Source organism: Procambarus clarkii, chromosome 13 (genome assembly GCF_040958095.1).
Source record: "Procambarus clarkii isolate CNS0578487 chromosome 13, FALCON_Pclarkii_2.0, whole genome shotgun sequence".
In the NCBI taxonomy this organism is placed as follows: Eukaryota; Metazoa; Arthropoda; class Malacostraca; order Decapoda; family Cambaridae; genus Procambarus; species Procambarus clarkii.
The window spans coordinates 2,750,694-2,822,782 of NC_091162.1; the positions used below are offsets into that span (position 1 = coordinate 2,750,694).

At 41.1% G+C, this 72,089-nt stretch overlaps 2 protein-coding genes across 2 annotated transcripts; both read right to left on the reverse strand.

Annotated features, from left to right (window-relative positions):
• Positions 1-28,583: 28,583 nt before the first annotated feature.
• LOC138364530 (uncharacterized) lies at positions 28,584-30,100 on the reverse strand. The gene is made up of 5 exons (XM_069324185.1): positions 29,967-30,100; positions 29,726-29,870; positions 29,339-29,583; positions 28,974-29,182; positions 28,584-28,822 (listed from the first exon to the last, which is right to left on the reverse strand). The coding sequence occupies exons 1-5, from the start codon at positions 30,098-30,100 to the stop codon at positions 28,584-28,586; spliced, it is 972 nt and encodes a 323-aa protein (XP_069180286.1).
• Positions 30,101-30,855: 755 nt separating this feature from the next.
• Positions 30,856-31,251, reverse strand: LOC138364531 (uncharacterized). Its single transcript, XM_069324186.1, has one exon. It carries the CDS (start codon positions 31,249-31,251, stop codon positions 30,856-30,858), a length of 396 nt encoding a protein of 131 aa, XP_069180287.1.
• Positions 31,252-72,089: the final 40,838 nt, after the last annotated feature.

The window sequence follows — 72,089 nt, forward strand, 5'->3', positions numbered from 1 at the left end:
TAGTGTATCTATGTGTATTGATCAGAGTGGTAGAGCTAGGACTTATCTCCCCCCCCCAAAAAAGAACTAGAAAACAAAAGGCTGGCAAACCGAAAGGGGAATTATGAGGGGATGAGAAGTTTCCCAAGGGATATACCTTGGGACACAGATCTCAGAGCTAAGTCTGTACAAGACTTGATGGACTGTGTCACCCAAAAGTGTCAGGAGGCAGTAAACAGGTTTATCCCGGCCCAAAGGGAAAAATCCGAGAAGCAAAAGAAGAATTCGTGGTATAATAGGGTATGTATGGAAGCAAAGAAACTGAACAAAAGGGCGTGGAAGAACTTACGAAATAACAGAACAGCAGAAAGCAGAGAGAAATACCAGAGAACCAGAAATGAGTATGTTAGTGTGAGAAGGGAAGCAGTGAAGAATTATTAAAAGGATATAGCAAGCAAAGCAAAGACCGATCCAAAGCTACTCCAAAGTCACATCAGAAAGAAAACAATAGTGAAAGAACAGGTAATAAAACTTAGAACAGGCGAGGACAGGTATACAGAGAATGACAAAGAGGTGTGTGAAGAACTCGAAATGAGATTCTAAGAGGTCTTCACAATAGAACATAGAGAAGTCACTGCGCTAGGAAAGGGGCCAGTAAACCAGGCGGCCTTTGAAGGGTTCGAATTTACGAGAGATGAGGCCAAGAGACTTCTGTTAGATCTGGTTGTGGGAAAGGCTGTTGGTCCAGACGGGATTTCACCATGGGTATTGAAAGAATGTGCAGAGGCACTCTGCTTGCCACTCTCCATAGTGCATAGTAGGTCATTGGAGACGGGAGACCTTCCAGAAATATGGAAGGCGGCTAATGTGGTCCCAATATACAAAACGGGTGGAAGACAGGAGGCACTGAACTACAGGCCAGTATCCTTAACTTGTATACCAAGCAAAGTGATGGAGAAGATCGTGAGAAAAAATCTAGTAACACATCTGGAGAGAAGGGACTTCGTAACAAATCGCCAACACCAAAATTCAAATGTTTAGGTAAAGAAAAAAAATTCAGGTAAAGTACATGCATACAATACACATATTGTATGTATGTACTTCGATACAGGTGTGATACAAACATTGATGGATTTATAGATAGAGCTAGTTCATACAATGCCTAAAGCCACTATGACGCAAAGCGTTTCGGGCACACATGGGTTCAGGGAGGGAAAATCTTGCCTTACTGGCTTAATAGAATTCTACGATCAGGTGACAAAGATTAAGCAAGAACGAGAAGGCTGGGCGGACTGCATTTTTTGGACTGTCGGAAAACCTTTGACACAGTCTCCCATAAGAGGCTGGTATATAGGCTGGAGAGACAGGCAGGAGTAACTGGTAAAGTGCTCCAGTGGATAAGGTAATACCTAAGCAATAGGAAGCAAATAGTTACAGTGAGAGGTGAGACCTCAGATTGGCGTGAAGTCACCAGTGGAGTCCCACAGGGCTCTGTACTTGGTCCTATCCTGTTTCTGATATACGTAATCGATCTCCCGGAGGGTATCTCTCTCATTCCTCTCAATGTTTGCTTACGATGCCAAAATTATGAGAAGGATTAGGACCGAGGAGAACTGCTTGAGGCCTCAAAAAGACCTAGACAAACTAAAGGAATGGTCGAACAAATGGTTGTTAGAGTTTAACCCAAGCAAATGTAATGTAATGAAGATAGGTGTAGGTAGCAGGTGGCCAGTTACAATTATTCAGGAGACCAGGCATCATTAGGGAGATGAAATTCTTCAAGAGTCAGAGAGAGAGAGAGAGAGAGAGAGAGAGAGAGAGAGAGAGAGAGAGAGAGAGAGAGAGAGAGAGAGAAAGACCTGGGGGTTCATATCACACCAGACCTGTCCCCTGAAGCCTATATCAAGAAGATAACATCAGCAGCATATGCCAGGTTCGCTAACATAAGAACGGTATTTAGACACTTGTGCAAGGAATCATTCAGAACTTTGTATACCACCTATGTCAGACCAATCCTGGAGTATGCAGCCCCAACATGGAGTCCAGGTCTAGTCAAGCCTAAGACTAAACTGGAAAAAGTTCAAAGGTTTGCCACCTGACTAGTACCCGGGCTGAGAGGTATGAGCTACGAGGAGAGACTACGGGAATTAAACCTCACGTCGCTAGAAGACAGAAGAGTTAGGGGGGACATGATCACCACGGACAAGATTCTCAGAGGAATTGATAGAGAAGATAATGACAGGCTATTTAACACAAGGGGCACACGCACTAGGGGACACAGATGGAAATTGTGTGCCCAAATGAGCGACAGAGATATTAGAAAGAGTTTTTTAGTGTCAGAGTGGTTGACAAATGGAATGCACTAGGCAGTGATGTGGTGGAGGCTGACTCCATACACAGTTTCAGGTGTAGATATGATAGAGCCCAGTAGGCTCGGAAACCTGTACACCATTTGATTGATACATGAGAGGCGGGACCAGAGAGCTAGAGCTCAACCCCCGCTAGCACAAATAGGTGAGTACACACACACACACACATATGTGTGTGTGGGTGTGACACACATGTGTCACAAAGAGAATATGCAGCTCCAGCCTGGAGTCCATATCTAATTAAACACAAGACAAAGTTAGAAAAGATTCAGCGGTGTGCCACCAGACTTGTCCCGGAACTGAGAGGTATGAGCTACGAGGAAAGGCTAAAGTAGATGAACCTCACGTCCCTGGAAAACCGAAGAGTAAAGGGAGACATGATAACCACCTACAAAATTCTCAGGGGAATTGACAGGGTGGACTAAGACAAACTCTTCAGCACGGGCGGGATACGAACAAGGGGACACAGGTGGAAACTGAGAACCCAAATGAGCCACAGAGATATTGGAAAGAATTTTTTCAGTGTCAGAGTAGTTAGTAACTGGAATGCACTATTAAGTGATGTGGTGGAGACAGACTCCATACACAGTTTCAAATGTAGATATGATAGAGCCCAGTAGGCTCAGGAATCTGTACACCAGTTCATTGACAGTTAAGTGGCGGGACCAAAGTGACAAAGCTCAACCCCCGCAAGCACAAATAGGTGAGTACACACACACAACACGACAATGAGGTGTGCGAATAACTCAACCCAAGACTCCAAATAGGTGTTCACAATAGAACAAGGAGAAGTCCCTAACTAAGAGAGGGAACCATAAATCGCGAAGCTTTGAGAGGGTTCGAAGTTACAATAGATGAGGTCAGGAGGTAGCTGTTGGACCAGATGAAATCTCTCCACCAATATTAAAAGAGTGTACAGAAGCGCTTTGCTTGCCATTCTCTATGATGCATAGTGAATCACTGGAAAAAAGGAGACCTACAAAAATATGGAAAACAGCTAATGTGGTATGAAATACAGGCCAGTGTCTGTAACATGTATCACGAACTATGATGGCAACTTTAGGCTCTCGGGTTCAGTTTAATTCTACGACCAGGTGAGAAAACTTCTGTAAAAAAGATAAGCGTAGGCAGCCTGCATTTTCTTGTTCTATCGGAACGTTTTTGACACAGTACCCCATAAGAGGCTGATGCATAAGTTGGAAAAACAGGCAGGAGTAACTGGTAAAGTGCTCAAGTGGATAAAGGAGTAATAAAGTAACAGGAAGCAGAGAGTTACTGTGAGAGCATTAGTACGTGAAGGCACCAGTGGAGTCCCACATGAATATGATGCCCCCTCTAGGCCAGCCATGTGGTGAGCCTCACATAAAGGAGGCTCTTGGTTATCCATGTGTCGAGCTTAGCCCAAATTACAGGACTCGCAAAATAAGTACTGAAAACTGTAAACAATAAGCTGGACAAAAAACAGTCGACGTAGAACAAAACAGAATATAAATTTCTGGTGTGGCTCAGGACTCTTTATGTAGCGTCTAGTCTTGATCACCAACTTTCTCACAACTAGGTCAAGTAGGTAAACAAGACGAGATCCACCATTACGGAGCTCCGGAGGTCCAACTTGACTATTATCCCACCGGGATCTTCCACTCCCAACGGAGTTTCTGCAATTCTCAAAATCTAGAGATTTTGTTTTGGTACCAGTGTGAGGAGCAACACGTGCCGTGGGCTGGTGCATGAGCGTCAGAGCAACCCGTCCTCCTAATAGAGCGTCGCATTTTGACGTATACTCTACCTAAGGCCAAAAATTGTCGTACTGAAAAATGGTAGCGACTCGCGAAATTGACATTGTGTCCCGTTTTACTCTGGTTGTATTCCAACAACCTCAGTCTCCAGCAACCGCAGTCTCCAACAACCACAGTCTCCAACAACCACAGTCTCCAACAACCACAGTCTCCAACAACCACAGTCTCCAACAACCACAGTATCCAACAACAACAGTCTCCAACAACCACAGTCTCCAACAACCACACTCTCCAACAACCACAGTCTCCAACAACCACACTCTCCAACAACCACAGTCTCCAACAACCACAGTCTCCAACAACCAGTCTCCAACAACCACAGTCTCCAACAACCAGTCTCCAACAACCACAGTCTCCAACAACCACACTCACCAACAACCTCACTCTCCAACAACCACAGTCTCCAACAACCACACTCACCAACAACCTCAGTCTCCAACAACCACACTCACCAACAACCTCACTCTCCAACAACCACAGTCTCCAACAACCACACTCACCAACAACCTCAGTCTCCAACAACCACACTCTCCAACAACCACAGTCTCCAACAACCACATTCACCAACAACCACAGTATCTAACAACCACAGTCTCCAACAACCACACTCTCCAACAACCACAGTCTCCAACAACCACAGTCTCCAACAACAACAGTCTCCAACAACCACAGTCTCCAACAACCACAGTCTCCAACAACCACAGTCTCCAACAACCACAGTATCCAACAACCACAGTCTCCAACAACCACAGTCTCCAACAACCACACTCTCCAACAACCACAGTCTCCAACAACCACAGTCTCCAACAACCACAGTCTCCAACAACCACAGTATCTAACAACCACAGTCTCCAACAACCACAGTATCTAACAACCACAGTCTCCAACAACCACACTCTCCAACAACCACAGTCTCCAACAACCACAGTCTCCAACAACCACAGTATCCAACAACCACAGTCTCCAACAACCACAGTCTCCAACAACCACACTCTCCAACAACCACAGTATCTAACAACCACAGTCTCCAACAACCACAGTCTCCAACAACCACAGTCTCCAACAACCACAGTCTCCAACAACCACAGTCTCCAACAACCACACTCTCCAACAACCAGAGTATCTAACAACCACAGTCTCCAACAACCACAGTCTCCAACAACCACACTCTCCAACAACCACAGTATCTAACAACCACAGTCTCCAACAACCGCAGTCTCCAACAACCACACTCTCCAACAACCTCAGTCTCCAACAACCACAGTCTCCAACAACCACACTCTCCAACAACCACAGTATCTAACAACCACAGTCTCCAACAACCACAGTCTCCAACAACCACAGTCCCCAACAACCACAGTCTCCAACAACCACAGTCTCCAACAACCACAGTCTCCAACAACCACAGTCTCCAACAACCACAATCCCCAAGAAATATACTCTCCAACAAACACCGCCTAAATCCCCTTTCCTTACACAACATGAAACACCTTCTTGTACACAATTTAAATCACCTTCCTCTACACAAATCACCTACTTTTACTTCTCTTAAATCACTTCGAGTTTCCCATCTGGATATAGCCCACTTATGAGCTTTTTTCATCATACGACAAGATCGCCTATGAAAGTTTCTGCTAGGTGCCGCGGGATGCTTTTAAAATCCCCTCCAGAAATGGCCTCAGCTGCCATCCGGCAGTGATATCCACACCCAGGCTGACCAGTGGGTCTGGTCACTGACACTGCCGGTGGGGTATATGCTGGAGGGTCATATACGACTGGTGACAGTGTTTGTCCGGCTGTTGACGTCCCCTTGGAGAAAGGCATTCCAATCAGCTGCTTCTAGCAACTCTTTTTCTCTCTCTTTACCTATCTTTCTCTCTCACATTATCTCTGTCTACTTGTATCTCTCTTTATCTCTCTATCTCTCTCTTTATCTCTCTAACTCTCTTTCCCTCTTTCTATATCTCTCTTTCCCTCTTTCTATAACTCTTTCTTTCCCTCTTTCTATAACTCTCTTTCTCACTCTCTCATTCTCTGTGTGTCTTTCTCTGTGTGTCTTTCTCTGTCAGTCTCTCTCTCTCTCTCTCTCTCTCTCTCTCTCTCTCTCTCTCTCTCTCTCTCTCTCTCTCTCTCTCTCTCTCTCTCTCTCTCTCTCTGTCTCTCTCTCTCTCTCTCTCTCTCTCTGTCTCTCTCTCTCTGTCTCTCTCTGTCTCTGTCTCTGTCTCTCTCTCTCTCTCTCTCTCTCTCTCTCTCTCTCTCTCTCTCTCTCTCTCTCTCTCTCTCTCTCTCTCTCTCTCTCTCTCTCTCTCTCTCTCTCTCTCTCTCTCTCTATCTCTGTCTCTCTCTCTTTTTCTCTCTTTTCTTCTTTATATCTATCTTTTCAATAATAATAACAAAAACCTGAATATACCGGATACCATCTATTTATATTTCAGGAAAAAATACTAGTTCCACATTGTATAACATTCAGGCGAATATTTAGATTTTCCAGACTACGTCACTGAGCCTCCGAGGTGTGTCATGTGTTGCTATAGTGAATGGTGTCGTGCACACTTGGTGCAGGGTGGGAAGTGTCAGTGGCAGGTATCAGGCGCGGAATGTACATGTGTACATGTACTGAAGTACATGTACACGTTCTTGTTCATACTTCAGGCACACATTTTACAGTATCACACATATTTGAGTTTTATGGCATGATGGCAACAATCAAGCGAGAAAGAGATAGAGAGATAGAGAGAAAGCTGGCCAGATTACTTTTTCCCAGATGGGCCAAAGGCTTTGGTACTGGTCCTCGAAAGCGACATCTACTCAGTCTAGGGAAAACAGTCTTGTGTATCGGGAATGGAATTAAAGTGGGGTGAAGGAGCACAGTTCAGGAAGAAGACAAAGAGCCATAGTAAGAAGAGAGTTATCAGAACTGAGAAAGGTAGTATGAAGAGTAAGCTAAAGAAAGGAATAGGAATATAGGAGGACTGCAATACATGTCACGGTAAACTAAAAAATCTGGACAGATGGTCTGAGAATATATTAACATACAAAAATATGTCATCATTCTCACAGAAAGATATCAGTACTTTTCTTAGTTTCCCCCTTCATTAATTAGTAAGAGAAGCAGTGCTTGGGGGACATACTCACATACCCAGTCTCCTCACGAGCCAGATTCTGCACCCGGAGGTATAGTGTGGCCTGGCATATCATTATATCACCATAACCCTCTTGTTTTTGCACATTTCATCAAGGAAAAATAATATAATGTGGTCCTTCAGACACACACATCCTGCATAAAAAGAACATGATGTGCTGGTAACCATCGAATCCCTCATGAAACAGGATGTGATGTGATGTGTCAGCGCCTCAACCCATCATCCTTTGAGGAGACACATCTCACCCTGTTATGGCTCTCCTTTCTCAAGAGAGAGAATGGAGTTGACCACTCAATCTTTAATTACTTCCTTCGTAAAATAGACCGTGAATTCTGGGAGAAAATCCATATCGCAATCATTCTCCACAAGGATGCCAGGATGTGCTTAGAGACGTCACGCCCACACCCATTCTCCACAAGGATGCCAGGATGTGCTTAGAGACGTCACGCCCACACCCATTCTCCACAAGGATGCCAGGATGTGCTTAGAGACGTCACGCCCACACCCATTCTCCACAAGGATGCCAGGAGTTACAAAGAGGATTTCATCTTCATGTAATTTCCTCCATCTAGGAGAAAAATATTTACAAAAAATATATTGTAATCAAGAAAGATCTTTCGTGTGTTGTGAGCGGTGGAGCTGTGGGGTGGGTTACAACACTCCCGCACTCTCTCATCCTTCAGTATACTCCTCTTTTACCTCAGGTTTTACCTCCCAAGTGTAAGGAACATTATCGTCCTCCTTCAGTCTCTGGTTCTCCTGTGTATCCTCATCCCTTTTCTCATTCCATCTTTTTTCCGTTTCTTCCTCTCATTTTAACTTATCCATGCTCCTCCATTCCTTCTGGCTTCTGTACCTTCTCCTCTCTCATGTACTTTCTACTCATTTTCTCCCCCTCCCATTCCTCAGTTTCTCCATTTCTCTCTCAATTTTTCCTCTCATCTTCTAGAGGAACTTTTCTCTCTCTTCTTACTCCTCTTCCTCCTCGCCCTCTTGGCTTTCCCCCACCTCGTCCCGGCCCTGTTACTCCCGGCCCTGTTACTCGTCTTCGTTTCCAGAATTCCACAACACGAGTTTAATTACTCGTGTGGTGACGTTAGTGCCAGCGTTTTATTCACAGAACTTGCAGAAAATGTTTCAGGCTCTATGTTTTGTGCAAACTGAACATTACTGTTTGAAATGTACTAACACTTTTCAAATATATATTAGTAATCGATCAGACTTGCTATATTTCGTGCAAGAAAACCAAACTAATAACTGTCAAGAAAGTAATATTTATGATGACTTTAATTATATTATTGAAAATGCTAATTTTAAATGAATCTAATGTTTACTATTTACTATGTTTTAAATATATTCTAAATGTCTGGCTGTGTTGTCAATGACCTCGTTCTCATTGATTGATCATTCCTTAGAACCAGAGCATTTATTCCTCCTCTCTGGATCAAATGAATGGTCTTTATATCTCAGCTGAATCACTCAAGTTTATTGTCATTAATACATGGTGTTGAATGTTTCTAGCCTTCTGTGCTTATCTCAGCTGTTGTTAGAGACATACAACAGCCCAGTCATTCATTTAATGTTTAGGTACCCATTTAACTGTTTAGTTTCTAAGTAATAATGTATTATAATGTCTTAGAAATTATTTTTTTTATTGTCAGTATCATATGTATATTCATTGATCAAAACACTGTGTTTGCTCTGGCATTCTGGGAGGTGGTCCCTTCATGGTACGTGTCTTAACATTCAATGATAGGGAAGGTGACGCCTAATATTTGGTGTTAAATATAAGAGATAACAGTACTCGCCTTAATGGTGCTGACTGTCTTGTTGCATGCTGTCCTTGGTGGAAATGAGCCGCAAGTAAGATCACTCTGTGCTTAGCAGTCGTTGGTACTTTCTAGTTACGTCTGAAATATGTCCGGCATCCTAATATTGTAATTGGACACGTTCCAAAGATTCTGAAATTAGGAAATTGGTCATAATAACATTGGTAAAGAGGAGAGGTCGATGGTGAGGCCTACCAGTACCTAACTCAACAGCCTAATACGGGGATGTGAGTCTCGAAGTCTCCCAGCCTTAAGGAAGCCTCCGTGCACAGCTTCTCATCACTGAGAATTGAGCACACTGTATAATGACGAGACTGAAGTAGAATCTATTTGGGAATACATTCGTACCGCCGTCGCGAGAAAGAGGAAGAAGTCCTGCCATAGCGTCTGAATGTTAGAAGGACATCATTAAAATATGAAACTCGATGATTAAGTAACCTAACGACTTCAGTTAGATTTTCTGGAAAATTTTGAATTTCCTAGTTCCTTGTTGTTTCTTCTCTCCCATGTCATCCAGAGGTATCTGAGCGTCGGTGAATTACTTAATAATGAACTTGTAACTTTTCACATAAGTGTTCTGCTCATGATGGTCCCAGTGTGCCAGGGACAGGTGCGGCATAATCAACACCTGTCCAAGTCCCAGGAGCCAGGTGTAACTCTCGTTACAAGGCCTTAATGGAGGCTTAAACACCATAAACACACCTGGATTTCAATGCATGACTCCACTTAATCCCCAAAATCAAATAATATCAAAATGTTCATTTATATACTGTTGTATAATGGTAACTGACCACAATTTCTGTATAGATATTACATAGGAGAGTGACAGCAAGAGAACAGCGCGCTGATGTTAACATTATGAGAGGTGTAGTTAACACTGTACTAGTGATTGACAGGCAAGCGTAATACTGTGACATGAACTCTGTTGATAGAAGGAAGAAGACATTTATTTGCTCTTCTGAATAATGAACGGTTATTGTGTTTGTTGTTATTAGAAAATTATTGATGTGCTCACCGAGTTGTGCTTGCGGGGGTTGAGCTCTGGCTCTTTGGTCCGACCTCTCAGCTGTCAATGAGCTGATGTACAGTTGATGCGTATACAAGCCTGAGCTTCTATGATAACGACAATACATGACAATTCCAGAGAAAAGTATGTTATACTGCAATCTTTTAGGGTCAGTGAGTGACACCCGTGAATAATCTAAATGTATAATGTGTGTTGGTATTATCCAACGGAAGGTCATTTGAAGTTGTAATATTTTTTTGTATTATTATTATTATGAATTAATTAATTCATGTTGGAAACGTGTCAGTTTATGATTCTATGTTCTTACCTTAACAAGTACCTCAGCAGCACAGTTCGTGAATGTTAAACAATTTGTTAGATAATTAGTGAGCTGCGAAGACATTAATAATTATTTGGTCTGGTGCAACACTTACTTGGATACGAGTGTTAGGTGAGTAGGTGAGTACACACACACACACACACACACACACACACACACACACACACACACACACACACACACACACACACACACACACACACACATACACACACACACACACACACACACACACACACACACACACACACACACACACACACACACACACACACACACACACACACAATTTGTGTGTGTGTGTGTCTGATCCCGTCTGTTGGTCCAGACGGGATCTCACCATGGGTACTGAAAGAGTGTGCAGAGGCACTTTGATTGCCACTCTCCATAGTGTATAGTAAGTCACTGGAGACGGGAGACCTACCAGAAATATGGAAGATGGTGAATGTGGTCCCAATATACAAAAAGGGCGACAGGCAAGAGGCACTTAACTACAGGCCAGCGTCCTTGACTTGTATACCATGCAAGGTGATGGAGAAGATCGTGAGAAAAAACCAGGTAGCACATCTGGAGAGAAGGGACTTCGTGACAAATCGCCAACATGGGTCCAGGGAGGGTAAATCTTGCCTGACTGGCTTAATAGAATTCTACGACCAGGTGACAAAGATTAAGCAAGAAAGAGAGGGCTGGGCAGACTGCATTTTCATGGATTGTCGGAAAGCCTTTGACACAGTACCGCATAAGAGGCTGGTACATAAGCTGGAGAGACAGGCAGGTGTAGCTGGTAAGGTGCTCCAGTGGATAAGGGAGTACCTAAGCAATAGGCAGCAGAGAGTTACGGTGAGGGGTGAGACCTCCGATTGGCGTGAAGTCACCAGTGGAGTCCCACAGGGCTCTGTACTCGGTCCTATCTTGATTCTGATATAAGTAAATGATCTCCCGGAGGGTATCGATTCATTTCTCTCAAAGTTTGCGGACAATGCCAAAATTATGAGAGGGATTAAAACAGAAGAGGACTATTTGAGGCTTCAAGAAGACCTAGACAAGCTGAAGAAATGGTTGAACAAATGGTTGTTAGAGTTTAACCCAACCAAATGTAATGTAATGTAGATAGATGTAGGGAGCAGGAGGCCAGATACAAGGTATCATCTGGGAGAGGAAATTCTTCAGGAGTCAGAGAAGGAAAAAGACTTGGGGGTTGATATCACGCCAGACCTGTCTCCTGCAGCACATATCAAGAGGATAACATCAGCGGCATATGCCAGGCTGGCCAACATACGAACGTCATTTAGAAACTTTTGTAAAGAATCATTCAGAACTTTGTATACCACATATGTCAGGCCAATCCTGGAGAATGCAGCCCCAGCATGGCGTCCATATCTAGTCAAGGATAAGACTAAACTGGAAAAGATTCAAAGGTTTGCCACCAGACTAGTACCCGAGCTGAGAGGTATGAGCTACGAGGAGAGACTACGGGAATTAAACCTCACTTCGCTGGAAGACAGAAGAGTTAGGGAGGACATGATCACCACATTCAAGATTCTGAAGGGAATTGATGGGATAGATAAAGACAGTCTATTTAAATCAAGGGGCACACGCACAAAGGGACACAGGTGGAAACTGAGCGCTCAAATGAGCCACAGAGATATTAGAAAGAACTTTTTTAGTGTCAGAGTGGTTGACAAATGGAATGCATTAGGAAGTGATGTGGTGGAGGCTGACTCCATACACAGTTTCAAGTGTACATATGATAGAGCCCAATAGGCTCAGGAATCTGTACACCTGTTGATTGACGGTTGAGAGGCGGGACCAAAGAGCCAGAGCTCAACCCCCGCAAACACAACGATGTGAGTGCAACTTGGTGAGTACACACACGCACACACACACACACACACACACACACACACACACACACACACACACACACACACACACACACACACACACACACACACACACACACACAGAGGGAAACGAGGAACCCTCCTCAAACAGTGCATTAGCCACAGGGAGTGCGGCACCACCCCCTCATTCCACCCAACAGACACCCTACCTGCCCCAACCCCTGTCAGCCCCCCACTAAGTACCCACCTAAGGCACCCCTCTCCTCCCACTCACCCCCCTCTTCCCACTCCCCCTCCCCCCAGGACCTCCCTTCTCCCCCATCCCCCAAGCCCTCCTTCTCCCACATGCCCTTTCGTCCCTCCCACCAATAAGCCCTCCATTCTCCCCCACCCCCCTAAGCTCCCCACTCTCCCCCACCCCACCTAAGCCTTCCCCTCTCCACCACTCCCCAAAACCCTACCCTCTTCCTCAACCACCTCAGCCTTCCCTTTCCCCCCACGCCCCCCAAGCCCTCCCCACTTTATTGCCCCCCCAAACCCCCCTTTCTCCCCCATCCCCCCACCCCCCTCAATCCACCCCCTCTCACCCACCCCCCCAACCCTCCCCTTAACCCACTCCCCCTACCCTCCCCCTCCCCCCCTCACCCACTCCCCCTACCCTCCCCCTCCCCCCCCCTCACCCACTCCCCCTACCCTCCCCCTCCCCCCTACCCCCCCAAGCCCTTCCTCCTCCACCAGTCTCCCCATACCGGATCCTCCCAGCTCCCGCTCACCCCAGACCCCACAGGTCCTCCCCAGAGGAGAAGCAGAAGAGAGTTAGTTTCAGGGCAATGTACTCAAACATAGATGGGATCACAAGCAAGGCAAGTGAACTAAGGGAAAGAGCACAAGAAGTGAACCCAGATGTAATTGGACTCACTGAAACAAAACTCTCTGGAATCATAACGAATGCCGTGTTTCCCCAGGAGTACACAATAATAAGGAAAGAGAGGGAAGGTAGGGGAGGAGGAGGAGTGGCCCTACTCATGAGAAAGGAATGGAGCTTTAAGGAGATGGCTATCCCGGGCTGTGAGGGTTTCAGAGACTACATAGCAGGCACCATGACAATGGGAGGACCAAGGATAGTAGTAGCAGTAATATATAATCCTCCACCAAATGACAAAAGACCCAGTCAAGAGTACGAAAGCAACAACATGGCAGTTAACACTATAATTGAGAGGGCAGCCTCTTCTGCCTGTAGAAATAGATCCCACCTGCTCATCATGGGGGACTTCAATCACGGCAGGATTGATTGGGAGAACGAGGAACCGCATGGAGGCGAGGATACGTGGAGAGCCAAACTACTGGAGGTGGCGACTAGAAACTTCTTAACCCAGCATGTCAGTGAACCCACAAGGATGAGAGGAAACGACGAACCAGCGAGACTCGACCTGGTTTTCACCCTGAACGACTCTGACATAAGAGAAATCAGTTTTGAGGACCCAGTAGGAATGAGCGACCACAGTGTATTGGTGTTTGAGTACCTGATTGAAGAAGGGTTATTGAACTCGAGAAGGGATACCGAAACCAAAAGGTTAGCATACCGAAAGGGAAACTATGAGGAGATAAGAAAATGCCTAGCAGATATAGCATGGGAAACAGAGCTCAGGGAAAAGACGGCCCAAGATATGATGGAATACATCACGCAAAAATGCAAGGATGCAGCAAACAAGTTTGTCCCAGTCCAAAAGGAAAACAGTGAAATGAAGATGAGAAACCCATGGTTTAATCAGAGATGTAGGCTAGCTAAGCAGCAAAGTAAAAGGGCATGGAGAAACTATAGGAATAACAGGACACTGGAGAGCAGAGAAAGATACCAGAATGCCAGGAATGAATATGTTAGGATGAGAAGAGAGGCAGAAAGACAATACGAAAATGACATCGCAAGCAAGGCAAAGACTCAGCCTAAATTGCTGCATAGCCACATCAGGAGAAAAACAACAGTAAAGGAACAGGTTATGAAATTAAGGTTAGGGGCAGAAGGATTCACTACAAACGACAAGGAAGTGTGTGAGGAACTGAATAAGAAATTCCAGGAGGTCTTCACCTTGGAGCAAGGAGAAATCCCAGAGATAAGAGAGGGAATAGCTAACCAGGAACCACTGGAAGAGTTTGAGATTACCAGCGGGGAAGTAAGGAAGTGTTTACTAGAATTGGATGTGACAAAGGCTACAGGTCCAGATGGAATCTCCCCTTGGATACTAAAGGAAGGAGCAGAAGAACTGTGCCTCCCGCTCTCCATGGTGTATAACAAATCACTGGCAACAGGGGAACTGCCAGAAATTTGGAAAGCAGCTAACGTAGTCCCGATATACAAGAAAGGGGATAGGCAGGAGGCACTGAATTACAGACCAGTGTCCCTAACCTGCATACCATGCAAGTTGATGGAGAAGATTGTGCGAAGAAAGCTAGTGGAACATCTGGAGCGAAAGAACTTTGTAACACAGCATCAACATGTATTCAGGGATGGCAGGTCCTGCCTCACAGGGTTACTTGAATTCTACGACCAGGCAACAAAAATAAGGCAAGAAAGAGAAGGGTGGGCAGACTGCATATTTTTGGATTGTCAGAAAGCCTTTGACACAGTGCCACACAAGAGGCTAGTGAAAAAACTGGAGATGCAGGCTGGAGTGAAAGGGAAGGTACTCCGTTGGATACAGGAATACCTAAGTAACAGCAGACAACGAGTCAGTGTGAGGGGTGAGGTCTCAGATTGGCGAGACGTTGCGAGTGGAGTACCGCAGGGGTCAGTCCTTGGACCTATACTGTTTCTGATATATGTAAATGATCTTCCAGAGGGTATAGAATCGTTTCTCTCAATGTTTGCCGATGATGCAAAAATTATGAGGAGGATTGAAACTGAGGACGATAGTAGGAGGATACAAGATGACCTAGACAGACTGAGTGAATGGTCCAACAAATGGCTGTTGAAGTTCAACCCGAGTAAATGCAAAGTAATGAAACTAGGTGGTGGAAATAGGAGGCCAAACTCAGGATACAGAATAGGAGATGAAGTACTTAATGAAACGAACAGAGAGAAAGATCTAGGAGTTGATATCACACCAAACCTGTCTCATGAAGCCCACATAAAAAGAATAACGTCTGCGGCATATGCGAGGCTGGCTAACATCAGAACAGCGTTCAGGAACCTGTGTAAGGAATCATTCAGAATCTTGTACACCACATATGTAAGACCAATCCTGGAGTATGCGGCCCCAGCATGGAGCCCGTACCTTGTCAAGCACAAGACGAAGCTGGAAAAAGTCCAAAGGTATGCCACTAGACTAGTCCCAGAACTAAGAGGCATGAGTTACGAGGAAAGGCTGCGGGAAATGCACCTTACGACACTGGAAGACAGAAGAGTAAGGGGAGACATGATCACAACCTACAAAATCCTCAGAGGAATCGACCGGGTAAACAAGGATAAACTATTCAACACTGGTGGGACGCAAACAAGGGGACACAGGTGGAAACTGAGTACTCACATGAGCCACAGAGACGTTAGAAGGAACTTTTTCAGTGTCAGAGTAGTTAACGGATGGAATGCATTAGGCAGTGAGGTGGTGGAGGCTGACTCCATACACAGTTTTAAATGTAGATATGATAGAGCCCAGTAGGCTCAGGAATCTGTACACCAGTTGATTGACAGTTGAGAGGCGGGACCAAAGAGCCAAAGCTCAACCCCCGCAAGCACAAATAGGTGAGTACAAATAGGTGAGTACTCACACACAGGATGGGAGGACTGCATTTTTTTGGACTGTCGGAAAGCCTTTGACACAGTACCCAATAAAAGGCTGATGCATAAGCTGGAGAAACAGGCAGGAGTAACTGGTAGGGCGCTCCAGTGGATAAGGGAGTACCTAAGCAATAGGAAGCAGAGAGTTACAGTGAGGGGTGAGACCTCAGATTGGCGTAAAGTCACCAGTGGAGTCCCACAGGGCTCTGTACTCGGACCTATCCTGTTTCTGATATACGTAAATGATCTCCCAGAGGGTATAGACTCATTCCTCTCAATGTTTGCTGACGACGTCAAAATTATGAGAAGGATTAAGACAGATGAAGACAGTTTGAGGCTTCAAGAAGACCTGGACAAGCTGCAGGAATGGTCGAACAAATGGTTGTTAGAATTTAACCCAAGCAAATGTAATGTAATGTAGATGGGGGGTAGGAAGCAGGAGATCAGATACAAGGTATCATTTGGGAGATGAAATACTTCAGGAGTCAGAGAGAAAGAAAGACCTGGGGTTGATATCACGCCAGACCTGTCCCCTGAAGCTCATATCAAGAGGATAATTTTAAGGGGCGAGAAGTCGGACTGGCAAACAGTAAAGAGTGGAGTACCTCAAGGATCGGTGCTTGGCCCAATCGTCTTTCTAATTTACGTAAATGATATGTTTACAGGATTGGAATCATACATGTCAATGTTTGCAGATGACGCAAAATTAATGAGAAGAGTTGTGACAGACGAGGATTGTAGGATCCTCCAAGAGGACTTAAACAGGTTGCAGAGATGGTCAGGGAAATGGCTACTGGAGTTCAATACCAGTAAATGTAAAGTTATGGAAATGGGATCAGGTGATAAACGACCAAAAGGACAGTACACAATGAAGGGGAACTGCCTGCCTGTAACGGTTCGAGAAAGAGACCTGGGAGTTGACGTGACACCTAATCTAACTCCAGAGGCACATATAAATTGGATAACGACAGCAGCGTACTCTACACTGGCGAAAATTAGAATTTCATTCAGAAACCTAAGTGAGGAGGCTTTTAGGGCGCTTTACACTGCCTACGTGAGACCAGTCTTAGAGTATGCGGCGCCATCATGGAGCCCCCACCTGAAGAAACACATAAGGAAACTAGACAAGGTTCAGAGGATTGCAACGAGGCTTGTCTCAGAGTTACGAGGGATGGGATATGAAGAACTTCTGAGGGAACTGAATCTTACGACACTCGAGAAAAGAAGGGAGAGAGGAGATATGATAAGAACATAAAATACTCAGGGGGAATTGACAAAGTAGAAATAGATGAAATGTTCACACGTAATAATAACAGAACGAGGGGACATGGGTGGAAACTGAAAACTCAGATGAGTCACAGAGATGTTAGGAAGTTTTCTTTTAGCGTGAGAGTAGTGGGAAAATGGAATGCTCTTAGGGAACAGGTTGTGGAAGCAAACTTTATTCATAATTTTATAATTAGGCATGATAGGGAAATGGGACAGGAGTCATTGCTGTAAACAACCGATGACTGAAAAGGCAAGATTCAAGAGCCAATGTTCGATCCTGCAAGCACAAATAGGTGAGTACACACACACACACACACACACACACACACACACACACACACACACACACACACACACACACACACACACACACACACAAACCAGGCGGTTTGTAAACCAGGCGGCCTTGGAGGAGTTCGAAATTACGAGAGAGGAGGTCAAGAGACACCTGCTGGATCTGGATATTAGAAAGGCTGTTGGTCCAGATGGGATCTCACCATGGGTACTGAAAGAGTGTGCAGAGGCACTTTGCCTGCCACTCTCCATAGTGTATAGTAAGTCACTAGAGACGGGAGACCTACCAGAAATATGGAAGACGGCGAATGTGGTCCCAATATACAAAAAGGGCGACAGACAAGAGGCACTGAACTACAGGCCAGTGTCCTTGACTTGTATACCATGCAAGGTGATGGAGAAGATCGTGAGAAAAAACCTGGTAACACATCTGGAGAGAAGGGACTTCGTGACAAATCGCCAACATGGATTCAGGGAGGGTAAATCTTGCCTTGCTCCAGTGGATAAGGGAGTATCTAAGCAATAGGAAGCAGAGAGTTACGGTGAGGGGTGAGACCTCCGATTGGCGTGAAGTCACCAGTGGAGTCCCACAGGGCTCTGTACTCGGTCCTATCTTGTTTCTGATATATGTAAATGATCTCCCGGAGGGTATCGATTCATTTCTCTCAATGTTTGCGGACGATGCTAAAATTATGAGAAGGATTAAAACAGAAGAGGACTGTTTGAGGCTTCAAGAAGACCTAGACAAGCTGAAGGAATGGTCGAACAAATGGTTGTTAGAGTTTAACCCAACCAAATGTAATGTAATGAAGATAGGTGTAGGGAGCAGGAGGCCAGATACAAGGTATCATCTGGGAGAGGAAATTCTTCAGGAGTCAGAGAAGGAAAAAGACTTGGGGGTTGATATCACGCCAGACCTGTCTCCTGCAGCACATATCAAGCGGATAACATCAGCGGCATATGCCAGGCTGGCCAACATACGAACGGCATTCAGAAACTTGTGTAAAGAATCATTCAGAACTTTGTATACCACATATGTCAGGCCAATCCTGGAGTATGCAGCCCCAGCATGGAGTCCATATCTAGTCAAGGATAAGACTAAACTGGAAAAGGTTCAAAGGTTTGCCACCAGACTAGTACCCGAGCTGAGAGGTATGAGCTACGAGGAGAGACTACGGGAATTAAACCTCACTTCGCTGGAAGACAGAAGAGTTAGGGGGGACATGATCACCACATTCAAGATTCTGAAGGGGATTGATAGGGTAGATAAAGACAGTCTATTTAACACAAGGGGAACACGCACAAGGGGACACAGGTGGAAACTGAGTGCCCAAATGAGCCACAGAGATATTAGAAAGAACTTTTTTAGTGTCAGAGTGGTTGACAAATGGAATGCATTAGGAAGTGATGTGGTGGAGGCTGACTCCATACACAGTTTCAAGTGTAGATATGACAGAGCCCGATAGGCTCATGAATCTGTACACCTGTTGATTGACGGTTGAGAGGCGGGACCAAAGAGCCAGAGTTCAACCCCCGCAAACACAACTAGGTGAGTACACACACACACATATATATATATATATATATATATATATATATATATATATATATATATATATATATATATATATATATATATATATATATATATATGTCGTACCTAGTAGCCAGAACGCACTTCTATGCCTACTATTCAAGGCCCGATTTGCCTAATAAGCCAAGTTTTCATGAATTAATTGTTTTTCGACTACCTAACCTACCTAACCTAACCTAACCTAACGTTTTCGGCTACCTAACCTAACCTAACCGATAAAGATAGGTTAGGTTAGGTTAGGTAGGGTTGGTTAGGTTCGGTCATATATCTACATTAATTTTAACTCAAATAAAAAAAAATTGACGTCATACGTAATGAAATGGGTAGCTTTATAATTTCATAAGAAAAAAATTAGAGAAAATATACTAATTCATGAAAACTTGGCTTATTAGGCAAGTTGGGCCTTGAATAGTAGGCATAGAAGTGCGTTCTGGCTACTAGGTACGACATATATATATATATATATATATATATATATATATATATATATATATACATATAATAATATATTTTGGTAGCAGTCTTTCTTGTAAACATATGTTGTTAAATATGACCGAAAAAGTAAGATTAATAATTCTAACACGAATTTTCTCAATATTCCTTGTTTCTTTTTACTTTCGAAGGTAATTGAAAAATCAATTCTCCAAAATTAAATTTTATTTCTAGTCTGACGCGACGCTTGAACGCGTTTTGTAATAACTTATTACATTTTCAAAGACTTCAGTTTACACACACACAACTGTAACCTGAAAACACTAAACAGAGTTTTACTTATGCTAACACTTAAACAGTTTGTCTTATATACTCGCATTTGGGTGAGGTGATATGTTGCAACAGTTTCGGATGAGGTGAACAAACTTTTGACCATCAGAAGACAGAAGACGGAACATTGGGTATTAATTGGATAAGTGAGAGGGAAGAATGGAAGTAGCTGCAAAGGGTCTATTGGCCCATACTTCCTCTTGATGCTTCTATATTGGTACGGAGTCTTGAAGTGGGTAGAGTATAGTTGTGCATTAATTGGTTGTTGATTGCTGGTGTTGACTTTTTGATGTGTAGTGCCTCGCAGATGTCAAGCCGCCTGCTATCCCTGTATCTATCGATGATTTCTGCTTTGTTCGTTAAGACTTCTCTGGTGATGGTCTGGTTGTGGGAAGAGATTATATGTTCCTTAATGGAGCCCTGTTGCTTATGCATCGTTAAACGCCTGGAAAGAGATGTTGTCGTGCCTATATACTGAGTTCTTTGGGGCTTACAGTCCCCAAGTGGGCATTTGAAGGCATAGACGACGTTGGTCTCCTTTAAGGCGTTCTGCTTTGTGTCTGGAGAGTTTTTCATGAGTAGGTTGGCCGTTTTTTTGGTTTTATAGTAAATCGTCAATTGTATATTCTGATTTTTGTCTGTAGGGATAACGTTCAACAATATCTTTCAGGACCCTTTCCTCCGTTTTATGAGCTGTGGAAAAGACGTTCCTGTAAAATAGTCTAATAGGGGGTATAGGTGTTGTGTTAGTTGTCTCTTCAGAGGTTGCATGGCGTTTCACCTTCCTTTTTATGATGTCTTTTATGATGTAGTGATATATAAATATATTTTATATATATATATATATATATATATATATATATATATATATATATATATATATATATATATATATATATATATATATATATATATATATATATATATATATATATATAGGCCTAGAAGAAGTACCACCTCTGGTGCAAGTGTAGGGACCCATAGCCTCGGAGAAGAAAATAAAGTGTACTCAGAGAAGACCTTGTGGATCCTCACAGAACATTTTGATATATTCTTCTCCTACCACCCCTATTCTTTTGGTATGTGTGTATGTCAGATAACATTATATATATATATATATATATATGTATATATATATATATATATATATATATATATATATATATATATATATATATATATATATATATATATATATCACCCAAATATTAAATTCTTTTCTAGTAACCAGCTGTCACGGGCTGCTGGAGAGAGAATATGCACATTCCAAATATTTCTGATTAATAATTCTAGCATAACTAATATCTACATTCGTTGAATAAATTACTTGTGAGGAATATTGACAATATTATTCTTTAAATTTCATCTTCACTTATAATGAGGCTGACGCATTTCGCCAAGTTACATTCAGCATATTCAGAAGCAGAGGGAAGGTGTACAGATATGTACAAACATAACAATACCTACTCTAAGTGGTAGTGATGGAACGTGAGGGGGGGAGGATACCTTGTATGGAGTGGACTGGATTGTCTGTCAATACGTTGAGTATGTCTTTCTGTTTTTCTGTTTATTCATATTTGAAGCCCAGAGACTAGTGTCACCTAGCTTTGCAGGGTGATTGGTCTGGCGTTACTGCACGGACAAAGGCTGGTCGGGGTCAGTTCTACTGGTCCTATTAAATACAGGGTAGGGCCTAATAAAGACCCACCATACATATTGAAATGTGGCTGGCATAGTCCCTAGATTGCTTTATTTGAACTAAACGTAGGAACATCAAGCAGTCAAAAACTTCTCCTGGGAGATCGACCGCAAGAAACTTATACTACCAATTATAAATGAGCTAATCGGTGCACAGAATAAAGGGTTTTGAATCTCCTTTGTATGGATACCATCACACATAAATATAACCCATTATAATGAGACAGACTCTGCAGCCAAATTTGCGTGTAATAAAGATAAAGTTGAATTAGGTCTAGGAATCTCCATCTCTACTGTCAAAACTATATTGTTCCAAACACTCAGGTCTGATAGGAAAGAAATTACTGACCCCCCAACGATCTGAAAGCACCAGTATAAAAAGCTATAAATTGTTCAGATCTGAAACTTATATCTATGGGCAGCACAAAACTTCCACCAGACTGTGCGACAGAGTGGTTGCCAGGATCAGGGTTACCGTTACCTGTGGCAGGTGGCTACAGGTGACAGATCACCCAATCCTGAGCACTTCCGGTGCAAACTCTGTGAGAAGGAACTGCGACATGATCTCCCACAATACATCACCGAATGCCCAGTTATTAGACCACTCAGACCTAAGAACATAAGAACATAAGAACAAAGGCAACTGCAGAAGGCCTATTGGCACATACGAGGCAGCTCTTATTTATAACCACCCAATCCCACTCATATACATGTCCAACCCGCGCTTCAAACAATCGAGGGACCCCACCTCCACCACGTTACGCGGTAATTGGTTTCACAAATCAACAACCGTGTTACCGAACCAGTATTTACCCAAGTCCTTCCTAAATCTAAATTTATCCAATATATACCCATTGTTTCGTGTTCTGTCTTGTGTTGATACTTTTAATACCCTATTAATATCCCCTTTGTTGTGTCCATTCATCCACTTGTAAACCTCTATCATGTCACCTCTAACTCTTCGCCTTTCCAGTGAAAGCAATTTAAGCTTTGTTAATCTTTCTTCATATGAAAGATTTCAAATTTGGGGAATTAACTTAGTCATCCTACGCTGGACACGTTCAAGTGAATTTATATCCATTCTATAGTACGGCGACCAAAACTGAACTGCATAATCTAAATGGGGCCTAACCATAGCAAGATATAGCTGAAGAACCACACCAGGTGTCTTGTTACTAACGCTTCGATTAATAAATCCCAGTGTCCTATCTGCCTTATTACGAACATTCATGCATTAATCCTCTTGCTTTAAATTCTTACTAATCATAACTCCCAGATCCCTTTCACAATCCGAGTTCGGAATCTCAACACCATCTAGCTCGTATCTTGTAACTCTATCATCATTACCTAGCCTCAGAACTTTACATTTATCAGCATTAAACTGCACCTGCCAATCTTTTGACCATTTCAAAACCCTATTTAGAAAACCTAACTCCCAGATCCCTTTCACAATCCGAGTTCGCAATCTCTACACCATCTAGCTCGTATCTTGTAACTCTATCATCATTACCTAGCCTCAGAACTTTACATTTATCAGCATTAAACTGCATCTGCCAATCTTTTGACCATTTCAAAACCCTATTTAGATCAACTTGAAGTGATAGTGAGTCTTCTTCCGTGTTAATTTCCCTACCGATTTTTATATCATCTGCAAATTTGCAGATGTTACTACTCAAACCTGAATCTAAATCATTTATATATATTATAAACAACAGAGGTCCCAGGACAGAGCCTCGAGGTACTCCACTAACAAAATTATCCCACTCTGACTTAACCCCATTTATACTAACTCTCTGTTTCCTTTGGAATAGCCATGCCCTAAACCAACTTAATATAGCACCCCCAATACCATGAACCTCTATTTTTTTTAATTAGTCTTTCATGTGGCACTGTATCAAAAGCTTTGCTAAAGTCAAGGTACACAACATCACAATCCTTACCACTATCAACTGCCTCAACTATGCTGGAATAAAAAGATAGCAAATTTGTTAAACATGAATGGCCATTTGTAAAACCATGTTGCGACTCATTTATTAATTTATGTTTTTCAAGATGAAGACGAATTGTATTTGCAATTATCGATTCAAGTAACTTTCCCATAATAGACGTTAAGTTAATTGGCTGATAGTTTGACGCAAGTGATCTATCTCTTTTCTTAAAAATTGGTACCACATTAGCTACCTTCCATGACTCTGGCACTCTACCTAACTCTATTGATTTATTAAATATGGTAGACAGTGGCTCGGAAAGCTCCTCTTTGCACTCTTTAAGCACCCCTGGCAAACACTTCATCCAGCCCTGGGGATTTGTTTGGTTTTAGTTTTACTATTTGTTTAATTACATCCTTCCTGGTAACTGCTAAACTAGTCAACCTGTCCTCGTCCCCACCCACATAGACTTGTTCGGCTGAAGGCATATTGTTAAGTTCCTCTTTAGTAAATACAGATATAAAATATTTATTAAAAATGCTACTCATCTCCTCGTCATTATCCGTTATTTGACCTGTCTCAGTTTTTAATGGACCTATCCTTTCCATAGTCTTAGTTCGATATAACTGAAAAAAACTTCAGGATTTGTCTTCGCTTGCCCTGCTATGCGAACTTCGTAGTTCCTTTTTGCTTTCCTTATCTCTTTTTTAAAATTTCTAACCAGTTATACGAATTCCTGTTCTAAACTAACTTCCCCATTCTTAATCCTTTTGTACCACGCTCTCTTTTTACCTATAAGGTTCTTCAAGTCCTTTGTTATCCACTTTGGATCATTAGTATTCGATCTATTGAATTTACATAGTATACTACGTTCCTAGCCTTTAATTAGAATATTTTTAAATAGGTTATATTTTGAATCCACATCGAAATCCCCCTTTTCCGTCACCTGTCGCTGGGTTCACGTCTAGCCCACACCCCATCCCCAAGACATTCCAATTTATTTGACCCCAAAAATTTCTTAGACTATTGAAATCAGCTTTTCGAAAATTAGGCACTTTAACAGAATTTTCTCCTACAGATCTATTCCATTCTATGCTAAATCTGATTTCTTTATGATCACCGTTCCCTACCTCACTCTAAGCTAGGGACCTGTTGCCATGAGGTACCTGGAGCTTTGCAATTACTTTATTCACTCTCGTGTTCTTGAAGATATCATCATATTGAACCCAACATTTGCCAGTGTAGGCTACTGAACACATCACCCTGAATGACTAGCTATCCTGCGAGATGGGGCTTTTAGTATTACTGCTGCCTTATTCACTCTTATGTTGATGATATCCTCGAACTGCACCCAGAGTCTGCCAGTGCAGACTACTTATCACGTACCTCTGTATGATTAACCGTCCTGTGTGATGGGGATTTGTAGCATCACGTAGCTAGTATTGTGACACACTGTACTTCCCTTCATATAGTCTAGGGCAGTTGCACAAATGCAGATGTACCTAAATGTGTTAATAAAAAATATATATGAACAATTTTTCTTTTCTAAGACAGAGATAGAGAGGGGAGGGGGGTCAAAGAGAACGAGAAGAGAGGCGATGGGAGATAGAAGGAGAGAGGGGAATATGGAGGAGAAAGGAAATCGGACAAGAGAGAGCGGGGGGGGGGGGGGATATGATTAGGAGGGAGGTGGGAGTGGACAAGAGAAGGGAGGAAGGTGATAGATCCAGTTGCGGCCGAGACTTGAAAAATATAAACTTAAATTCAGTATTACGTCTTCTGAGAGAGAGAGAGAGAGAGAGAGAGAGAGAGAGAGAGAGAGAGAGAGAGAGAGAGAGAGAGAGAGAGAGAGAGAGAGAGAGAGAGAGAGACAGAGAGAGACAGAGAGAGAGAGAGAGAGAGAGAGAGAGAGAGAGAGAGAGAGAGAGAGAGAGAGAGAGAGAGAGAGAGAGAGAGAGAGAGAGAGAGAGAGAGAGAGAGAGAGAGAGAAAGAGAGGGGGGGATAAAGGGAAGAAGATGAAGGGTTTGTTGGGTGAGTGGGAAAGAAGGAAAAGGCAAGAAGAGCGGAAGAGAGAAAGTAGAAGGCACTTCTCCCATGATCAACCAGGCTGTGACTCATACGTCAGGCTGCGAGCAGCCGCGTCTAACAGCCTGGTTGATCAGTCCAGCAACCAGGAGGCCTGGTCGACGACCGGGCCGCGGGGACACTAAGCCCCGGAAGCACCTCAAGGTAGCCTCTCCAATCTCCCTTTTTCACTCACCCTGACTGAGAAAGGGAGATAAGAGAGGGGAGAAGAGAGGTGAGATGGGAATAGTGGTGGGAGAGGGTAATTTAAAAAGGAGGTGGGAGATAGACCCGGGTGCTGCCGGGAACCCTACAAGGTACATCATGATGAAAACGGAGTCAGTTCATTCAACTAAGACTGAATGACCGAAGAGTAAGGGGACACATGATTACCACCTTCAAAATTCTCAGAGGAATTAACAGGGTTGATAAAGATAGACTATTTAACACTGGTGGTACACGAATAACGAAACATATGTGTAAACGTACTACCCAAATGATCCTTAGAGACAACAGAAAGATTTTTTTCAGCATGGGAGTAGTTAACAAATGGAATGCATTAGGAAGTGATTTAGTGGAGGCAGACTTAATACACCGTTTCAACTGTAGATATGATAGAGACCAGGCTCAGGATCCTGTATATCAGTTGATATACCAGAAGCGAGATCAAACAGAAGAAACACAACCCACGCAAGCACAACTAGAGGAGTACAGCTAGGTGAGAACACACAGACATACAACAAAGACATACATCCTCTCAAAGTTTGCTGATGAATAAAAAAATATGAGGAGGATTAAGACAGAGAAAGATAGTATGAGACTACAAGATGACCCAAACTGAAGAAATGGTGCACCGAATGGCTACTAAAGTTCAACCCAAGTAATTGAAAGGTAATGAAACTAGGGGGGAGGAAATAAGAGGGCAGATACTGGAAACCGAATGGGAGATGAAGTCCTTCACGAAACGGACAGAGAGAAATATCTGGGAGTTGATATCACTCCAAACCTGTCTCAAGAAGCTCAGGAATCTGTACACCTGTAGATTGATGGTTGAGAGGCGAGACCAAAGAGCCAAAGCTCAACCCCCGCAAGCACAACTAGGTGAGTATACACACACACACACTCGTTGAGAGGTGGGACCAAAGAGCCAGAGCACAACATCCTCAAGCACAACTAGGTAAGTACACTCACACACACACATACACACATACATTACATCCCACCTGACGCACAGAAAGCAAATTATTCAAAAGAGATATTTCGACAATACTTAGTCACCAAATTAAGATAAGTCTTTGTACCCAACCAATATCTTGTTATATATGATAAAATGTTATATATGACAATTACTTCATAATTAATAATTATGCTAGCTTAAGGGATTTTTTTTTAATCACTAGGACACAAATATGAAATTCTCGTAGTCTTCTAAGACCAACAGTTTCTTTTTGAAAATAAAATCTTAATACCATATGCCAATTATGTGGCAATAATAACCTGAGTTGTTAATATCTCTATTATAATAAGAGATTTCAAGCCAAAATATAAATGATAATAATTGTGGGAAAATCCTAGCAGTTTTATTCTTTTTCTTTTTATAGATACTCAAATATTTACTTTAATTTTTAGTTTTGTTACTTGAAACAAAACTAAATACTTACTTGAAATATTGTTATTATTTGATTATTTTTAAGTTAAACTTCAAAATTGAATTATTGTTCTTAGTTCTAAGTTAGTTCTTATTTAGTGGAGTGTATATTCTGATTCAGCTGCTAGAATTTATCACACACAGTTGGGGGGGGGGGACAATTTGTAGCTTAAACCACTTTAAAGTGGATCCTTCATAAACCACAAATTGTTTACCTAATCTTTAATATATAAATTATAAATCATACTACATATGGTGGTTTAATCTATTATATTCTTATATTTCATTTAATTATGTATACTCCTTTATCTACAGTATTAAATAAAATGGGGGGGGGGGCTTAGCTGATACTGTAGGTGGGGTCTGCTAAAGCTGGCATGTTCTTCAGTATCAGATTAGGGTGTGGCCCAGTGCCTCAGAGTATATAAAATGGTGGTTATCTGCAGGCCTGCAAAGTTGGTGTACAACAGGGTAAAATTACGGATATATTGGGGGGGGGGGAGGTCAACTGTCTGCTTCAGTAACTTCCCACACAATTACCTGTTTGGATTGTTTAACATTAGTGGTTGTACATTAACCTATGAGATACAGGTGTGACATGTAATAAGAGGGAATGTATAATGCTGAGTACGTACTTTGTTGGGATATAAATCTCACAGTATGACCGCCTAACCTATTTAAGTTATAAAACGGCCAAAATATACACAAAATACTTGGTAAGACGGATACTGGTGTTGCTGTGGTTGTAGAGGTGCTGTAGTGGTTGTTGCTCGCTTGTTGACATGTAATCTGGGTGTCTAACGAGTTATACTAGCTCGTATGGATGGAGCCACCTCTACAGCGTGTTATTTGTTATGATTCTGTCGTGGTGTTCATGCTGATGCCTCTAGGGGAGACTTCCTAAAACATTTGGTGGTTCTATTTATGATTAAGGAATAGAGAGTTAAGCTATATTCCTGTTGTATTTAATTATATTCAGTCCTAGAGAACACTTTTTTATTAAGTTTAAACACTAGACTGTTGTTATCAGAAATTAGAGTTGATATAAATACGTGGCATCGATGACGTCATGGAATCACCCATTCTCTTTTTCTTTATGGGGGTAACTTATGTTATTATGTGTGTCGAATTTTCGACATAATTCCGGGAGGGAGGGAGAAACAAAGGTTGTAGTCCCGGTAATAACTATAAACACTTTATTCCTCTCCTTCAGAATCATAGTGTTGCTTTAATTTGAGTTTGCATCATTGTGCAGCAATCCGCTCGGGACGGACGTCCCTTATTGGCTCTTCGGGTGCTGGAAGTCGTTGAACGTCTTCTTTTCCTGCAAGTTCTAAGGGAACTAATTTATCTAATGTTTTGTGAGTAGTGTTGCCTCGGCATTTTGCTTTCACTATTCTCAAGATGCCCTGGCTGTCTGGATGAACAGAGACTATTTGCCGTATATGCCACTCTGAGTGTGGATCATCACTGTCCACCAGAACTATGTCACCAGGGTTCAATTTAATTATGTTGAAAGGGTTGTTTTTTCCCTTAATGATACTCCCTCTGAGCAGTAAGGTATTCTCAAGTCCATACGTCATTCCACCAATTTATCACCCCTGATAGATGTTTGAAACGTTGAACCAAATCACTCTCTCGGACATATGAAGGATCCTCTAGTTCCTCGTCCGTAAGGAACACTAGGGTGCTGAGAGGTCTCCAATACATCAGATGAGCTTCTATCTCTATGGCTACAGTTTGTAGCTCTTGTAGGTCAATCTTTTGGCGGTGTAGGGTTTTCCGTAAAGAACGTTTCATCGTACCAATCATGCGTTCATAGAAGCCTCCGTGCCATGGTGCTCTGGGAGGTATGAATTTCCAGTGGCACTGCCGTTGATTTAGGGCCGTGCGCACCTTTGGGTTGTCCTAGATTTCCTTCAGATGTGCTTCACATGCCACTAATTTGGACCCATTGTCTGAGATCATTAACTTAGGACAGGATCTACATGAAGCCAACCCGCGAAAAGCCTGTAAGAATTCCTCAGCACTCATATCGAGAGTCACTTCTAGATGGACTGCCCTTGTTGCGGCACAAGTGAAAAGACAGATATATGCCTTTACTGGATTTTTGTCCTTGGTGCCTGTTAGTGTTAGTTCTCCAGTGAAATCTACTCCTGTAGTCTCAAAGGGACGAATATGTACAACTTGTTCCTTTGGAAGTGGAGGAGAGGCTGGATATGGACACACTCTGGCATCGTATCTCTGGCAAATAACACTGGATTTAATTATGGATTTTACAGTCTGCCTCCCTTGGGGTAGCCAGTACTGTTGTCTTAAAATGTGAGAGTATCTAATACCCCACCATGCAGAGTGCTGTATTTGTGTATGTGACTTCCAGATTTACATCCGCATGCTGTAAGCGGCCTCCGCATCTGATTATGTTATAATTGTTGGTGTCAACTGAGAGACCCAGATCATTCTGTAGCTTCTTACGAACATTGTCAAATTCTGTCCCGAATGTGTCTGTCTGAGCTCTTTTGACCCAGTACCTTAGGGCACGAGGGAATTTATGCTAGATTCCTATTTTCTTAAGAAAATCAAACACCACTTAGGTGACACCTATTAGTTTGTTCAGTTCAGAGTACCGATTACGATCAATAACCAAAGTCCGAGGTGGTTCTGGGTTCTCAGTGGGAACAGTGACATTGGTCACAATAACTTGTGGCTTTTGTTTAGGCCACTGGTCGCTGACTAGCCACTGAGGTCCATTAAACCACATCCCTGCCTTTGTCAATTGCCGTAAAGTCAGGCCTCGGGAGAGATAGTCAGCTAGATTCTCTTTGGTGTGTACATATCTCAGTTTGTACCCCTGCCGACAACTCTCGTATTTCCTTAACGCTGTTACTCACGTAAGGATTTTTACTATGATTGTTTTTCACCGACTGTAGCACTGCCTCATTATCTGACCATATCACTGTTTCTTCAAAGTGGATGTTGCTTAAGGCCTTGATCAGATAATGAGCCAATCTTGTTCCTAGCAGTAAGGCTGATAATTCCAGTTGTGGCAATGATTGTTTCTATAAAGGTGCCACTCTGGCCTTTGATGTGCGCAAATTTGCTTGCCCATTTGAGGCAAGGTAAGCTACTGTGCCATAAGCCTTTCCCGAGACATCTAAGAATTCATGTACCTTAATTGGCTCCTTTTCATTTACTGTGTTCCGAGGGAACTTGACAGACTAGGATACTTAAATCTTCACTAGCCCTTGCCATTTTTCTTGTAAGGTAAGTGTTAGAAGATCATCCCAGCCTATCTTTTGTGGCCAACATTTCTGCATTATGAACTTCCTATTTATCAATATTGAATAAATAGTCCCAATGGGTCAATTGTCCCAATGGGTCAACGGGTTTGCTGACTTGTGAGAGTAATTTTCTCATTGTTAGGTTGGTGGTATCTGGCTCCACCAACTTGATTGTCAACTGATCTGCTGGCGTATCCTATTCGACGTCTAGTACTTTTGTCTTCTCGGGTACCTGTTAGTCGGGAAAATCAGTTTCGATCAGTTGATTTAATTTGACATTGTTGGAGACCCACAACTGGAGAGGCATATTTGCTCCCATTAATTCTCGATTGGCCTCGTGGTATAAATTCAGCAGTTTATTTTCACTGCTGGCTGTTCCTTGGAAATGGTCCGCATACAAGTTATTGCTAATTTCTGTTTTATTTTGGAAATTGGACTTCTTAAAGTGCATGTCTAAGGTAGCTTGAAGCAGAAATGGAAAAGATGTGGCACCAAACAAAACAGACACAAACCTATAAGTGATTAATTCACTGTTTGGATCGTTAGAATCCTTGATCCATAGGAAGTTGGTGTAATTACGGCCTTCTTCTTGGAAACCTACCCTAAGGAAGGCTTTACTGATGTTTGCCATGTATGCATAAGTCCCGATGCGGAACTTTAACAGCACGTCATATAGCATTTGTGTCAGGCTAAGGCCAGTTTGAAGGCAATCATTTAAGGAAACACTATTCTGCTTTGTCTTAGTACTGTAATTAAAAACTATCCGTAGTGGGGTAGTAGCTGAATTTTTCAGTGCTGGGTGGTGTGGCAGTTAGTGCGCTTCCTTTGGGTTATCATTTGTGACAACTTCGATAAATTTGTCATCGAGCTTCTTTTGTATTATTTCATGGTACAATTTCAAGTTCTCAGGATGTCTTTGTAAGCACAACACTTGTGATCTTAATTGGTTTTGTACCATAAAATGATAGATGGGTAGTTGAGGGTGATTCAGCTTCCATGGTAATCTGACCCAGTATTGATTATCTCTGTTGACAACTGAGTTTAAGTATTGTTTGTAAGTCCAGTCATCATCTGGACTAGGTTGTTCAGGGACAATGCTGAGAGTTGCCAGGTCCCATAATTTATGTACAGGGGGATCAAGCTCATCCTTGGACATGTTTCTGAATTGTAGTGGAGACTGTTCTCCTAGTCATGCAACCATTGCTGGGTTGGCATGTTGGTGGTCTACAGGTACGGGTTGCTTCAGTCGTAATACTGGGCCTGTTAGCAAGTAGCCTCCTGCAGATGGTAACAGGTTCATTTCCGGTTTTTCAACCTTTCCTTTTATAAACTTATGGGAGACATCTGATCCCATAAGGTTTCCAATGTTGGAGAGAGGTTGTCTGATGTGATTTTGTCAGCCAATTTGATTCCATTTCCTTCAAGAAATTTGGCTGTTGTCTCTAGACCATACACATACAGATCTGATGGGAATCTATCTACTACAAGAGCTTGTATCGTTCGGACATAACCGCCTAAACATACTTTAGGTTGTACTACCTTGAAGATTTGGGTTTCTGAGTTAGTCAGGAATCCTGCTATGTCTATTCGTGTCTCTCATACAGGCTTGAGTTTCAAGACATCTACCAACTCCTTTGAGATAAAAGTCATTTGGGAGCCTTGGTCAAATAATCCACGTATGATGACCTTGGACTTTTTATTTTAAATGATAAATTGAGCAGTGGGTAGAGCTGATTTATGATCAGACCTTGTTGAGAAGACAGTTATGTCAGGTAGTACGGTACAAAGCTGTACTGAAATGGAAGTTCCTTCCTCCACTTGTGGTTTGAGAGACTTTGTACTTAAGTCCCCACAAAGTGCTGTATGGTGTTGACCCTTATGGCACATATTACAGGTGCATATTGGAGTTGCACAGGTGTCGGGGTTATGTGACCTTATACACCTGGTGATTTTACGTAACTCCTTGAGTCATTTTATACGTGTAGCACGATCAGCGTAAGCTTTGCAGCTGAACATGGTATGTTGTTCTTCACAGAACACACTTGACCTCCAGACATTAACAGCATGTTGGGGAGTCACTGTTTTGGGTGACACATTAACTGTAGGTTTGAAGGGACCCACTGCATATGTGCCCACACTGCCTTGTTTCCACTTTGGGGAAAGATTTGTTTTAGATTTATTTGAAGTAATGTTTGTACTCTGTTGTTTACTATGAGTGGTAGAAGAAGGTTTAGTTATTGATTTTCCATCTGTGTTATCTCGTTGTCTTTCTATGATGGATCTCAAACCCTCTGTTATCTCCTTTACTGTCAGAGAAGATTTGTTATGTAAGACAAACAACTTATCCAGTACGTCACTGGATAATTTGTGTCTCATATGGACTTGGATTATCCAATCTGATGCATCCAGATTCACTTTGTTGTTAAGCGCTTTGAGCAAGGACTTAAGTTCCAATCTAAAGGCTTGGAGTGGGTCAGTTGATCCATTTGGATGAGGGATATCTAAGAGGTTCTGGGTTAGAAATCTGATAGCCCTTTCTGGCTTAGCATATTTTTCCTGAAGGAACTGTACTGCGCAATCATAACCATCATCAGTGAAGATCAAATTATAGACCACTTTTAATGCTTCATCCTTTAAGACATCTTGCAAATATGTAACTTTTGTGATCTTTGCTATAGTGGCATTAGAATCCACTGAATCGACAAATTTGTTCCAGAAGTTATCCCAACTCTCGTCCTCTGTACCAGAGAAAGTTGGTAGACTTAGTGATTGTAATTTGACTTCTGGTTGTGTCGTGTTTTGGGAAGCTGTGGGTGGAATGTTTGTAGTGGTCTTGAGTATGGTTATTAACTTGACAAAGTGTTGTAACTTTGTTTGTATTGCATCTTCATAATCTGCGTTTTATTGTACGACAGCTTCCATTTCATCTTCATCTATGTTGGTAGCAGCAAATACATCCAGATATTTCAGGATCTGTCCTTTTACATTCTCAAATTTGCTTTCTGCAACCTTATGATGGCCTTCCAGTTCTACATAATCAACTGGAGTTTGATTACATAAATCATCACATTTTTTGATCTGTCGGGTTAACTGGTCCTTTATACCTGCGAAGGTTGCTCTGACATTTTATGCAGGAGACATGATGGCTGTATTTGCTAGCCGTGTTGCAGATGCACTAGTGCTAAGCCTTATTGGATTTTGATTTGGACTGTTACTAGCACTTGAGCTAGTAGAGCTACTAGTTTCTGAACTAGAGCTGTTTTTTATTTAAAATACACATCATATAATCATACACACACTAATAATTTGAGTGAAATCCAGTGTCTATGGTTGTACCTTTACGTTTGCTCCTCAATTATCACCCTAGGTTGGTGTAGACACAAGTTAACACTCAAAGTGTGCAATGATTATAGTTAATTTATTACTATTGTTGTGGTAATATTATGTAGACAACACAATTCGGGTTGACATAAGAACTGCATAAAAAATGTGCTTGTTAGGTTGTAATATAGGTTCAACTCTAGACAAGTGTAAATTTTTACCCTTACACCAGCTTAGCACAAGAAATTAGACTAGGTTGGTGTACAACACCAGCCTAAAATGTCCTACCCTTGTGTAAGAATTGGTTGTAAATTATGTGACATGCAGTAATTGTTATGGTGCAATATTATGTAAACACTTAAAATTATATAAATCATATACATTTATGGGTAAATTAGCCTCTTTTCAACCTCTTGTAATGAAAAAGCACAATTGTTCTTTTGGTTCAGTCCTCAGAACAATAATAGTCCTACTTGTAAGTTCTGTTCACTTGTTAACAGAGATAGAAAAAGTTAGGCAAGAAAATTGCATAGCAGTGTCTTCCTGCTATAATTAATATATATGAAAATATTGTGAAAATATTGCGCTAATGGTTATCCTTTCCGGTTCGAAGGACCATAACATATTTGGGAAAATCCTAGCAGTTTTATTCTTTTTCAGCGATAGATACAGCGATAGCAGGCGGCTTGACGTTTGCGAGGCACTACACATTAAAAAGTCAACACCAGCAATCAACAGCCAATTAATGCACAACTATATTCTACCCACCTCAAGCCTCTGCTCCAATATAGAAGCATCAAGAAATATGGACCAATAGGCTTTCTACAATCACTTCCATTCAATACCCATTGTTTCGTGTTCTGTCTTGTGTTGATGAAATTAATACCCTATTAATACCACCTCACCCCATCCACCTCACTCAAATTTAGATATAAACAAATCGGAGATGTGTAAGTTCTGTTCAGTTGTGTATGTGTAAACTAAAGTCTTTGAAAACGTAATAAGTTTTACGAAACGCGCTCAAGTGTCGCGTCAGACTAGAAATAAAAATGAATTTTGGAGAATTGATTTTTGAATTACCTCCAACAGTGAAAAGAAATGTACGAAAGATTGAGAAAATTCGTGTTAGAATTATTAATCTTACTTTTTCGGTCATATATAATAATATGTCTACAGGAAAGACTGCTACCAAAATATACTAATATATATTTATATATATATATATATATATATATATATATATATATATATATATATATATATATATATATATATATATATATATATATATATATATATATATATATAGACATATGTCGTACCTAATAGCCAGAACGCACTACTCAGCCTACTATTCAAGGCCCGATTTGCCTAATAAGCCAAGTTTTCATGAATTAATGTTTTTTCGTCTACCTAACCTACCTAACCTAACCTAACCTAGCTTTTTTTGGCTACCTAACCTAACCTTACCTATAAATATAGGTTAGGTTAGGTTAGGTAGGGTTGGTTAGGTTCGGTCATATATCTACGTTAATTTTAACTCCAATAAAAAAAATTGACCTCATACATAGAGAAAAGGGTTGCTTTATCATTTCATAAGAAAAAAATTAGAAAAAATATATTAATTCAGGAAAACTTGGCTAATTAGGCAAATCGGGCCTTGAATAGTAGGCTGAGAAGTGAGTTCTGGCTACTAGGTACGACATATATATATATATATATATATATATATATATATATATATATATATATATATATATATATATATATGTCGTACCTAGTAGCCAGAACTCACTTCTCAGCCTACTATTCAAGGCCCGATTTGCCTAATAAGCCAAGTTTTCCTGAATTAATATATTTACTATAATTTTTTTCTTATGAAATGATAAAGCAACCCTTTTCTCTATGTATGAGGTCAATTTTTTTTTATTGGAGTTAAAATTAACGTAGATATATGACCGAACCTAACCAACCCTACCTAACCTAACCTAACCTATATCTATAGGTAAGGTTAGGTTAGGTAGCCAAAAAAAGCTAGGTTAGGTTAGGTTAGGTAGGTTAGGTAGACGAAAAAACATTAATTCATGAAAACTTGGCTTATTAGGCAAATCGGGCCTTGAATAGTAGGCTGAGAAGTGCGTTCTGGCTATTAGGTACGACATATGTCTATATATATATATATATATATATATATATATATATATATATATATATATATATATATATATATATATATATATATATATATATATATATATATATATATATATATCGTACCTAGTAGCCAGAACTCACTTTTCAGCCTACAATGCAAGGCCCGATTTGTCCAATAAGCCAAGTTTTCATGAATTAATATATTTTCTCTAATTTTTTTCTTATGAAATGATAAAGCAACCCATTTCATTATGTAAGAGGTCAATTTTTTTTTATTGGAGTTAAAATTAACGTAGTTATATGACCGAACCTAACCAACCCTACCTAACCTAACCTAACCTATCTTTATAGGTTAGGTTAGGTTAGGTAGCCGAAAAAGTTAGGTTAGGTTAGGTTAGGTTGGTTAGGTAGGCGAAAGGCAATTAATTCATGAAAACTTGGCTTAATAGGCAAATCGGGCCTTGCATAGTAGGCTCAGAAGTGAGTTCTGGCTACTAGGTACGACATATATATATATATATATATATGTCGTACCTAATAGCCAGAACGCACTTCTCAGCCTACTATTCAAGGCCCGATTTGCCTAATAAGCCAAGTTTTCATGAATTAATGTTTTTTCGTCTACCTAACCTACCTAACCTAACCTAACCTAGCTTTTTTTGGCTACCTAACCTAACCTTACCTATAAATATAGGTTAGGTTAGGTTAGGTAGGGTTGGTTAGGTTCGGTCATATATCTACGTTAATTTTAACTCCAATAAAAAAAAATTGACCTCATACATAGAGAAAAGGGTTGTTTTATCATTTCATAAGAAAAAAATTATAGTAAATATATTAATTCAGGAAAACTTGGCTTATTAGGCAAATCGGGCCTTGAATAGTAGGCTGAGAAGTGAGTTCTGGCTACTAGGTACGACATATATATATATATATATATATATATATATATATATATATATATATATATATATATATATATATATATATGTCGTACCTAGTAGCCAGAACTCACTTCTGAGCCTACTATGCAAGGCCCGATTTGCCTATTAAGCCAAGTTTTCATGAATTAATTGCCTTTCGCCTACCTAACCAACCTAACCTAACCTAACCTAACTTTTTCGGCTACCTAACCTAACCTAACCTATAAAGATAGGTTAGGTTAGGTTAGGTAGGGTTGGTTAGGTTCGGTCATATAACTACGTTAATTTTAACTCCAATAAAAAAAAATTGACCTCTTACATAATGAAATGGGTTGCTTTATCATTTCATAAGAAAAAAATTAGAGAAAATATATTAATTCATGAAAACTTGGCTTATTGGACAAATCGGGCCTTGCATTGTAGGCTGAAAAGTGAGTTCTGGCTACTAGGTACGACATATATATATATATATATATATATATATATATATATATATATATATATATATATATATATATATATATATATATATATATATATATATGTCGTACCTAATAGCCAGAACGCACTTCTCAGCCTACTATTCAAGGCCCGATTTGCCTAATAAGCCAAGTTTTCATGAATTAATATATTTTCTCTATTTTTTTTCTTATGAAATGATAAAGCTACCCATTTCATTATGTATGAGGTCAATTTTTTTTTATTGGAGTTAAAATTAACGTAGATATATGACCGAACCTAACCAACCCTACCTAACCTAGCCTAACCTATCTTTATAGGTTAGGGATACAACTGACGATTTACTATAAAACCAGAAAAACGGCCAGCCTACTCATGAGAAACTCTCCAGACACAAAACAGAACGCTTTAAAAGAGACTAACGTCGTCTATGCCTTCAAATGCCCACTTGGGGACTGTAATCTCCAAAAAAAACAGTATATAGGCAAGACAACAACATCTCTTTCTAGGCGTTTAACGATGCATAAGCAACAGGGCTCCATTAAGGAACATATAATCTCTTCCCACAACCAAACCATCGCCAGAGAAATCCTAGTAAACAACACAGAAATCATCGATAGATACAGCGAAAGCAGGCGGCTTGACGTTTGCGAGGCACTACACATCAAGAAGTCAACACCAGCAATCAACAGCCAATTATTGCACAACTATATTCTACCCACCTCAAGACTCCGCTCCAATATAGAAGCATCAAGAAATTTGGACCAATAGGCTTTCTACAAACACTTCTATTCAATATCCATTGCTTTGTGTTCTGTCTTGTGTTGATGAAATTAATACCCTATTAATACTCTTGTTCTGTCTTGTGTTGATGAAATTAATACCCTATTAATACCACATTTTGTTCTGTCTTGTGTTAATGCCACATCACCCCTTCCACCTCACTCAAATGTAGATATAAAATCGGAGATACGTAAGTTCTATTCAGTTGTGTATTTGTGAACTAAAGTCTTTGAAAATGTAATAAGTTTTACGAAACGCGCCCGTGTCGCGTCAGACTAGAAATAAAAATGAATTTTGGAGAATTGATTTTTGATTTACCTCCAACAGTGAAGCGTAATGTACGAAAGATTGAGAAAATTCGTGTTAGAATTATTAATCTTACTTTTTCGGTCATATTTAATAATAATAATAATATATATATATATATATATATATATATATATATATATATATATATATATATATATATATATATATATATATATATATATATATATATATATATATATATATATATATATATATATATATATATATATATATGTAATCGATGTTCCCTTCAGGAATCTTAATTTTAAGATGAATAGGAAAACCAGTGATATACTGAACATCTTGTTCCAGAATCTTTACTTTAAAATGCATAACGCTTCGAATACTTCTCGTATTCATCATCAGATATAAAAGGAAAAAAAAACAGAAATCACAATCAAATAACTGGTAAACAAAGAACTCATACTGAATACAATTGCCTATCAAAGAAAGGAAAATGATTAAAAAACGAAACACTTAAGCTTACTTAAAGAGATCAATACAAATAAAACTAACTGTCACATAGATAAAAACTAATTAAAATATCCATTAAATTACAAGAGGAATTTTATAACTACTATTACAAACCATACTCTTAAATTTACGCGAAGTGATCAACCGGAGTGAAACTTGATAGCTAACACACAGATTCTAAACACTATTACAAATATGCATATTGTGACAGGAAAGTGTTGGAGTGTAGATGTTCGGCAGTCCTCCAATGGCAGGTGTCAATGCCTGGTCACACTTACAAAAAAAAAGATAAACTGCTTGCCTGTTGTCTGTGGTAAGTGAGAGGGAGGAACACGTAAAACATTAAGTGTGAAAAATGAAACTTTAATATATACTTTAAACATAAAGAAAAATAAAGACAAATCTCGGGGAAATGAATAGTGCAATTAAATAACAAAGATAAATGCAAAAACAATGCGAGACAAAATAGTAAATGGTAAAATGGTGCTGAGAATATTGGCTATGGCTGAGACCTCCCTTAGTATACAAAAGCCAGAGAGCTTAGTATGCCAGAGAGAGATGTCAACTCTTAGAGCACAAAGAATATTCTGAAGTTGATGGCTGGTCCAAGCTCAGACATCGACTCAGGTAGATGGCGCTGAGGTGCAGTGTACAGGTGTGCGGTCGGTGAGTCACCAATCAGGAGCAGGCAGGCTGGGATGGGTAGTTGGCTGGTTGACGACGAGCCGGCGTGAAGGGTGTGTGGAGTAGGGGGGTTTAGGGTACGTTTTGCCTCCTGGTCAAAACGTTTTGTGCTACTGGGGACGTATCTTGAATGTAGCATCTTATACATGTAGACTGAACATAACTTTAGGTAGGGAAGAGCAGGCTCAATCTCTCTTGAAAGAGATTATCGTCACAATATAATGACTACAAATCTACAAAAAATGTATATAAAATGCAAGCAGAATAAGCGACAGTTATAAAGTACTAACCAAAATTTTATAAAAACTCAAATATTAAACAAATCTAAATACCAAAAAATTTATTATATATCCTAAATAAAAAGATTATACTAATGTACAATGTCAAGACTTAAAATAAGTCTCAAATAATGGTTATCCTTTGCATATGGTTTATACCTTTATAAGGAATTTCTTGAATAAGAAGTTTCACCCATCGTGTAGGATTACTACAGTAGAAAGGGATATTAAATATATTAAATTACCATTTTATGGCACTATTAGTTTTTCTGTAAGGAGTCGTTTGAGGAAACTGTTGCAGCATTGTTATAATCAAGTAGATTTTAGATTTATTTTTGTCAACACAAATACCATAGGCTCTTATTTTAAATTTAAAGATAAAGTGCCTACCCCCCCCTGTGCTCTAATGTCGTATATATGTATAATTGTTCCAGATGTAATGCTGGATATATCGGAAGTTCCATTGGGAACTTTAAAATTAGGATACTTGAGCACCGGGGAGTATCTTTTAGGACTGGATTACCATTAAACCAGCATTTTCGGAGATTAGAAACCATTGTTATGAGTTTAATCATTCTCTGCTGGAATCTGATTTTAAAATTCTGGACACTTGTATGAATGGCCAGTCAGATTTGAGAGTAATGGAATCCTTATATATTAAGGAGCTGCGGCCTCTGTTAAATAGCAACCTTTCAGCTGTTCAATTGTACACTGTATAGTGCACAGTAGGCCCTGTAATTTGATTTATAGTTCATTCTGTCAGTTTAATTTTATTATAATTTTGTTTACTTTACCATGTCTTTGCCTTTTCTTGCTTATTTTAAGTCCTGACATTGTACATTAGTATAATCTTTTTATTTAGGATATATAATACATTTTTTGGTATTTAGATTTGTTTAATATTTGAGTTTTTATAAAATTTTGGTTAGTACTTTATAACTGTCGCTTATTCTGCTTGCATTTTATATACATTTTTTGTAGATTTGTAGTCATTATATGAATATTTGTAATAGTGTTTAGTATCTACGTGTTAGCTATCAAGTTTCACTCCTGTTGATCACTTCGTGTAAGTTTAAGAGTATGGTTTGTTCTAGTAGTTATAAAATTCCTCTTGTAATTTAATGGATTTTTGAATTAGCTTTTATCTATGTGACAGTTAATAAGTTTTTTTTGTATTGATCTCTTTAAGTAAGCTTAAGTGTTTTGGTTTTTAATCATTTTCCTTTCTTTGTTTGGCAATTGTATTCAGTATGAGTTCTTTGTTTACCAGTTATTTGATTGTGATTTCTGTTTTTTCTTTTAGATCTGATGATGAATATGAGAAGTATTCGAAACGTTATGCATTTTAAAGTAAAGAATCTGAAACAAGATGTTCAGTATATCACTGGTTTTCCTATTCATCTTAGAAAATATATATATATATTCGCCTCCGGCCAGGTTTTTATATACATACTATATAGATGTCACTGTAAAAAAACATGCTTTTTCTAAAAAAAAACTGTGTTTTTCATGTGAGGGAAATCTTCGAAACATCTTTACTGATTGGTTTGAAATTTTGACACAACGTTGCATTCCAACAGGCGCATATTTTTATATATCTACTAAATACATGCTTCACCTGTGACAGGAAAAAACATGCTATTTTTGAAAAACAGCGCCATCTGTTGGATGCAAGGGAAACACATTCTGTAATCTCCGAAAGTTCTTCACTGATTGCTTTGAAATTTTGACACAACGTTCAATTCGAATACGCATGTGTTTTTATATTCCTACTATATAGAAGCCATACCTGTGACAAGTAAAAACATTTTTTTTAAACATTACCATCTGTTGCACATAATAGCAACACACGCTATATAACATATGTTATGATTCCATTTCAATCATTCCCACTGCATTGATAAATTGAATTTTCATAGATTTTGATTTATTTTCATTTTAATTTAATTATTTTGTGTAACATTGCATTGGAATTGAGCTATGTTGTGTACTATTTCATAAGCACAAGTATAGATGCCACACCTGTGACAGGTAAAATCAATAAAGTTTAAAGAAACAGCGCCATCTGTTGCACGTAAGAGGAGCACATGCAATACTTAATATGTTATGATTCCATTTCAATGTTTTTGATTGCATTGACAAATTGAATTTTCATAGATTTTAATTGATTTTCATTTTGATTTCATTTTTGTGTGTTACATTGCATTGGAATTGAGCTGTGTTGTTTACCATATCGTTCATTTCCCGAGTACAGTTTATGTTTTTGATTTTGTCATTGTTTTTCATTTCATTTTTTCTAAATGTTTGTCTTATATTTCAGTGATGGGAAAATCAGATCATTTGATGTTCCCAATTTTCTGAAGGGAACATCATATTGTTTGGGAATGCATCAAACGAGGGAGTGGAGAATGTTGGGGATGACAAGGGGATGGGAGTGAGGACTGGAGGGAAAGAAGAGGGGACAGGGGAGGGGGTAATAGCGGGGAAGGTGAGGGGAAGGGGCAGTTGGGGAAGGTGAGGGGAAGGGGCAGTTGGGGATGGTGGGGCCGAGGGGACAGGGGAATGGAGAATGGTGGGGAGGACAACGGGATGGGGATGGTGGGGAGGAGGAGGAGGGGACTATGGAGTGGGGAATGGTTAGGAGGACGAGCGGATGCTGGAGTGGGGGATGTTGGGGAGGACTAAGGGACGGGGGAGGGGGTAATAGTGGGTTGACGAGGTGACGGGGGAGTGGGGAATGGTTGGGAGGATGAGGGTGACGGGGCAGGCGGAATGGTGGAGAGGACTGGTAGATAGGAGAAGGTTGCTGTGGCTCAGCAATGCATATGCGTTGCTGAGCCACAGCAACGTGTGGCCGGGTACAGCTAGTATATAAATAAAAATTTATATGTTCGTTTCTTCAAAATCGTTAATCTCCGAAAGTTCTTCACCGATTGGTTTGAAATTTTCACATACCGTTCCATTCGCATCCGAGCGGGTTTTTATATACATACTACATAGTATATTTATATACATCACTTCTGTGATGGGAAAAAACATGCATTTTTTGAAAAACGGTGTTTTTCATGTGTTTTTCAGGTGAGGGAAATCTTCGAAACCTTTTTACCGATTGCCTTGAAATTTTGACTTAGCGTTGCATTCGAATAGGCGAGTTTTTTTATATACCTACTCTACACATGCCTGACCTGTGATGGGATGAAATATGTTTAAAAAAAAAAAACAACGCCATCTGTAGGACATAAGAGCAACACACATTAAAATCTCCAAAGGTTCTTCATCAATTGTTTTGAAATTTTGATACAACGTTCCATACGAATACGTGCATGATTTTATATTCGAACTATTTAGATGCCACACCTGTGACAGGTAAAAACAAGTTTTTTTTTTTTAAACAGCACCATCTGTTGCACGTAAGAGCAACACACGCAATACAAAATATGTTACGATTCCATTTCAATGTTTCCAATTGCATTGATAAATTGAATTTTCATAGATTTTATTTTATTTTCATTTTGATTAAATTATTTTGTTTGACATTGCGTTGGAATTGAGCTATGTTGTTTACCACACCGTTCATTTCGTGGGTATAGTTTATTTGTTCCTTTTTTTATTTCGTTTTTTTTTAACTATTCTTCTTATTTTTCAGTACAATTGGTGGTGAAATTTAGCTGTGTCGATTGATCTGCGATTGAATTGAAATATTTCGTTAGTGTTTTTGTTTTTGTTTTGAAAACAAGAAAATGGACAACACGTTTATTTCACAGCTGCAAATGTGCAACAAACAGTTGTGAATCCACTGGCTACAACGGTAACTGCTTTCTTTACGTTATGTCAAAATGACGCATTTGCGAAAACAATGCTGTATTCGTAGGTGGCTACGTATTAAACGTGGAATGCGAGCAGAATATCATTTGAACGACGTAAACGAGGAGAGCGAGTCGACGGACAGCCTGACATATTCAAACAAACTACGATAGGCAGACTGTACACCGTGCATTCCAATCAGAATGAATGTTTCTTTCTTCGCATGCTGTTGGTAAATGTGCCAGGTCCAACGTCTTTCCAGCAATTGAGATTTGTCAATGGCGTAACACATGTCACTCCCGTAGTGCATGTCAAGCTCTGAATTTATTGACCAACGACCGACTCCGGGATGTATGCATTATTATGCGTCCAACACGTCACATCCAAATCAAATTCGTGCATTATTTGCAATCATATTGACTCCAGGCTCTCCTTCATCTCTAACAGAGTTATGGGAGAAATATAAATCGCACATGGCTGAAGATATTATCCGTCGAATACGCAAGGAAAATTAAATATGAACATGGATTTCACAGCAAAAATCTACAACGAAGCATTGATAATGATTGAAGATTTGTGGTTAGTAATCGCTAACAAAGTTCTCAATCAGTTGGAAATGCCAGCAGCGAATTGCACTGCTGCTGCATCGTTCAATGTAGAATTGCGTCGTGAACAAAATTACAACACGGGTGAAATGTTGTCGTATGTGCAATCAAATATTCCTAAGCTAACGCTTGATCAAAAAGGCATTTACAATTAATTAATTCAAACGATCAATAACGGGTTTGGAGAAATCTTCTTAGATGCGCCAGGAGGAACTGGTAAAACCTTCCAAATTAGATTTATTCTAGTGGCAATTCGATCCCAAAATGGCATAACCTTAGCTCTTACGTCGCCCGCAATAGCTGCGACATTGCTACCAAGTGGAGGAACTGCTCATTCGGCTTTGATATTGCCATTGAAAATGCAATTCAATGAAACTCCCACGTGCAACATTTCCAAAGCATCCAACTTGGGAAAAGTATTGCAGAAATGCAAACTTATTGTTTGGGATGGCTCACAATGGCTCACAAATAATAGCTCGAGGCTCAGGATCGATCATTGCAAGATTTGTGTAGAAACATCAGACCATTTGGGAACGCATTAATATTGCTTGCAGGATATTTCAGGCAAACGTTACCTGTAATTCCTGGATCGACACCAGCGGACGAAATAAAAGCTTGCCTGAAATACTCTACTTTGTGGCGCCACATAAAGACGTTAAAATTAACTACAAATATACGTGTCTAGCAGCAAAACAATCCATCAGCTGAAATATTCTCACATTAATTGCTGGAAATTGGGAACGGAAACGTGCCAGTTGATCTGACCTCAGGACGAATTTCATTGCCTCATGACTTCTGAAATTTAGTGACATCAAAAGAAGAATTGATTGAAAAGTATTTCCTAACATTCAAACCAATTATAAGAATCACGATTGGCTGAGTGAACGAGCTGTTCTTGCGGCAAGGAACAAAGACGTCTTGGACCTTAACAATATTATTTAGTCTAACATCCAAAGCGAGGCAGTCACGTATAAGTCCGTCGACACTGTTGAGGAAGCAGATGAAGCGGTTAATTATCCAACAGAATTTTTGAATTCACGCGATCTGCCAGGGATACCATCACATGTACGGCAATGGAAAATCGGCGTGCCAATTATAATGTTGCAAAATATCAACCAGCTAAAACTTTGCATAGCCACACGGCTTGCAGTAACAAAAATTATTCAGCGACGTCGTAGAAGCAACAATATTGCAAGACCTTTCAAAGGTGAAGATGTCCTTATTCGAGCATTTCTATGATTCCAACAGATATGCTGTATCATTTTAAGAGATTGTAATTTTCAGTTCGATTGGCGTTTGCAATCACCATAAACAAAGCTCAAGGTCAATCTTTAGAATTGTGCAGTTCATATATAAATACGAATTACTTCTCACATGGACAATTATATGTTGCGTGTTCTAGAGCCGGCAAACCAGACAATCTCCACAGACAATGGAACAACAAATATATTGTATACTCACAAGCATTGTGAAATTAAACATATTAGAAACGTGCGCTTTCTCTTTTTTTTTCTTTCCCATTTAACCACACTCTGCCACAGCAACGTGTGGTGGGTACAGCTAGTATATAAACATGTTGTAACTAGGAGCCAGAACGTCGTACTCGCCATACTATGCAAGGTCCGATTTGCCTAATAGGCCAAGTTTTCCTGAATTTATATATTTTCTATTTTTTTTTATATGAAATGATAAATCTGTCCATTTCATTATGTATAAGTTAATTTGCTTAAATTTGAATTAAAACTAACGTAAATATATGGCCGATCCTAACCAACATTACCTAACCTAACCTAACATAACTATGTCAGAAAATTATGTTCAAAATATAATATAATAATAATAATTCCAATAAACTAATTGTAAACAATTTATAGAAAATAAAGAAAATCACTCAGCCTATTAGGAAAATCGGACCTTGCATAGTAGGCCAAGAAGTGCATTCTGGCTACTAGGTACGACATATGTTTATATATATAACTGAAAACTAACTTATAGCCCTGGGGACCACTCAGGATTGTTCGCATATATATATATATATATATATATATATATATATGTCGTACCTAGTAGCCAGAACGCACTTCTCAGCCTACTATGCAAGGCCCGATTTGCCTAATAAGCCAAGTTTTCATGAATTAATTGTTTTTCGACTACCTAACCTACCTAACCTAACCTAACCTAGCTTTTTCGGCTACCTAACCTAACCTAACCCATAAAGATAGGTTAGGTTAGGTTAGGTAGGGTTGGTTAGGTTCGGTCATATATCTACGTTAATTTTAACTCCAATAAAAAAAAATTGACCTCATACATAATGAAATGGGTAGCTTTATCATTTCATAAGAAAAAAATTTGAGAAAATATATTAATTCAGGAAAACTTGGCTTATTAGGCAAATCGGGCCCTGAATTGTAGGCTGAGAAGTGCGTTCTGGCTACTAGGAACGACATATATATATATATCGTACCTAGTAGCCAGAACGCACTTCTCATCCTACTATGCAAGGCCCTATTTGCCTAATAAGCCAAGTTTACATGAACTAATTGTTTTTCGACTACCCGAGTGACTAGACTAATCTAGAAACTAGGAAAACTAGCTGAGGGATCTAGATCCCTCACACTGAATCAAATAATGTTATTACTTTCAATGTGTTACAATAGCATAATTAAGTCCTGCAAGTGTCAGGTCTTTTATATAGTCGGTATTTGTTATATTCTGTACTCTTTTGATGTTATTTAAATTTCAAATAGAAATAGTTTTTAAAGTATGTATCTAAATAAATTTGAACCTTATATTATTTAACATCAACAAATTAGATTTCGAATATTAAAACCAATTTCAACCAATTAAAGGATGTATCCTTTAATGTTAAAAATTGTTCAAACTGAAATAAATATATAACACTGTACGGTACAGTTGTGTTTAATTATGTTTTGCGATTCCTTTGGAAAAGGTATTTGTGCACCAAGTACTACTAGGTCATTATGAGATATGCTGAATGTTGTCAATATACTATCTGAATACGCTTCACTTTGCGTTAATCATTGGACGTCCTAATGATTAAGGTCCTCAAAAGGACTTAATCAGACCTCAGTGGATATTTTTACTCTCCCCCTCTCTCTCTCTTACCCTCGACCGCGGCGAGGGTAAGCCGTGGTCGTATGGTCTGAAACCCACAAATATTTACAATGGGGGGGGGGGGGTAACGTTTCCTCTTCAAGCACGCGCACACAAATGAACTATGTTACTTAACTGGAAGCACTCGTACAACATAATTTACACGATTTCTCAGGATAATTATACTTCTCACCAGCATATATACAGTATAGTACCTAGGAGGTTCTCTTCAATGATATCTAAGATAATTAAAAGAACCCAAGCAAACTACTGTGGAAATGTGCAGGACAAACATATCAATAGTGACACTAGCTCTCCACATATGGCATTTGCTTAATTTAGAAACTGTACTTGTGGTCGATCTCGAACCCATGTTGTTGATGTGACGATGTGTTATGAATTTTGTGGCTAGCTCCTCAAGATTGTAACTTGCTTAGATAAATAAATTGTGTGTTCAGTCCCTGAACCCATTATGTGATAAATTAACTAAACTAAAAACTATAGTATGGCGACGAAACCTGAACTGCATAATGTAAATAGGGATTAACCAGAAAAAGATATAGGTGAAGAATAACACCAGGTAAAGCTGCCGCCCAGTTGGGTGGGTGGGGAGCACATGACTGTAAAGCTGCCGCCCAGTTGGGTGGGTGGGGAGCACATGACTGTAAAGCTGCCGCCCAGTTTGGTGGGTGGGGAGCACATGACTAAAGCTGCCGCCCAGTTGGGTGGGTGGGGAGCACATGACTGTAAAGCTGCCGCCCAATTGAGTATGTGTGCAGCACATGACTGTAAAGCTGCCGCCCAGTTGGGTGGGTGTGGAGCACATGACTGTAAAGCTGCCGCCCAATTGGGTATGTGTGCAGCACATGACTGTAAAGCTGCCGCCCAGTTGGGTGGGTGTGGAGCAAGACTAGTAACTGTGCGACTCCTCATAGATGTAAAGTGCCTTGTATAGTGACTGTTGTGAGCCTCTTGTTGAATCACTTGTGACACAAAAGATTACTGATGTGTGTATTTGTGTGGGTGATTAAATATTTATGTGTATGTATATATGTATACGTATGTATATGTACATGTATGCATAAGTATGTGTACATTAATAATTTTGTAACTAGTGTCAAAAGAGGGTTCAGTTCCTGAACCGATTATGTGCCTCTGTAATCCTTTACACCACCGCCCACGGGATGGGTATTATGGGGTGCATAATAAAGAAAGAAAATGAATGGACCGAACCCCACAATTCATTTAGCTAAGCAAGTTACAATCTTGATGAGCTAGTTACAAAATTCACTATAAGTCGTCACATCATAAATGGGTTCGAGATGGACCACAAGTAGTGCATTATATAATTTATCAGTATTGTGCAGCCTGTGATCCCCGCCTGGCTGGATACTGATACCTAGGTAGTTTTCATGTGTCCGGACACCGGCGATAAGGTGGTATTATTTATTTAACTTAAGAGATATATACTTTTAAATGTTGTCACATTAACGGCTACATCTTCCTTTCTTCTGACATATAGATTTTTAAGATTAATTAAAATATATGGAAACTAATTATACAATTTATTGGCTGGTGTGCAGGGCTTCACACTCTCTGAGCAAGCCATCAAGTAACTATCAAAACGCATATATCTTCGTTTTCACTTCAGTTATATTTATGACAAAGGATTTTAAATGTAGCCTATATTTCTACCTTTCTGATGACATAAATACTTTCGTTAATTACAATATCTAGATCAAACTAACATTGATTTTCAAAAGGTTGTATATTTTCCATCAATGGAGAGCATCAGCCAAGAAGCCTTCTTTAAAATATGAATATCTTTCCTCACCCAATATCATCTAATCTCTGAATGAAACGCAAAAAGCGACTTGATTGTAACCTATCCACCGCTGCCCATTGGATGGGGGAGAAGGGGTTATGTGTAGGATAAACATATCAATTGTAACACTAGCCCTCCATATATGTCAGTTGCTTAAATTATAAACTGTACTTGTGGTCGGTCTCGAGCACATTGTTGATGTGACAATGTGCATTGACTTTTATAACTAGCTTATCAAGATTATAACTTGCTTGGCTATATGAATTGTGGGGCTCAGTCCCTGAGCCCATTATGTGCTTCTGTAACACTCCACTATCGCCCATAGGATGGGTATGGGGTGCATAATAAATGACCTAAACTAAGCTCTGGCTTTTGATAACATATACAATTATAAGCTTTATTTGTGAATCTCAATTAATTAAACAATATATCACAGAGCCTGTAGGGTTCGGTGAGATGAGCGAAGAGACATGGGAGATTTTACATAAGTACAGTACATGGTAGTTTAAGTAGCGAACGCATGTCAACGAATAACGAGTATATATAACAAAACTATTGTCCTATGAAGTCGATTTAACTTCCAAACATATATTTTTTAATAAATATTAAATGTTTTCTGGCTAGTTATGTTAGATTTTATTAAAAATACGTATTCTACTTGTTAACATTATAATTTAAATTTGTGATAATTTGTGCAGAGAAGTGCGACAACTGGATATGCCAACAAACACTTAGCAAACAACGATATATCTTGGATAATTCGCTCCACAACATTGACGCTTGGACCGTCGACTTCCTTTGATGCTACTTATTTACTTATTTCATAATGAAATTATATTAGGTTGGAGTAAATATATGTTTTCTCATGTTCTGCATTCAGCACCCACATTATAGTGAGTAAATATACCATATTACTTCATTACCTAAATAATGCTAGGAGGGTTTGAGTAGCTTTGGGTCTTTAGTGGACAGAATCTCCAATAGTTTGGGCGAGAGTCGCCCCATCTCTCTCGCCCGAGCAAGAGTCGAAACTTAATTTAAAATTGATATATCTTTGTTCTCGAACATGATATATTTCATTTGGTTGAGAGATATGAACATAATAATGTTCATATCTCGGTCTTTCTGGTGGCATATAAGATTTTAGGCTTTATTAGCGTATCTTTGTTAATTATACAATATATCGGCAAGTGCGTAGGCGTCTGCACTCCATGCCCGACAAGCTACTGAGCGCTACTATAAAAACATATGTATCTTCACTTGAGCTATAAATATGTCTATTGTAATGTATTTAAAATGAAGCTCTTATTTCTATCTTGCTTAAGACATATAAAACATTTGTGTTTATTAACGAATTTACGTGAAATAAACATTGATCTGAGAGAGAGTTGCTCTGTTATTCAATCTGTACGGGGTGGGAGCTCCGTAATTTTTAAAATACATGTATCTTCATTAGAACTTTAAATATGTTTATGGTAAAGTGTTTAAAGTGAAGCTTATATGTCTGCCTTTCTTGAGACATAAAACATATATGTTTATTAACGAATTCACGTGAAATAAACATTGTTCTGAGAGTTGCTCGGTCGATCGATCTGTCCGGGGTCGGAGCTCGGCTATTATAAAAGTACACGTATGTTTGCTTTAAATTTGAATATGCCCATGGTAAGGTATTTAGAATGAAGCTTATATTTCTATCTTTCTTGTGACATAAAACTCTTACGTTTATTAAGGAATCTGCGTTAAATAGGCATGGTTCTGAGATGAATGCTGCGGTTTTCGAGCTCGACGAGCGATGAAAACTGCCCCTTTTATAAAACTACAAATATCTTCGGTTTTACTTAAAATATTTGTCTGGTAGAGGTTTTACAGACAGATCGCGTTTTTGTCTTTCTACTGACTAATAAATAATTTTGGTTTAATAAGTCATCAATATGTTTTCAACAATATTCTTTCGGCGTTCGTCTTTTCCAACATGGGCGACCCTTTTGGAAACGTGACACTTGGGTTAGCTCATCCGATAGTTGGGTCTGTTTCCATTACGGTTCGGAACACCTGTCGACCCTGTTGACGCCCTACCGACCCTGTGGGCGGTAGTTTTTTTTTTATTATTATTTTCTACTACAAACGTGACCACACATTTACAATGCTAACCAGCATATATACATTTTCTTCTGTCCTCCATGGACAGGGTTAGAGATCAGTTAAACATATAGTTCAGGAATTTATTGAACAATCAACCACAGAAGGTGATTCGGTACTTTTAAAATGCTAAGCTAACCTACATATGTAAATACATAGATACACAGATTTACGTATGCCCTACATAAAGTGTTCGAAGTATCATTAATGTGCATTTACAAAGGTGAAATGCAATTCTGATCAGCTTCCATATGTACTTTATACACATACATATACATACACACACATATATACGTACATATACATATATACACACACATGCATTCACATACATTTGTCTCTTTAACCCTGACAGGGTGAGATAGCTGACAGAGAAACTAGTGTGCAATTAAGCACTTAATCACTGAAGGTGATTAAGGTGCTTTTACAAGCTCAGGTTATATAGTTACATCACATACACACATTGTATAAATGATACATTACATGGTCAATCTTGGATACAAGTCCAATATATATCATCAACTGTTCCAGTACTCATATAGTAATTACACAGTTCAGCATACCTTAGCCCAGGAGGGCGAAAGTCAGACAATATGGGACATTCTACAATATAATGTTCAAGAGAGTGCATGTTTTCTCTTTCACAAAGTTGACACATTGTGTACTCGACATTTGGGTTTTGAGAAAGCTGCTAGATACGTCTTATATCCCAGGCGAATTCTGGCCACTATAACATCACATTGCCGGGTTCTTGTTCTATTAGTCCCATATGTGAATGTCTCCTCACGATATCTATCATAATATTTAATGCTACAACTTTCAGGTCTTTGTGAATTTGTTAGGTCGGTGAGACCTTCATTAGATTTTTGTTTACCTATTCTCTTTGTCACTGCTAATGAAACACCCATATCAATTTCTACCACTGGTTTTCTACAGGCTGTCTTTGCAAGCATATCAACAGTGTCATGCCTTGAGATGCCAACAAGTGATGGTATCCATAGGAATTTAATTTCAAATCTGTTTTCTTTAGCAGCTAAAACATTCATTCGAATATCACTGACTATTTTATGGGTGTCACTGCTATGTGCGTTCTATGCCAGGAGTACACTCTCCGATACTGGGCGGTAGTGGACCCCCTACAGACCTTGTGGGCTGCAGTGGACCCCCTACCGACCCTGTGAGCGGTAGTGGACCCCCTACCGACCCTGTGGGCGGCAGTGGACCCTATATACTAATCCTGTGGGCGATACTGGACCTTATACTCATCCTGTGAGCGGCAATGGACGCCATACACATCCAGTGGGTGTTATTGGACTCCATACCCATTCTATGGGTGGTTGGAGCCTCATACCCATCCTGTGAGTGGTAGTGGACGCCATCCACATCCAGTGGATGGTATTGGACCCCATACCCTTCCTGTGGGTGGATGTGATCCCCATACCCATCCTGCGGGTGGATGTGACCCCCCCATACCCATCCTGTGGGTGGTATTGGACCCCTTACCCACCTAACAGGTGGTAGTGGACAATATACCCATCCTATAGTTCGTATATAGTAGACACCATACCATCCTGTTTGCAGTAGTTTACCCCATATACATTCCAACATAACATCGTTTTCTGTTAGCGTTCCTACAAAACATTCTTTAAAGATTTTTAAAGCACAAACTATGGTATATAATATTGATTGGTGAAGCACTGTTATTCTATGTAATAATTTTTAGTGCTTATTATAATTTACTAAGAACTACTAATATTTCTCAAAACAAAACTACGAGCCTTCAATAGGATATAGCTGATCTGTAATATTCTAAGAGCATGGACAATAGTAGGTAAATTTCACAACCCATGTGGGACCTGAAAACTACAATTTTCATTATAATTGAACCAATCACGACTATTCTGCTATCTACGTTGATGGACGGGTACTGTGAGACGTAAATTGGTACGTGAGGAAGAGTTTGGGCCTTGGAAAAAAAGGTAACTAGGAATATATCACATATGTACTAATTCACATTCAACATATTGACTTTAAGCATTAAGTCATATATGTGCTGTCTTATGTGAGAACGGGTTGGTTTGCTTGATTCGGGATGTGGGTTTGTTTGGTTCAGGTAGTGGGATTTGAGTTGTTAGTGTGGGTGGCTTTTCCTTTTTGTCGTCCCCTCTCCCACCTACGGTCCTCCACGGCGGTTGGTGGTGTGGGTTGTGTGAGTGTTGTGTTCTTGTGCTGCTCCCGGTGTGTGCGTGCGCTGTTCTTCCCCCGGTTCCTGCGTGTTCCGGCGGGTGTAGTTGTGTGTGCATATATGTGATGTGGATGTCATTTCCCAGCTCCTGCGTGAGCCTGTGCTTCTGTATTTCCCGGTTGCTGTGTGTGCCAATCTTCTTAGAGTTACCTTGTGGCCTTTCAGGCTTGCCCTGTCCTGTGCTCCCTGTGTTGGTCCCATGTGCATTGTGTCTTGCTCTCTTACTGATTTATGTTATATTATTAATTTTTTATTTTTCTTTATTATTGTATTAATGTATCTGTTTTATATGGTGTGTGGCTTTCATGGTTTTTCTTTCATGTTTTATGATAATTAATTCCCCCTCTGTTCTCATGTTTTTGTCTTTCCGGTTCTTGCACGTTCCGGTTGTGTGTGTGTGTATGTGTTTGTGCATGCCGGGTTTGTTCTTGTGTGTGTGTGTGTTTGTGCGTGCCGGGTTTGTTCTTGTGTGTGTGTGTGTTTGTGCGTGCCGGGTTTGTTCTTGTGTGTGTGTGTTTGTGCGTGCCGGGTTTGTTCTTGTGTGTGTGTTTGTGCGTGCCGGGTTTGTTCTTGTGTGTGTGTTTGTGCGTGCCGGGTTTGTTCTTGTGTGTGTGTGTGTTTGTGCGTGCCGGGTTTGTTCTTGTGTGTGTGTTTGTGCGTGCCGGGTTTGTTCTTGTGTGTGTGTTTGTGCGTGCCGGGTTTGTTCATGTGTGTGTGTGTTTGTGCGTGCCGGGTTTGTTCTTGTGTGTGTGTGTTTGTGCGTGCCGGGTTTGTTCTTGTGTGTGTGTTTGTGCGTGCCGGGTTTGTTCTTGTGTGTGTGTTTGTGCGTGCCGGGTTTGTTCTTGTGTGTGTGTTTGTGCGTGCCGGGTTTGTTCTTGTGTGTGTGTGTTTGTGCGTGCCGGGTTTGTTCTTGTGTGTGTGTTTGTGCGTGCCGGGTTTGTTCTTGTGTGTGTGTTTGTGCGTGCCGGGTTTGTTCTTGTGTGTGTGTGTTTGTGCGTGCCGGGTTTGTTCTTGTGTGTGTGTGTTTGTGCGTGCCGGGTTTGTTCTTGTGTGTGTGTGTTTGTGCGTGCCGGGTTTGTTCTTGTGTGTGTGTTTGTGCGTGCCGGGTTTGTTCTTGTGTGTGTGTTTGTGCGTGCCGGGTTTGTTCTTGTGTGTGTGTTTATGCGTGCCGGGTTTGTTATTGTGTGTGTGTTTGTGCGTGCCGGGTTTGTTCTTGTGTGTGTGTGTTTGTGCGTGCCGGGTTTGTTCTTGTGTGTGTGTGTTTGTGCGTGCCGGGTTTGTTCTTGTGTGTGTGTTTGTGCGTGCCGGGTTTGTTCTTGTGTGTGTGTTTGTGCGTGCCGGGTTTGTTCTTGTGTGTGTGTTTGTGCGTGCCGGGTTTGTTCTTGTGTGTGTGTGTTTGTGCGTGCCGGGTTTGTTCTTGTGTGTGTGTGTTTGTGCGTGCCGGGTTTGTTCTTGTGTGTGTGTTTGTGCGTGCCGGGTTTGTTCTTGTGTGTGTGTTTGTGCGTGCCGGGTTTGTTCTTGTGTGTGTGTTTATGCGTGCCGGGTTTGTTATTGTGTGTGTGTTTGTGCGTGCCGGGTTTGTTCTTGTGTGTGTGTTTGTGCGTGCCGGGTTTGTTCTTGTGTGTGTGTGTTTGTGCGTGCCGGGTTTGTTCTTGTGTGTGTGTTTGTGCGTGCCGGGTTTGTTCTTGTGTGTGTGTTTGTGCGTGCCGGGTTTGTTCTTGTGTGTGTGTTTGTGCATGCCGGGTTTGTTCTTGTGTGTGTGTTTGTGCGTGCCGGGTTTGTTCTTGTGTGTGTGTTTGTGCATGCCGGGTTTGTTCTTGTGTGTGTGTGTTTGTGCGTGCCGGGTTTGTTCTTGTGTGTGTGTTTATGCGTGCCGGGTTTGTTATTGTGTGTGTGTTTGTGCGTGCCGGGTTTGTTCTTGTGTGAGTGTGTTTGTGCGTGCCGGGTTTGTTCTTGTGTGTGTGTGTTTGTGCGTGCCGGGTTTGTTCTTGTGTGTGTGTTTGTGCGTGCCGGGTTTGTTCTTGTGTGTGTGTTTGTGCGTGCCGGGTTTGTTCTTGTGTGTGTGTGTTTGTGCGTGCCGGGTTTGTTCTTGTGTGTGTGTTTGTGCGTGCCGGGTTTGTTCTTGTATGTATCCATGTGTTGATGGGTTTTCTCCTCTCCGGTTCCTGCGTGTGCCGGTTTTTGTTTCCACTGTGTGTGCATGTGTGTGTGTGTGGGTCTGGTTTGTCTCTCCCGGTCTGTAAGTGTTCAAGTTTATATGGTACTTTCCCTGTGCCTGGTAGCGGCTTGTCTTTGTACATAATTTCTGTGTTCTTTTCTGTACCTATTGCTTAATTCCCATTTTTTTTATGTTCTGTATACTGTGCAAAGTTCAGGGCTATGTGTTATATGTTTTCTACTTCATGTCTGTTTCATGTTCTATTTACCATGTTTATTGTCTCCTTTTTTATATATTTTGTTTGTTTTATAAATAACAAAATGAGCTAATAAGAATTCCAAATAGGTTTGTTTGCATATATATATATATATCTTATTTGTCATTAAAGTTCCATATATAGTAAGACGTAGGTTAGGTCAGGTGTTCAGGTACTGTAAGCGATTATGTGTAATTATAGTCGTCATTTGTTATATTATAGTCGTCAAGGGAGCCGGTCGGCCGAGCGGAAAGCACGCTGGACTTGTGATCCTGTGGTCCTGGGTTCGATCCCAGGCGCCGGCGAGAAACAATAGGCAGAGTTTCTTTCACCCTATGCGCCTGTTACCTAGCAGTAAAATAGGTACCTGGGTGTTAGTCAGCTGTCACGGGCTGCTTCCTGGGGGTGGAGGCCTGGTCGAGGACCGGGGCCGCGGGGACACTGAAAGGCCCGAAATCATCTCAAGATAACCTCAAGATTTGTATTTTTTCTCGTTTAGTAGTTTATTTAACCAACCAGTCCTCGACTCAGTCCATTCCATTCAGCATTCATACATTTTAACATGCTATTCATTCAAAATAGGAATTTTCTCAAATGTAAATTAATATTATAATATATTAGCATGTTGTGCATATATAGGCATAGGTTAGGTTAGGTGTTTAGGTTCTGTTGGGGATTATTTGTATTTGTAGTACGTGGGTGAAGCATTTACAGCGTTGTGGTTCGAACAAAATTCGTTAGAGAAGTATTTGTTCCGAAAGTGTTTGAACGAAATCAGTTGTGAGTCGTGTGTAAACAGTTTTTCATTAATAAACATGAATGGAGGTTGGCGAGCACATGGAGTCACTTTTGGGTCTTTGTTTGGAGGACGGGCTGCAGTTTAGAAAATCGCGTTTCGAAGAGAAAACGTGAACGAAACACTACTCGAGAAAAGTGTATACGTCATCAGTTGTGTCGTGTTGGTAATTGATAAACCGTGTGGAATGATTAACGTGTCATCTGGGTATTGACTGTGGTTAATTATATGAGTTATGTGGCTAATTAGTCGTACACATTCCTTTACAAAACTATCTTATAGTCGGAAAGAACTGCAATTTGTCTTGTATTAGGATGATAATAGCTGCAGCTGTTTTAAAGACAAGGGCGTTGTAGTTTGAGGCGAGAGTTGCATTGTATTGGTCAGTGAGGTGGAGGTGAGTGAGCTGGATCAATAGCTGTCGCTCCCGGGGCACTATGAGGTGAGGCCATGGTCGTTTGTCCGCGGCTGCAGTCAGTGTGGTTGTTAGTGTGGCGTGGTGGTGCTGGTCTCATCCGTCAAGGTGGCTGATTGGGTGAGGTTGATGGGGAAGGAAGATATCTTGCAAATGTTGTTTGATGGGTATGACTTCGTAAGGATGTGTAATGTGTAGAAACATTAGGAAGATGTTTCCTTCTATTTGTTTTATGTTACTAATTCTGAGAACACTTTTTTGAAGTTGTTGTTCGATGAAGATCCTGCTTTCCCTATGAAGTGATTAGAATGATTTATGTAGTCAACATCGAGGATGCTTAATACGTGGTTCACTTGAGTGATCCCAGAATTATTTACCACAACTGTGTGAGTATTTTGTATCATTCTGTTCAGGAAGCTTATCATGAGTGGTTTTGATTGGTTTCGAAAGGGAGGGGAGGGGAGGTTAATACGTAGCGATTTTTTACTCGTTTTTGATATTGATGCCTTGCAGCTGTTGTTATTGAGCTGTGTGTACCAGGTTGACATCGCTTGTGTGTGTCTCTCTCCCTGTTGTGTGAGACTGGCAGGCCTGTGTTGTATTGTTTGTTTGAATTCAATTTTAATCTGTCGTATTTAAACCAGTTGTGTGGTTTGGATTAGTGTGGCGTTTTGTGAATGCTGGGGTGTGATGGGCGTGTGATCCGAACCAGTAATGAGTGCAATGTAGTGTAGTCCGGATGTAATTAGGTGATGATGGTGGCTTTCTTCCCCCCTCTGCCTCTCTCTTCATGGTTGTAGAATGTCGTGGAAGCCTGCACTAAGGAATGTATGTCAGTTTTATTATTATAGTTCGTTTAACGGTCGAATTATGTGATTAGTTTTTTCCTAGGAAATCGACTCCATATTTTTTTGAGTACAATCTAACGATAAATTGCATTTATAATGTATTGTCCGTAATTTATCCATGTGTCATGGATCAAAGTTCTCGCGAGGATTAGAGGGAATATAATTATCCATATCCATTAGCTTTATCACTAGCATCATTAACCCTGGAATGGTCTATTAGCTTGGCTTTAGCTAGACAGCATATTGAATGTGGTCACTACGTTGTTTAGTTAACCGAGGTTTACTGTATGAGGTTCAGATCTCACTGTCACTTAGTACTAGCTATTGAGTTTAGTAATTAGGTATAATTTAGAACTAGCTATTAAATTCAGTAATTATCTTATCAGGAGGAATGATACACTAATTATCAATGCTATTATCCTCATACTGAAGAAAATTGTCATAGTTATTACCAAACAATTAAAACACCATTTCGAATTATATTTAACAATATAAGTTTCGTATATTTAGTTATATTTAATTGACAAGGGTTAACGAAACGCATGTCTTAACGCCATGCTAAAAAAACTGTAAGAATGACCTTTGGAGAGGTAATTTTTCAACTTCCTTTTTAAGTGAAGGAAAATGTAAGAAAAATAGAAAACATTAGCAAAAGAATCATTGATCTCGCCCTTTCAGTCACATCCAGTAATATATATATATATATATATATATATATATATATATATATGTCGTACCTAGTAGCCAGAACTCACTTCTCAGCCTACTATTCAAGGCCCGATTTGCCTAATAAGCCAAGTTTTCCTGAATTAATATATTTACTATAATTTTTTTCTTATGAAATGATAAAGCAACCCTTTTCTCCATGTATGAGGTCAATTTTTTTTATTGGAGTTAAAATTAACGTAGATATATGACCGAACCTAACCAACCCTACCTAACCTAACCTAACCTATATTTATAGGTAAGGTTAGGTTAGGTAGCCAAAAAAAGCTAGGTTAGGTTAGGTTAGGTAGGTTAGGTAGACGAAAAAACATTAATTCATGAAAACTTGGCTTATTAGGCAAATCGGGCCTTGAATAGTAGGCTGAGAAGTGCGTTCTGGCTATTAGGTACGACATATATATATATATATATATATATATATATATATATATATATATATATATATATATATTATATATATTATATATAATGCACTACTTGCCTAAACACGCAAGTGAAGTTTTACAGCATTAAAACACTTTCCCACCAGGAGACTCATACCCTGGCCAGTACAGAAGCCTTACAGCAACTGGCATAACAGGTACGCCTTTAACCCACTGCACCAAACTCAGACCCTTAAAGAGATGGTAATTTCAGGGTATTTATACCCCCCAAAGATCACCACCCACTCAAGCACAACTAGAGCATAGTGAGGGTTACTCATGTTCTTTCATCAAGTCCCTGTTAATATGGGAGAACTCTGTGTCTATGCTTAATGCACAACTTGCCTAAACACGCAAATGAAGTTTTACAACTTCAGAACACTTTCCCACCTTAAAGGTGTACCTGTTATGCCAGTAGCTGTAAGGCTTCTGTGCTGGCTGGGTTCGAGTCTCCTGGTGGGAAAGTGTTCTAAAGTTGTATTATACATATATATATATATATATATATATATATATATATATATATATATATATATATATATATATATATATATATATATATTTATATATATATACATATGTGAGAAGGCTGCATGAACGCGCAAGCCATAGATCACTAAGAACTCTTTGACCCGGCCAGGATTCGAACCCATGCCGGCCAGGATTTGAACCCATGCCGTCCAGGATCACCCCTAAACGTACACAGTACCGCGACCACCGGACCAATGATCGTCTAGACGAACATTGGTGCGGTGGTCACGGTACTGTGTACGTTTAGGGGTGATCCTGGACGACATGGGTTCGAATCCTGGCCGGGTCAAAGAGTTCTTAGTGATATATATATATATATATATATATATATATACTGAAAACTCACCCCAGAAGTGACTCGAACCCATACTGCCAGAAGCACTATGCAACTGGTGTACAGTTGCATAGTGCAACTTTACACCAAATTTACAACAAATTAAATTAATACCTACTAATACTATGTCCAAAGTATAATAGTTGCATAGTGCTCTTGGCAGTATGGGTTCGAGTCACTTCTGGGGTGTGAGTTTTCAGTTGCATGTATGCCTGGTGACCATTCAGGCTTGTTCACACACACACACACACACACACACACACACACACACACACACACACATACATACATACATATATATATATATATATATATATATATATATATATATATATATATATATATATATATATATATATATATATATATATATATCTCCAGATAGATAAATAGGTAAATGTTCATAGATGACCACATTAGAAAGGAAGAATTAAGGGTCAATACTTTCTTATGGTAAATTGCATGTATTCCCAGAGACAATTAGTGAGAAATTGGGCAAGAAATAACAGCAAAATAGTGCCCAACTGTTACCCTGAGAAAAGTTTCCAACTCTAGTGTGGGGAAACCAGCTGTTACTATTTTTGTTAATTTTTCGTGCCCAGTTTCTCGCTAAACGGCTGTGTGGACACTTGCAATTTGCTGCGCAACAGTGGTAAGATCACATGGTTTCCTTGCAAGTGTGTGGTCATTTTTTACCTTCTTGAGGTTAAGTGTGTTGTGATCTCGTTCCTCATTTATTAATATTGAAAGAGTTATGAAAATTCCACTTTGCTTAACGAATTTGTTAACTGGGCTTAAGTAAAACATAAATGAACGAAGTTCGTGTTAAATGTTATCTGAATCTCTTTTGATTTTTGTTTTAAAGTGATTGAAATTATGTCTGATAATTGTGTTTGTATAATTCTTTTGTCGTTCATATATTCTTTAACTAGTGTTCCTGGAGTGAAACCTTGTGTTCAACTTATGTTCGTTCTTATGGTCATGTAGGAGAAATACACAATAATAGGTTCTCTTGTATTAGGTTAGGCCTTAATCCGCTTGGTTATATTAATTATGTTAGGTGGTTTAAAACATACAAACGTGTATAGAATTGTTTTTCTGGTAACCAAAACGTTTTGCCGCTTTGTAATATCACGCTCATTTCCAGTCGTAACGAGGTGATTTGGCTTTGGTTTCGGACTTATTATACCGATGTCATTATAATTATCCCCAACCGCATTTCTCAAGGCCGTACAGTCAATGTCAATCATTATGTTTAAACAACAATGTTCTGTGGACTGATATTTACACCTCAAGTCTGTCCTGAGTGTTAAACAAATATAAAAGAAGTAATCAATTCAAAGCACCGAACATATATCACCATTCTTTAATAATTGGAAAGTTTAAATAAAAAGTACGGTACATTAATTAAATAAGAGTCACAATAACAGCACACAACGTGGACAAAGTCTTAATCAAAATCACAAACTTAAAACCGTAACTACTTACACACATCATTACAATACTGGCTGGACAAAATAACAATCTAAATTAAGCATTCATTTTGGGGCCTACAGTGCGTGAATATTTATCTAACATTTCGAAAGATGATATACTGTCGAGATCAAGTGAGGTTTAACATTAGACGGTAAGACCTGTATTGGCACAAATATGTCACACATTAAAGACATTTAGAAGAAGAATTGTTGTTTTTCTTTTATGAATCATTACATATTTACTTTAATTTAGCCTTTTCATTAACTTTAATATTATATTATTTTTATTTCATTATTTTTGTTAGTAGTAAGTTACATAATAAGTTAGTAGTGGACTGTATATATTCTGATTCAGCTGCTAGAATTTATCACACACAGTTGGGGGGACAATTTGTAGCTTAAACCACTTGGAAGTGGATCCTTCATGAACCACAAATTGTTTACCTAGTCTTTGATTTATAAATTATAAATCATACCACATATGGTGGTCTAATCTACTATTATTACAGCAAATTAAATTAATAACTACTAATACTATGTCTACAGTATAAACACAAAATGGTCTTAGCTGCTACTGTTGGTGGGGCCTGCTAAATCTGTGTACTTGTAGCATCAGAATTGGGTGTGGCCCTGTGCCTCAGAGTGCCAAGTAATGGCGGGTGTCTGGAGGCCTGCAAGACTTGTTGTACAGCAGGGTAACAAATTTGTATAATTATGTTGGGAACCAGCTTCCTGCTTCATTAACTTCCTCACAATTACCTGTTTGGGGTGTAAGGAATTATTAATGGTTCCCTAAACATTTAAGTACAGGTATGCCATGGAATATGTGTGTAATGGTGAGTAAACGTACTTGGTTATGGGTTTTCACCCCACGTCTTAATGATATTTCCTACAATAATAATAGTATTAAATGCAATAGAAATACCGAAAATTGTTCTTCCCTTTGTTCATGAGATCTTCGGTTGGGCGGATCGTAGAGGATCCTGTGTCGAAGCTCGGAGAAAGAACCTTTATATGTTGTAAAACTTGCCAGGGAGTGTGGCCCTCCCTGTGGGAACCGACCTGTGAGATTTATATTTATTTAATTTATATGAATTTATATTTACGTTAATTTATATACTTCGATAGCAATTTGTATAATGATAAGTGGACTGTATTTCTGCAATAATCTCATAATCTCACAAATCGATCCTCTACACATTAGGGGGGTTATTAAATTAATATATATGCAGCCAATTAAACTGCAGAATTAACTACATACATTGAAGAGGTTCCTTATCTTATAGTACAGCAGGTTAGTCCACCAGGTATAACTAGGGTGTAGACACCAAATTATCCTCTTTGAGGTAGCTTCCATATCACCCAGTAACTGGTGCACAAATCTTGCTTCCTCGTCTTGACCTGTCAAAAGTGCGCTAGCTGTGAAGCCAGAATCCTATATATGACAAGTATTTCAGAGAAAACTGTACATGGAACATGAAGACCTGGCTTAATTACCTTTAGTTTGAGACTTCCACGTGCTCTAACCGGCTCACCCTATATAATGACATTAATGACCATAAATGAAGATACATGGGTTTTGGAAAGAACACTTAACTTGAATTTGTTGACAGCGTGTTGAAAATGGTACACCTTTGGGTTCCATAACACTACGTCCAAGTAAAATTAACAGGAGCCGAATTTGCTCCCGTGTGAGCCTCTGGTCTCGTATAAACAATGGCTGCCCTCCTTCCTCACTCTGACGCCTGGCTTACATTGTCCACATGTCAGAAAGTGATAGAAGGGTCACATTTACTCTACTTTAATATTGATAATTAAGTTAATTTATATAAGATGTTTTTATGATGGTAAAGTCCAAAGACTAATGTATTTAAGAATAATTCCCACCATAATAGGTGGTGAATTATAATAGTATGTGGTGATGATATCCCGTTTTCTTTAGACGGTAATTCCACTACAAGTTACGTTTTCTATGGATAACTTGTTTATACAATACAGCTATTATCTGTATGATATATTAAATGGTGTCGGATTTTCCGACACTCCCTGTGTTTACAAGTTACTGTCTTCAGACGTGACGACGCCCTAGCCAATGTTTTGGTTCTACTTCTGATCTTATTTAACAGTAGCAAGGGAGTCAAGCTGTACTTCTTGTTGTTGGAAATTATATTTAGTCCTAGTGAACACTTTTTTATTAAGTTTAAGCACTAGACTGTTGTTTAAAAGAAATTAGAGTTAATATAAATTCATCGCGTCGATGACGTCACAGAATCACCCATTCTCTTTTCCTTTAAGGGGTAACTTATGTTATTATGTGTATCGGATTTCCAACATAATTCCGGTGGGGGGGAGGGGGGGAGGAGGAACATGGGTCGAAGTCCAGCTAAGGACTACGATCACTTTATTCCTCTCCTTCAGAATTATAGTGTTGCTTTAATTTGAGTTTACATTGTTGTGCTGCAGACCTTTAGGGACGGATGTCCCGTACTGGCGTTTCGGGTGCTGGAAGTTGTTGAACGTCTTCTTTTCCTGCCAGTTCTAAAGGAACTAATTTCTCTAATGTTTTGAGAGTAGTGTTGCCTCGGCATTTTACTTTCACTATTCTCAAGATGCCCTTGCTGTCTGGATGAACAGAGACTATTTGCCGTATATGCCACTCTGAGTGTGGCCCATCGCTGTCCACCAGAACTATGTCACGAGGGTTCAAGTTAATTCTGTTATAGGGGTTGTTTGCCCCGTAATGATACTCCCTCTGAGCAGTAAGGTATTCTCGAGTCCATACGTCATTCCACTGACTTATCACCCCTGATAGATGTTTGAAACGCTGAACCAAATCACTCTCTCGAACATATGAAGGATCCTCTAGTTCCTCGTCCGTAAGGGACACTAGGGTGCTGAGAGGTCTCCCATGCATCAGATGAGCTGGACTTAATGGTTCACGCTACAAAACATTATCAGAAAGGTAGATAAGTGGTCAGTTATTAACTCGTGCTTCTAACTCTATAGCTACGGTTTGGAGCTCCTGTAAGTCAATCTTTTGGCGGTTTTCCATAGAGAACGTTTCATCGTACCAATCATGCGTTCATAGAAGCCTCCGTGCCATGGTGCTTTGGGAGGTATGAATTTCCAGTGGCACTGCCGTTGATTTAGGGCCGTGCACACCTTCGGGTGTGTCCAGATTTTCCTCAGACATGGTTCTTCTGCCACTAAGTTGAACCCATTATCTGAAATCATTAACTTAGGACAAGATCTACGCGAAGCAAACCTGCGAAAAGCCTGTAAGAATGCCTCGGAACTCATATCGGGAGTCACTACAAGATGGACTGCCCTTGTTGTGGCACAAGTGAAAAGACAGATATATGCCTTTACTGTTTTTTTGTCCTTGGTGCCTGTTAGTGCTCCTGTGAAATCTACTCCTGTAATCTCAAAGGGATGAATATCTACAACTCGTTCCTCTGCAAGTGGAGGAGGGCCTGGATATGGATACACTCTGGCATCGTATCTCCAGCAAATAACTCAAGATTTAATTATGGATTTTACTGTCTGCCTCCCTTGGGGTAGCCAGTACTGTTGTCTTAAGTCTGTGAGAGTATCTAATACCCCACCATGCAGTGTTGTATTTGTGTATGCATAACACAATTAGTTTGCTTACTATGTGGTGGCGAGGAAGCAATATTGGATTTTTTGCTTCCAGATCTATGTCCACATGCTGTAAGCAGCCTCCGCATCTGATTATGTTATAATTGTTGGTGTCTAACCAGAGACCCAGATCATTTTGTAGGTTCTTTGGAACATTGTCAAATTCTGTCCCGAATGTGTCTGTCTGAGCTCTTTTGACCCAGTACCTTAGGGCACTAAGGAATTTATGCTTGATTCCTATTTTCTTTAGAAAATCAAACGCTACTTAGGTGACACCTATTAGTTTGTTCAGTTCAGAGTACCGAGTAGGATCAATTACCAAAGTCCGAGGTAGTTTTGGGTTCTCAGTGAGAACAGTGACATTGGTCACAATGACTTGTGGCTTTTGTCCCCCTCCCGGCTCAGCTCGTTGTCGCCATGTGGGGGCTTAGTGGACGGCTGCCAGAGTGAGATGCTCCTTGGGACAGTCCTCTGTCCTTTTCTAGCCTTGTGCTCCTGCTGTCGTCCTCTCCAATTCTGCTAGGCATCTTTTCCTTTTCCTTCTGTTTCGTTTTTCTCCCCCCTCTTCTCCTATCTGCTTGCCGTTTCCTGCCGACCTTTTGCTCGTTCTGGTTCTTCCCTTGGACTTCTTCTATTTTGACGCCCGGGTGCTTGAGGAGGCATACTCTTGCACCCGTAGAACTGTAGTACCCGACGTCGAGAGCGAGGGGAACCTTTTATTGTCAATCCCCCTTTCGTCACTGAACCCGATCTCGACGGACTGTCGGTTTCTTAAGGTGGCGTTTGTAAGGCGTATACTCACGACGCACCCCTAGGAGGCCCCGGCAAGATCGGCGATAGCTTCTTGTTGGGTGTCCTGCCTCTAATTGTGGCTCCATGGTGGATGTGGGGGCACATTTGTGAATGAATTCTTCTTTTCGTAATGATGATAACCCCTGTTTCGGCTGCTTCTGGTGTACCTTCTCAGGCTCGTGGGGTGGGCGACCAAGCCCCCGAGTCGGTCCATATTGGAAGACCGGGCTCTGTAGCCTCCGCTGCATTGGGCCCCGACCTTGCTCCTCCTTTGGCCTCTCTGACTCCTTCCCCTGGCTCCCCTCCCTCCTCTGTGGTTGGGTCGAGCCCCAGGCCCCCAGTGGTGACTACCTCGTCCCCTGGCGCGGCTCCTTCTCTAGTTGTAACTACTGCGCCTTTTAACCCCTCTCTCTCTGGGGGTTCTCACCGCCGTCCTCGTCACGGCCGCCCTCGCTCGATTCCTTCCAGTTCTGCTACTTATCAAGCCTTGTTTGGTCCCGCTTCGTGGGCAAATATTTTGATCTCCTCCCTCTTGATTCTGCGCCTCCTGACGATTTCTCCCTCCATCGACATCTCGTTGATTCCGTAGATGCCTCCATTACTTTTAACCCCACTCGTCTCGGTACACGTGTCGTTGCTGCTCCTTCTCAGGATGCTGCTTCCCGCTTGGCTGCCTTATCCTGCCTTGGCGTGACCCCTGTTCGGGTCTCGAAGAACGCTCAGTTGAATGCCAGTGTTGGCACTATTTTGCTCCCGCCCCATGTTGCGACCGGTGTTCGGGACCTGCGCGACTGCCACGACGATATTCGACATATCCTTGCTGCCCAGGGCCATTCTATTCTCCAGGTGGACACGTTCACTCGTCCCCCTCGTGGTAGTCGCCGTCAACCCCTCCGGGTTGTGAAGATTACCTTTGATGGTAGGTCCCTTCCACCCTCTGTCATTCTTGCTGGTGCCAGGTGCTCTGTCCAGGAGTACATTCCTTCTCCTCGGCTCTGCAACAAGTGCTGGAGGTTTGGGCATGGTGCCCTCCGCTGCTCCGGGACTGTCTCTCTCTGTCCTTTGTGTGGTGGCGAAGGTCACTCTAAGTCGGAGTGCACTTCTCCCCAGGCTCGTTGCCTCAACTGCGGTGAGGTCCATCCTACCTTCTCCCGTGCGTGTGTCCATTACAAGCTTGAGGCAGCCGTCCTCAACTTGAAACACCGGGAGCGTTTATCTTTTCCTGAGGCGAGACGCCAGGTTCGCCGGCTCCCGCCTTATGCTAATATCTCTTATGCTCGCGTGTTGCGCTCTTCCTCTCCTCGTCCTTCCCACCTTCCTCAGACTCACAACCGTTTCCGGGCCTTGGACCCTGATGCGCCCACTGCCCCCTCCTCTGTTCCTTTGGGTTCTCTCCCGAAGGATCCTCCTCCTGGTCCTCTGTCCGGGGTTCCCTTTCCTTCTACCCGGTCTGTCGTGTCTCCTGTGTCTTCTTCCTCGTCCCCCTCCGATCCTCCTTCCCATCCTCTTCCTCCATCTATCGGCTCACCCCACCGCCTGTCGGTGCGGGCGGATGTCCATCGCTCTCCTAGCGGCCGTCGTGTGTGCTCTCGTTCGGCTTCTCCTGTTGAGACACTGGAATCCGTTGCCCGGTACGTAGTTGCTGGGACACCGGTCTCTTTAAGTCAGAAGCGTAAGCCTGGCTCTTCTCCTTCCTCTTCCCCGGCGGGTAAGAAGGCTTCACTTTCTTCCTCAGCTCCTACGTCTGGTTCTGTTGCTCCTTCCCCTCCCGTTTCAGTGATTGCGCCCCCTGTTCCTGCTATGGAGGTTTCTTTGGCCCCCGCTTCCCTTTCGGTTGCTGCTCTTGCTGGGGTGCGCTCCCCTCTTTCTACTCCCCCTCTTCCTGCTGCTGTCCTTGACTGCTCCTCTCCGTTGTCTCCTCCTCTTCCTCCTCCTCCTCCGGACCCCGCCCGCCCACCTCTGATCTGTTCTCCCGTTTCCTTCCCTCCGTCTTTGCTCAGTTTACCCATGCCCCCTAACCCTGACTTTGCTGACCCTGATCCCGACCCTGATATTCTTTAACGTGCTCTGTTGCTCTTTCGCCTTGGTTTCTTCCTTGTTCTCTGGTTTTGTCCTTTCTCTTCTCGTCGTTGTCCATTCTTCAATGGAACGTTCGAGGTTATTACGCCAATTTCCTCGAACTCCAACTTCTGATTTCGCGGTTTTCGCCCCTTTGTGTCTGTCTCCAGGAGCCAATGCTTGGTGCTCGTCCTGGTCGTTTTCGTGGCTATTCCTTTCTCTCCCCCCCCCCCAGCCGTTGCTGGGGCTTTTAATTCTTCTGCTCTCTTGATTCGTGCTGATGTTCCCTTTGTTCCTTTACTTTTTCCTTCGCCTCTCCATTGTTCTGCTGCTCGTCTCTTTGTGGGGAAATGGTACACAGTTTGTTCCATTTATCTCCCCCCGAGTGTCCCGCTCTCTCTTCCTGATTTGAAACACCTCCTAGACTCCTTGCCGGAGCCTGTGCTCCTGCTGGGTGACTTCAATTGTCGTCATTCCCTTTGGGGTGACGTTCTGACGAATACCCGGGGTCGCCTCCTTGAGCCGTTTCTCCTCTCTTCTTCCCTGTCTCTTCTGAATTCTGGTGAGCCCACTCATTTGGACTCTCGGACTCGCACCCTTTCTTGTCTTGATCTTTCTCTCTGCTCTTCTTCTCTTTACTTAGATTTCACGTGGCAGGTTCTTGATGACCTCCATGGAAGTGATCATTTCCCCATCCTTGTTTCCTTTTTCTCTTTTCGCCCTTCCCTCTCTTTCCCTAGGTGGCAGTTTGCTAAGGCAGACTGGACCCTATTTACCCTCAGTGCTGCTCTCTCTGACCTCTCCCTTCTGCCTCTCTCTCGCGCTCTCCTCCTTTTTCATGACACTGTCTTCAACGCTGCCCTCCGCTCTATTCCTCGCTCTTCCTCTCGGGGTCCGCGGAAGTGCGTTCCCTGGTGGAATGCGGACTGTGCTCGGGCTGTCCACTGTAAGCGTGCAGCCTGGAAGAGGCACCGCCGTAGGCAGACGACCGATTCTTTTCTTTTCTTTCGGAAAGCGAGTGCGGTGGCCCGTAGGGCCATCCGTACGGCTAAACGTGAATGTTGGGCATCTTATGTCTCAACAATTACGTCCGAAACCCCTCTGGCCCAGATCTGGAAGCGTATCCGCAAGATAACGGGTAAGTTCGTTCCGGATGTTTCACCGGTCCTTCACCTCCATGATACTCTTGTGGCGGACCTGTTGCAGGTCGCTTCCGAACTGGGTTCCCACTTTTCTTCTGTTAGCTCTGGTCTTCATCTTCCCCAATCTTTCCTTCTTCGTAAACCTGTCCTTGAGTCTCGTCCTTTAGATTTCTGCACTCATCTTCAGCTTCCCTATAATGATCCCTTCTCTCTCTCTGAACTTCGTTCTGCCCAGGCCCTCTGCGGTTCTATGGCGGCGGGCTCCGATGGAATTCATTATGAGATGCTTCGCCATCTCCCTCCGAGCACGTCTCAGTATTTACTGAGTCTGTATAATCGGATCTGGGAGTCGTCGTCAGTCCCTGAGGACTGGCTCGATGCCGTTGTCCTCCCTGTTCGCAAACCGGGGTCTCTGGGTACTTCCCCTAAGGACTTTCGCCCTATTGCTCTCACAAGTTGTGTCTGCAAACTCTTTGAACGTATAGTTAACGTTCGTCTGATGTGGTTCCTGGAACACCATCACCTCCTCTCCCCTTCTCAATTTGGTTTTCCGCAGCACGACAGATGTCCTGGTGAACTTGGAGGTCTATATTCGTACTGCTTTTGCTGCGAAGACCTCCGTTGTTGCCGTCCTTTTTGACGTGGAAAAGGCTTACGGCACCACTTGGCGTTATCATATCCTATCTCAACTTCATTCTTTTGGCCTTCGTGGTCATCTCCCTCTCTTTCTCCGCAGCTTCCTCTCTCGTCGTTCCTTTCGGGTGCGCCTTGATACCGCTCTCTCTCCCTCTTTTCAGTAATACGAAGGTGTGCCCCAGGGTAGTGTTCTGAGCACTACTCTTTTTCTGGTTGCCCTCAATGGTCTTCTTTCCTCTCTTCCTTCTGGTGTCTTCTCCGCTCTCTATGTCGATGATCTTACCCTTTGTTGTCAGGGTGATGATTCGCCTCTCTTTCAACGCCGGCTTCAACTTGCAATTGATGTCGTGTCGTCTTGGGCCACAGATCATGGCTTCAAGTTCTCTACTTCTAAGACTTGTGCCATGACTTTTACGCGGAAACGGGTTGTTCTTCGTCCCTCTTTGTCACTTTATGGTCATCCCCTTGAATACAAAGATTCCGCGAAGCTTTTGGGGTTATTCCTTGACACTCGTTCGTCTTGGTCTCCCAATATCTCTTACCTCCGTGTTGAGTGCTCTAAGGCCCTTACCCTCCTTCGGGTCTTGTCCCATACTTCTTGGGGGGCAGATAGGCGCACTCTCCTTGCTTTACATTCCTCTCTCGTCCTGTCTAAGCTCGATTATGGTTGCCCTGCTTACTCGTCTGCTTCTCCTTCTACTCTTCGCCGTCTTGATGCTTTGCACCATACTGGGTTGCGCCTCAGTTCTGGTGCCTTTCGTTCGACTCCCATCCTTAGCTTGTATGTTGACACTGGCTTCCTGTCTCTCCAGGACCGCCGTGATCGCTACTGTCTTCGCTATCTTGCGCGGTCCTTGCAACATCCTTCCTCTCGCCTCTGTCGTGCTTTAACTTTTACCCCTCCTGCGGTTCCTGTTCCTCTTCACCACCTCCCTCTTTCTGTCCGGTTATCTCGCCTACAGGATTCTCTTTCCGTTCGTATTTCTGATGTTTCTCCTCGTGTTGTTCCTTCTTTGCCCCCGTGGAGGGTCCCTCTTCCGCGGTTTTGTACATCCTTGACCCGTATCACTAAAGCTTTTACCCCTCCTACGGTTCTAAAACGCCTTTTCTTCGAACACTTTTCTTCTCACTCCCGCTCCGTTTCTGTCTTCACCGATGGGTCTACGTCAGCGGACGGTGTTGGCTACTCTGTTGTTTTTCCTGATCGCACTTATATGTGTCGCTTGCCTCCGGAGACTAGCATCTTTATAGCGGAACTTTATGCTATTCTCTATGCTCTTCATCTCCTGCTTTCTCGTTGTCAGTCTTCCTTTGTAGTTGTTGTTGACTCTCGTAGTGCCCTCATGGCTCTCGGGTCCTTTAATCCGGTTCATCCAGTAGTTGTCGAGATCCAGCATTGGCTGTTTCTCGTTCACAGTAAATTTAAGTCGGTTGAGTTTTGTTGGGTTCCCAGCCATATTGGTGTGTCTTTAAATGAGCGTGCGGATGCTGCCGCCAAGGAAGCTGTCCGCTCTTGTCCCATCTCTCGTAAAGGCATTCCATATTCCGACTTTTACCCGGTTATCCATTCCTCAGTCCTTACCCGTTGGCAGGCTTCTTGGTTGTCTGTTACTGGTAACAAGCTACGTACTCTTAAATGTTGTGTTTCCTCGTGGCCGTCCTCCTTCCACCGTAACCGGAGGTGGGAAACAGCTCTGGCGAGGTTGCGTATTGGCCATACTCGCTTAACCCATGGTCACTTGATGGAGCGCCGCCCTGCCCCTTATTGTCCTAGTTGCATTGTCCCTCTTACGGTCGTGCATGTCCTTCTTGAATGTCCTGACTTCCAGGACGAGCGTGTGTCTTGCTTTCCGACCGCCCCTGGCGGTCACCTGTCCCTCAATAGAATTCTTGGTGACTCGGATACTTTTGATATCGTTCGCCTTATGCGTTTTTGTTCTCGTATTGGCATCCTTGGTGATATTTAGCGATCTCTGATTATTTTGCGTATTTGATGGTGCTACATAGCCTTCCCGGTTTGGTGCCTTCTTTTGATAATTACTTACTTACTTGTGGCTTTTGTTTAGGCCACTGGTCGCTGATTAGCCACTGAGGTCCATTGAACCACATCTCTGCCTTTGTTAATTG

Coding starts and splice junctions, on each gene's coding strand:
- LOC138364530 (XM_069324185.1), bottom strand. CDS start 30,100: ATGTGGTTTAATGGACCTCAGTGGCTAGTCAGCGACCAGTGGCCTAAA. Junction 29,183..29,338: donor TTCTTACAGGCTTTTCGCGG/GTTGGCTTCATG, acceptor CATACCTCCCAG/AGCACCATGGCACGGAGGCT. Junction 28,823..28,973: donor TCCTTCATATGTCCGAGAGA/GTGATTTGGTTC, acceptor CTGGTGACATAG/TTCTGGTGGACAGTGATGAT.
- LOC138364531 (XM_069324186.1), bottom strand. CDS start 31,251: ATGGCAAACATCAGTAAAGCCTTCCTTAGGGTAGGTTTCCAAGAAGAA.